Source organism: Gigantopelta aegis, chromosome 11 (assembly GCF_016097555.1).
Source record: "Gigantopelta aegis isolate Gae_Host chromosome 11, Gae_host_genome, whole genome shotgun sequence".
In the NCBI taxonomy this organism is placed as follows: Eukaryota; Metazoa; Mollusca; class Gastropoda; order Neomphalida; family Peltospiridae; genus Gigantopelta; species Gigantopelta aegis.
The window spans coordinates 22,186,963-22,259,051 of NC_054709.1; the positions used below are offsets into that span (position 1 = coordinate 22,186,963).

A 72,089-nucleotide genomic window follows, 5' to 3' on the forward strand; every position below is an offset into this window, starting at 1 on the left:
TGATTTTTTATCTTATCATCGGCTATTGGACGTCAAACATATGGTCATTCTGACACTGTTTTTAGAGGAAACCCGCTGTCGCCACATAGGCTACTCTTTTTACGACAGGCAGCAAGGGATCTTTTATTTGCGCTTCCCACAGGCAGGATACCACTGGACTACGTCTCGCTGTACCACTGGGCTACGTCTCGCTGTACCACTTGGCTACGTCTTGCTTTACCAATCGGCTACGCCCCGGCCCTAGTTTAGGAGATGGATAGGGATTAATTGTCTGTGTGCTCAGCATAGAAATATCTTATTTTAGTCTAGGAAAGATGTTCATAAATCTGGAAAGGTTCATGTGGATTTTATATATAAACATGCTCTAGATGTTAATGTAATAAAGAGAAAACTCCAATAAGTTGTTGCTATTGACAGTACTCGTCTTGGTGTCGGATGGAATTTGAAAGTTTGCCCTTGTATTCCCTTTTAATCGTTCACATTAGGAAGTAAAGTAATATAATGTTTTAGGGGGCAGGAGTAGCTGCATTAGTACTATCCACAACAAATTCCTCAATAAACCCATTTTGACCGAGTGAAGTTTAAACAGTTCTGTTATCGGACATTGAAAGAAATGAAAGATGCCAACTTAACAGAATCAATGCAAAGTTATATCAAAACTATAGGAGGGAACTTTGATTAACCAATGTTTGTTTTCACAATCTGATTAAAATTAGCTCTACTGGTAATAATGGAGCTAATTTTAATCAGATTGGTTTTCTCATAACAAACAAACATGTTTGAAATATAGATTAACCAGCTTACTTCTCTGATTAATCTTCTATAGACACTTTAGTATTTGTGTCTGATGGAAATTATATTTTGGTGTCGGTATTCTTGTTTCTCATCAGTGTAATTTTATTGAACAGATTACACCACACCTAGATAGATATTTTCTTCATCATTATTAAGTAATGACAGTCATGACACTTAAAGAGACATTCCCGACTTTACATACAATTAAACATGCCCGGCTAACAAGGTTTTTAATTAATAAAACTGGATATTAATTTCTTGCTTAGAATGTGTACGTCATGTGTTTCTGGTATTCCCACTGTTTATGGTAGCTTAAACAGGATTTATTTTTTACATGTACAAAATTATTAAAGGCAAAATTTAGTTTGAACTGCTAATTTGAATTTTTGGGTCTAGTGTTGACCACTTTTGAAATATACCCAGATAACGATTACATATCCCCCCCCCCAAAAAAAACCCCACCCCAACCCAACACCCAACAACAAACAAACAACCCCCCCCCCTCAAAAAAACCCCCCAAACAAACAAACAACAAAAAGTAAAAAAAAAACCCAAAACCCCCCACCAAAACCCTCCCCCAACATTCGAAAACATTTGTTATAATGTTGTTTTATATGATTTCTTAAATCTTTATATACTGTAAATCGGAAATCAACAGTAAATGTTACAAATAATTAACTATTTATAGAGGAGAACATAGTTTTACTTATTTAATAGACACGAGTGGCGCGTGTGCAGAGAATTTAGCAGAGGGGGTGGGGGGGGGGGGTCTAAACTGTCGCACTGGACGTCTATAGGGAGTTCGAGTCATGCTCCCAAAGAAAAATATTGAAAAAATCGCTTGGAACAGCGTGCTTCCATCACCCACCTCACCCCCCGTACACTTGCCAAACACCCCCGTACACACGCCGTACTCCATCCCCATATACACGCCGAACACCCCCCGTACACACGCCGAAAGCCCCTCCCCGCACTCGCGCCTGAATATATCTACTTTCTGGACTGTAGATATATTTGGTTTGTTGTTATTGGTGTGGGTTTTTTTGTAGTTTTTTTGTTTTTTTTTAATTTTTAGGGTTTTTTGTGTGTGTTTTGTTTTGTTTTCATTTTTTGTTTTTGTTTTTTGTTTTTACCAAACTTAGTGATCACTGTAATATTCTGCTGGAAAATAATGAACAAATCGATAACGCAGTACGTCATGGACCAATTGATTGCTTGGCAAAGATGACTGTTACCTCTATACCACTTCCTGGTCGCCGCTAACTTGAAGCAGTTAAAAACGACTCCCTCATGCGTGACAGTTTTCCTTTTCAAGATAGTGTCGACGGAAATGTGACCGTACGGAAAGAAGTTCCGGCTAAACATAAACTAGCAATCTTCTTCTTCTGTAGTCAATTAATACTACCATGTCTTATATGATAATGCGATACTATTTGTGACCTCGTTAAAGGGACATACCCTAGTTTTTAAACACTACAGCATATTTTTCACTATTAGAGCTGTTTATGATCACTGAAATCAAACATTACTTATATTCTGTTGTTTAGATTATCCATTTCCGTAGAATCGAAGTTTTTTTCTGGTCATCCTGTTGTTTCTAACATAACAAAATGCGTTTATCATATTATTAAAAACGCACGTGCGTCTGAGAAGTAGCTGTTACTGATTCGAGTTCTAGTCAATTTTTTAAGGATATTTTCCGGTTTTAACGTCACAGTCTCTTCTTTCACTTTGTTGTAACTTTATCCAACTGTGTTACAAGGCCCCGTTCCACAAAGCGATCTTCGCACTAAGATCAGCTTAGTGCATAAGGTAGCTATGCAGTTAAGGTGATCTTAGGGCTAAGATCACTTTGTGGAACGGGGCCCAGGTTTATAGATTAACTAAACTTAGCAATCGAATTAAAATTAGTTCTACTGGTCTAAATAAGGCATTCGTAATTCACATGAAACATATCGTATACCCTCAGAATAATTCGGAATATTTTCAAATTATTTCCAAATCACTGGCATGATTCTGCAAGTAAGGTTTTGATTGGTGAACATGAGCGACAACTGGCTGCTGTTAGATCCACATGCAATAGTGGAGCTAATTTTAATTAGATTGTAAACTTAGTGTCCATTTTTACAAGTTGAAACTAGGGTTTGCGCCTTTAAAAGAACATTCAAATATTTTCTCTGTCTCTGCCTGTCTGTCTGTCTGCCTCTGTCCTCTGTCACCGGCCTCGGTGGCGTCGTGGTTAGGCCATCGGTCTACAGGCTGGTAGGTACTGGGTTCGGATGCATATAAAAGATCCCTTCCTTCTAGTGGAACAATGTAACAATGTAGCGGGTTATCTCTAAGACTATGTTAAAATTACCAGATGTTTGACATCCCATAGCCGATGATTAATAAATCAATATGCTCTAGTGGTGTCCCACTGAGGGGGGTCGATCTCAGACCGACCGCGCATCGGGCGAGCGCTTTACCACTGTTCTCTAGTGTAGGCATGGCAGAAGTAAGTGGACATCGCGGGTAGGTGTGTTTCTCTCTCTCTCTCTCTCTCTCTCTCTCTCTCTCTCTCTCTCTCTCTCTCTCTCTCTCTCTCTCTCTCGTGTGTGTGTGTGTGTGTGTGTGTGTGTGTGTGTGTGTGTGTGTGTGTAGTCATGTTATAATTACTTACCCTATTTTATGATTTAAATTTCCGGGGGAATGCTTCCTCAAACACCTCTAGAATTCACACAAACGCTACCAACGAGTAAAACCAGTTCAGGTTAAAAAACATTACACATTTTTTATATATATAATAACTTGACAATAGTAGGCTATATTGCAAAATGATATACATGTGTATATCTTTGTGTAATATTCATATATTATGCGACTGTAATTGCAACAAATTATTTTGAAAACCAATTGTCCTGAAATGCATTCTACAGGTAAATTTCATCATGCTGGTAAATGCAACACCTTTTAAATGCATTTCTTTTTCACAGGGCACAATTTTTGTATAGATCTGCTAAATATATATATACGTTTACACCACAGTCATGTATCAAATTACTTGATCCAATCAGTGAGATCAATAGTTCGTCACAACTAGAGGCCTACAATCGCAAACGTGAATATTAATCACATATAAAATCTAGAACTTTGCAATGTGTTATTTTATAGAACACCGTGTTTAAGTTAAAGTAAAACTTTAACATGTATAACTGGTTTGACTCCCTTGGGGATTTGGAAGATGTGCTCCAACGGGAAATGTTTATAACTAGATGTCCTGAAATGCAATTTCCTGCTTTCTTCAAGTAAAATTTATTGTGACAAATGCTTATGAATGCATTGCCAATGGTTTTATTGTATTTTTCACGAATTACATAATAATTTGTATAAACATACAAAAGATCGACCCCTCTTTCCAGGAAGGTATTTAAAAACATGTAAAGTCGGCTGTTTGAGAGCCATGTGCCAAGAGGCTTGTTTTCTTTGATGTTGAGTGTAATAATACAATTTTTATAAACGTAATGTGATTCATTTTTAATAAATGTGTTCATTATTAAAGAAACTGATCATAGTTCTGAGGTACACGTACTTTTTCTGTTACTAAGGTTATAATAAGCAATTACTGCCGAACATATTTAACATATACCTTGGGTCAGTACTTAAGGTCAATACTTTTAACTCCCGTTGTGTGCTAGAATTTCATTATTTGAAACAAATTTAAAATAAATAGCCTAACCTTAATAACAAAATACAATCTACAAAGTAGTCAAAAATCGTTTTTTTTTAAATATCAATGTTTAAATTTCAGAAGCCAGGAAAACGCGTTTTAGGCTTTCAGAGATTTCAAAGTTTTCGGGGGAGTATTTCCCTAGAACCCCACACAAAGTTCGGGCGCTTTGCCGCCTCAAGCAACTTCATATCCAAAAGGCCCTGGCAAATACCAAGTCGAACCCTCCCACTCGAAATGCTAGATACGGGACTATAGTCGTTAACATGTACAATATAAATACTCTCTGTATCTCAATACCTTCGAGATAATTAAACATATGCATTTTGTGGAAAACAAATAAAACAAAATTATCGTGACGTAGAACTGCCATCAACATAACGACATAATTTCTAGACGTTGTGTAGGTTACTATCGTAAATAAAGATAATATAATGTGAACATTAATCACAACATATTGTAAAGAACTAACCCTAACCTTAATCCTAAATTACGTTGTTATGTTGATGGGAGTTCTATAGCAACACACAAAATTACTGTGTATATTGACAAAATGGGATTTTAAATCATCAAATCCATTAGTTGCGTCACATTTTGTTTGGTGGCAACATAATAAGTTTGCAGACCTTTCAGTGTTTTACGTGTGATGGGCGGGACAGGCATCAAAAGGTAGTGTTTTACATGTGATGGGCGGGACATATATCATATTAAAAGGTAGTGTTTTACATGTGATGGGCGGGACATATCATATTAAAAGGTAGTGTTTTACATGTGATGGGCGGGACATATCATATCAAAAGGTAGTGTTTTACATGTGATGGGCGGGACATACATGTATATCATATTAAAAGGTAGTGTTTACGTGTGGATGGGCGGGACAAATATCAAAAGGTAGTGTTTTACGTGTGATGAGCGGGACATATATAAAAAAAGGTAACGACTGTCGGATGGTGCATATAAAAGATCCCTTGCTGCTAATCGAAAAGGGTAGTTGTGACAGTACATGCTCTTAATTTCTTTTCGCCTGTGGCGATATTAATTGTTTTAGAGGGCCGTGTGCAGTTCCAATATGCACTTAGCCAGGTGGGTACCTTGTTACGTAATACCTCTGCGCGACGGTCGTCGAGCTGTACTTCTAATACACACCCAGCCCAGTTGCGGAGCCATGTGGCCAGTAGTTACGTAATACCTCCGCGAGTGCGGTTTTTACAACCGTGATTTTGGCAACTAGGCGTCATTAAGTCTGACCATCTAAGAAAAAAAATACCGCTTGGTCGCTGTGGAAATTCACATGATAAGATTCAGTACCGCCTTGTAGCCCCAGGCGATATTCGGATTTTTTAAATAAATAGCTAGGGTTTTAGAGATATCGGGAAGAGACATAGGAAGGCTTCCAGGGATCGCTGTCCGTCCGGACTGGTAAATAATTTTATTTCTGCTCTGTGTATAACCTTGATGTGATTGATGTGACTTTAAATATTTTAATACTGTATTATACCAATATTATTTAGACGGTGCTGTCGGTCATCTGACGCAGTATACTGTAGGCTCACCGTTCTGATATATATATATATATATATATATATATATATATATATATATATATATATATATAAAGCTTATCCAGTCATCCTAGAGGACCTAGGTAAACTGTAGGTTGTTGTCTTTATTGTGATAGGTACCAGTATTAAGTCTGTATTACAAGGTTATTGAATAAGTAGTTAGGGTTAATTAAAAATTAACCAGTTAGGAATAGAGTTGTAATTCCTTTATTAATTAAGTTCCCCTGGAAGCGTTTCTCAATTATCACACGTTACTGAATGAGTAGTAAGGGTTAATTAAAAATTAACCAGTTAGGAATAGAGTTGTAATTCCTTTATTAATTAAGTTCCCCTGGAAGCGTTTCTCAATTATCACACGTGTGGGTGTTGTGTCACGTTGAAGTGATTAGCATAGTGTGTAAACTAGACACATAGAGATTAACTAATTAAGTGATCAGTTCGGGGTTGTTATTATTTATTGTTGTTAATTAACTACTGCGGCTGTACATTTGTCAACGTAGGTTAATACAGATTCCAAAGTGTATTGTGTTTTTGTTGTGTTTTCTAGTGAACTAAACGTGCTATAATAATATATACTTCATATAAGATCTTATCTCTGATCATACCTAGACGAGCCAGCGGGTATAACTGCCTGTTACAGAGAGATCTAATAGATATAGGCCTACAGTTAGGAGAGATATTCGGACAATCGTATTTCATTCAGTTACGGGTATTATAGGATCCCCGTGACAGTAGCCCATGAAATGGCGACAGCGGGTTTCCTCTCTCAATATATGTGGTCCTTAACCATATGTCCGACGCTATATAACCGTAAATAAAATGTGTCGAGTGCGTCGTTAAATAAAACATTTCCTTCTTTCCTTCATCCTTTTAGCTGTTCGGCGCGGCTCGACGCACTCCCAGGCAGTGCTAACACCATCCATCGAATCCTGAAGATGATATTCACGGTGGAATATCAACGCATGGCCCCACTTATTGGAGAGCTCGCCCAGAAGCTACCGAACTCCAGGGCTCGTGCTTGTAAAACGTTTAGGACAGAATCAATCTCGAATGACGACGTGCAATTTGTCATGACACCAGTGTCTCAGACTCTATTGAAGTCTGAGTCTAGACTCTAAATAAAAGTTTTATAAGCAGCAGGTCAGGAGGCTGCCGTGGATACCACCTCCGTAGATCAACCCAGAGCCGCCGCCTTTCCGAATCTTGATCTCCAGGTAAGGGCCTAGTCGAACTTAGGGCCTAAATTTTTTTAGCTTCAATTCAAAATGTTATGTTTATTTTTTTATAAATAGTCCGACGCACTTCATTTTGGTTGCGCATCAAAATTACTCAAATCACTTGAAACGTTTTCGGCCGAGCAGTTAAAGTTTATTTTTTTATTTTATTTTTTGTTCCAAACATGAGTAGAATGATCAGTTCTCCATTTTGGCTTTAGATTTTTGACCTAAACCCTAACTACGAAATTGTTATTTCAAATTCCGCCCACCTCAAACTTCACCTCTCCTTCCTGTCCCGGACTTAGTCACTGGTAAAGTCTGAGATTAAGCCCGCAGTAGGCATGTTCGAAACCTTCGTGCTACATGGGTTGGCACTTGGTAGGCTAATAATTAGAAGCGGTATCCGTTTTTTGTCCCAATTAAATTAAAATACCCGAATCTGGATAATAACATTTATTTACATTAGCATTACTGTCAAACACCTATATAGAGTTACACACGAATCACTACGCATTTTTACTGGTATTACAACTAATATTGTGGTTAGAATGATAGTAATACATGGTGAAAATTTTTCAGACCAGCTAATTTTGGCCGAATATCTCTATTGTTTTTGCCCGAATTTGAAAATTTGCCCCCCTGCCCCTCCCCTCGCCCCCTGTCTCGTACACTTATGGTAAGTTCTAGCACGATACGATCAAATATTGCAGTTTCTTCATCGGAACCTTTTTAGGGGTTTAATTTCTTTAATTTAATTTCTTTATTATATGAGTCCCTCTTGTTGATAACTGTAAGCACACACGGTATAATTCCATATATACAGCTTTCTCCAGTTTCGGAGCTGGTCACTTTCAAGCAGATTAAATTATTGATACTTGGCAATACCAGTTATAACAAATAATTACTATCAGTTGTAACAATAAAAAAGTTCAAGTTTGTTTTCGTTAACGACACCTCAAGGGCACCTTGATTTATTAATCATCAGCTATTGGATATCCAACCATTTGGTAAATGTGACATATAGTCTTATAGGGAAAACCAGCAACATTTTTTCAATTAGTAGCAAGGTATATTTTATATCCACCATCCCACAGACAGGATAGCACATACCACAGCATTTGATATACCAGAATGTTCACTGACACCGACATGGGTCGCCTTAAAGAGGAGGAAGTTAAAGAATAAGATAAGTCACCTGCTGGTTTTCACTTCCGTTTGTTTGACGTCTGCATAGTAATGAAAATATATGTCACTATTTTCATTATATGACAGTGCTGTGGCATTGTTGTTAATTTCGGTATGCGGGTCCGATTAGATTGAAATGTAGATCATGAATAATATGTCGGATCGCGTTATCTGACTATTTATAGGTGACTGAAACAATATGGCCTTGTTCTAAAATGGCGGATCATGAAATTTATGAAGACCGAATTGCTCTTGAGCATGTCCGAAGACAACTGTCAACAGACAGTGAAGAGTTCCCCGATGAGATCCTTGATCCTAGAATCCAGGTATTTTTATCTAAATCAAAACGGGCCAAAGAAATATTGCTTTTCGCACTCTTGAGTCTTGTTTTGGCTTGGTTACAACCGTGTCCGGTGTATCGGGGGAAGTATGTCGATCTCCCTCCGTGTCGATCTCGCCCTGGCGAAGTCGCCCCGGGCGAGTTCGCCATGACTTATTTTCATCGTTTGGCGAAGGTATCATACATATCAGACTTGCTAGAAGACATATATTACAACATATATTAGGCTATAGTATATATCTACTGTCATTATAATTTATTTCAGAAATAATAAGAAATGTAAACTTAAAAAATGTTACATTACATGATGAAACAAACCATAAATGTGTACTTTACGTGTATTTATTATAATAAACTGTAAACTTAAACAAGAAAAATCCTGGCGATCTCGCCCCGGTTTGCAAGTGAAATCGTCAGAAATGTAAACTACCAATGTATTACATTTTACAACAAGAAAATCAAAACATGACTACTGCACATGTATAAATTTACTTAATGAAGTAAACATAAAACAGCTTGTAACTTGAATATTGTTGAGTTATAATGTACTGGCGACTTCGCTAAACAGACATGCAACACGGAAGTAAATATGGCGATCTCGCCACAGCGTGTCCCAACACAAAACTAGTAGTATAAGTGGTATAACCCTGTAGTTTTGGCACAAAAACATGCTGATAATACCAGTAGATATATACTATAATATATGTTGTAATATATGTCTTATAGCAAGTCTGATATGTATGATAAATTCGCATAAAGATGAAAATAAGTCATGGCGAACTCGCCCGGGGCGACTTCGCCAGGGCGAGATCGACACGGGGCGAGATCATCAGGCTCCTATCGGGGCGTCCGGTGATTCGGCACACTTGGTATTTTGCTTGAGTATGCTTAGGAAGTTGTCATGTTGTCGGAGTTTTTAATAAATTAAAGTTCAATTCCTTTTTCAATGGTTAATCAAGTATCAACATATTTATTGTTAAGAGTGCAATTTTTTTTTTTTTAGAATTATCAATAATTATATAATAATTTCAAAATAAATCATTCACCTGTTTTCGTGTTTATAAAAGCAAAGTAGGTCATCCTTATTGATTTTAAGAATGTTAAAACCAGTCTAAGAACACCGTTCCCGCATTTTAAAAATTATAGTAAACAGTATAAATGTAATTATTTTTGTTCGGTTATTTTTTTTATTTAAACTGAAAAAGAAAATTTTACACCTTAATTGACAGTCATTCCAGTTCACAATTGTCACATTGTTATAAAAAAATAAAAGCGAAATAAGATCCACGTGTGTGCACAATCTACCCAAGAAAAATTAAATCCATGTAGGCATCTTAGCCATGCATGACAATGAACATGTATGCATCTGCAGTACTGTGCCACTCAAGAAAACGATTCTGAAACTGATCATGATTCATTTTCATAGTAATATTTTTAACAAGACAAAACCAAAAAGTACTAAAATAATTCTGGGACAATAGTGTAGCGTTTATGGGTAAAAGTGAGGTCATGGGCGGGTTATAAATAGCGGGATCAACGATCTACATCTACTGCGCCGAATCACCGGACATGCAAATCGTTTTGGATACAAGGGGGTGCCTATATTTATGCACCATTTTAAAATGTTTATTTACTACAGACATAAAACAGTTTGTAGTGTATTTCAGATTATGCACTTCTTCATTGGTGAGAGATGCATTTTATTAAATATTTCACAATGTTCACATAGAAAATGGTCCTTGAAAGCTTAGGTGTGCCGATACACCGGACACAACTGTACGTTGGTACTCAATAAATATAGCATATCCCATTGTAATTTGACTTGAAATCCATTATCCATATTTCGTAAAAGGTACAATTTTTTAATTTACAATATTTTCTTGAACACATTCAGGTGCATTAGTAATGTTTAAACAAAAAAAATGTAATAGTAATTTTGCATTGGAATTTTTCCAGCATTCTTAAAACGGAAACGACAAACGTCGTGTACCCAGTTTATGGGTATTGTCGGGAGATGTAAAGTGACGTCATTAGAATTCTGACGTCTTTCAAATTCTAAATTAGCTATATTATTACAATGTTTCCAGGACCTAAGGTCGATGGCAGTCACTTTTCGGATCCTTGTTTTGGCTTCATACACAATAAATAAAAGATGTATTCAAAAGTAATTTTTTGATATAATATATTTGACAAAAGGTACTTTTTATTTCTTTCATCTTTTAAAACTTAAAATTAATATTTTATCCAGATTTATGGGAAAAAAAATGAAAAAAATACTGACCTGTAAATAGCATTGTCTGCTTGTTGTTACAAGAAATTTGACAGGGGTCACGATTAATAGACCAGTTTTTATTTTAATGTAGCGAAGCTTTGTAATAATACAGCTGTTTTTAAATTTGAATGGCATCAGTATTCCAATGATGTCATTTTGCATCTCCTTACAATAACAAACTGAGAACATGACGTTTCCGTTTTAAAGAATGTTGGAAATAGTCCAATGCAAAATTGCTATTGCATTTTTTTTTTGAACATTACTAATGTACCTAAATGTGATTAATTTTTTTTACCTTTTACAAAATATGGATTTCAAGTGAAATAAACGTAAGATATGTTTTTATTGTATACGAAGCCAAAACAAGGGTGCGAAAATTGACTGTCGTCGACCTTAATCTTGCAGTCGAAATTAGCATTTTTTCCACCGAAAGTCAGTTCAAGTCGCCAAGTTATTATTAGTAGTGAGAAGTCGAAGTCGTAATATTCTGCACCTAATCCGATTTCAAAAAATGAACTCATACAACAGACGCCAAGACCTCGACTTGTTTATTGTCATAGCTCCCTTGGCACCTTGTTGCCGTATGTCAGACAGTGCTTTTTCTTCGGCACCAGGCTGCATCCTCAAGTAATCCTGAACCTAACCCGAGTACTCTTGACTGTAAGAGAGCTAAACAGACATTTGGACGGTTATGACACTCTCATATTACAGTCGGAGACCAAGCTATGTAATTTTGTCGCAATTGCTGCTCACCAAAGAGTAGTCAAAGATTCCCGCTCTAATACCAAATGTCAGTCTAGCTCTTTTACAGTCAAGAGTACTCCGGCTATATCGTGAACTGTCCTATTAATGGGAAATGGTTTCTGTGCATGTGCACTGTAATGTACATGTAATTGATTTGATGAAATAATGTTTTACCCTGTTCAATTTATTATCAAAATCAACCAACAGATGTTAATACTCATGAATGTTGTGAAGAGATTAAACACATGTTGTATATAATCTAATGTTAACATTCTTCAGATACACCCGTAAGCAGCCTATTGTTTCTCAAAGTAACGCATGTCGCGCCGTGTGCTGTCACCAGTCAAGCATTGTTAATCCTTGGCCACATTCATTTCAGTAATGTTAGAAAATACTAATTAATACTTTAATTTTAACATAACAGCATATTATCAGCTATTATGCAACTACCAGTCGACTGGTGATTAGTCTCTTTCTGACTAACTAGTTTAATTTGTTATATAATATATGCATATTTGGTTTCTGCATTGAATCCGCAGTGTGTTCTGAATAGATTGTTCTGTTAAACACTTTCGGGTTGTCACTTGAATTTTGTAAATCTATATAAAAGAAACATGAAAAACTTAGTATTTAGGCCTACCAGAGTATTAATAAAATTTATTGATTTGTCAGTCAAGGTTTGGGTCTTGTTTTCGGTTTGCTACACAGACCTGTCAACCTTTAGTCAAGAGAAAGCAGGAGGTGTGTGTTGAAAAAGCAGGAGATTTTGTCAAAAAGCAGGAGATTTTTTAAATTCAAACAATTTAACCCAAAATCGCAAGATTTTCAAAAAACATTATTACAATAAGTTATATGAATACTTTATAATGTCATATATACTTCTTAACCTTAGATCTTGGCATTAAAAAAAAAAAAAAAATATTTAAAAATGTTTTTATTTTTTTTAAAGTTTAAATATTATTATGATTTAATACATATTTAAAAAAAAAAAAAAAAACATTATCCAAAAATGTTAAGAACATGAACAAGAAATAAAAAATGTAATTAGTACATTTACGGTATTACACTTACAAGTTACAGGTTGCGTTACATTATCATTTGTGGTTAGTGTACCGAAGTACCAAAGACAAATTTATATAAATCTTATAAATTAATATTCAGTTTTTACTATAATGAGGAACGGTGGCGTGGTACTTATTTAAAATCATTATAATGATGCAATAAACATTGTATTTTCATTAATCATAAGTAAAACCTCATTACGGACATCGTGTGAAATATACCGGAATTATACCCATTTCCGTGAGTAACTTTATGTCAATGTCAAACACAACATTTTTTGATTGTACAAAAATAATTTCTTGAAGTGTACCCTTATAACCAACATTTTACCGCACAAACATAAAAAATTAACTAACACAATGTTTGTATGTTTATACAGCTAATTGGTATTTTCGTTGTCTTGCTGTGACATGTGATTTTAACACGCATCGTGTGTATCGCTGTCAACTCGGGAGTCTGGCAGTTCAGATTTGTCATTGTTGCATTATGTATTCCAGTGGGAAGACATTTTACAATTCAGAGGTGTTATTAGAACTAAATTGGATAGTTTTTTTTTATATATATGGCAACACTGAATGTCAATACACAGCCTCTTGAATTAGCGGCAACACGCTTCGTAGCCATTATGATGACAACAAACATTATAATAACACGTCATTTTATAAACTCCATGTGCTTTCTTAACAATATAAATAGGCTATCCCACAATTCTCACTTCGGCAAAGGTTAAACAGTCGGGACAATTCGGCCTGTTACATTCTCGGAAACCGAAAGTAGTCGACATTTTCCGAATGAGAAAAAAAGGCAGAGTTACTTCCCTTCTGTAATTTTGACAGAAGAGGATCGATTTTTTTTTATGCTTACAAAAATGTCATTTAACATGAGAAACTGTCTCCCGCACAGGAAAAAGGAGATTTGATCAAATACCGGGAGACTCCCGCGGAATCCGGGAGGGTTGACAGGTCTGGCTACATGATGTTTTTTTTGTTTTTTTTTTATTAAATTTTTTATTCGGAGCTTCAAACACATATTATTACAGTACATAATAAAATGTAACATTTTCTGTTAAAACACACAGTTATTAATTAATACAAGAAGATATGTATTACATGTGAAGTACTCTACTAAGATATTGTCACTTTTTTCTTATTTTACTAGCTTTTTTGGGGGGGGGGGGGTAAAGATAAAGAGAATACAATTCAATCTGCTTATAACGTCGTGTGTGAGCTAAACATGAAATATAATTTGGCTGAGTTTTTTTCATTCTACAAATATGTACACTCATGTCACCTTAGTCTGCGCGGCACAAAAGTCTGCGCACGTTAATGACGTTACATTACGTCTTGAAACAAGTGTTGGGGTATGTTCGTAAACAAACAAACAACATTAATTTAATTCACAAAACCGTGGTTAAAACAACACATCTTGATGGTGAATATATGTATAAAACTGGTCGATAACACTTTTATTGAAAATACCTTTGAATTAATGCACTAAAAGTATACTTTTGCCAGCCTCGATCAACGTGTTTTTCTATTACCTGTCAACATGTGTCTGTCTACGTTGTAATGATCAACCTTGCATATCAACTTACATAAATTTACATAGAAGCTTCAATACATAACTTATTGTAATTTATGAATCCATCTGTTGACGTAAACATCCAAGAATACTTTGAATTACCCTCCGAGTGACACAATGCAAAATGGCTGCACACAGACTTTGAAGATTGTACTTGCAGCATGGCCTATTTTAGCTATAGTCTGTTTCAGAATTATCATTGATTGTCCTATATGTCTAACGAACACTATTTGTGCTCATTTACACAGTTAATAACAGACAATTTTTGTTGAATAATGATCAAATATGTTTACATTGGCATTTTTATATTGTCATTTTATGTTGTCCAAACTAAGGAGCATGGAACACCATTTATATTTATCTCATTTGCACAATCTAAATGTTTCTGAAACAGACTATAACAGGAAGTGTTTGTTATTTAGAACTTATAAAAGTCGGATCCATTGTTTGTTGCTGTTTTATGTAAACATTAGCGACAGAAGTGGTTGTTTTACTGTTTGCTGCGCAGACTTATGTGCCGTCATGCAGGCCAGTAAATGCAGGGAGGTCCCACTAAAAATGTGCTCATTACTTCAGTTTAAAAAACATTAAAATTAAAATAACTTTAGTTGTAACACGTTTAAATTTCCATTGTACTGTGGCGGTGAAACAAATATTTTTAAAGAAATATTTTAACTTTAAAATATAACACAAATGCTTAGGTGCGCAGATTTAGGTGCCACCAGTGTATATAGTATTTTATTAAAAGCAAACAAAGATTGATAATATCAATATTTGGACTATTAATAAAAATACCAAAAAGAAGTACCTCAGTGGCATTAGGTATGTTAATTGCTACATGATGTTCATCACTTATAACAAGTGTCCTTAATTTTTTGTCATTTAAAAAAAAAAAATATATATAGCAGGGCTCGAAATGCAGTGTTAGTACATGCACCGATGCATGCTGATTTTTGCGTGTGCATGTAACTTTTAAAACTGGGTGCACGCGGTGCATGCTAATATTTTTCAAGTACTGTGTATTGCGTATACTAGTATCCTGTTGTCTACCAGATTCAGACTCAAGTTGTTGAATTTTGCGTATGCATTTCGTAATCTGTTCGTCACATGAAAACAATAACTTTTTATCTTATGGGTGCATCCATTTTGTATCCCATAATCCTACTTACAACAATGGCTCCCTTTCGGTCATTTCCATGAAATATATTTGCGAAAATTGCAGGTAATATCTCGGTTATATCCGTGAACGGTATTAGGGAAGGTGGTCGAGACTGACTTTGGGGTATCCACGTGCATAACACAGTTGTTGTCGTCACTGACAAATTGAACTCCGCCAGATCTGTGATCAATACAAAGTACCGTAACTGCCTTGAACATTTTCGACCTCAGATATGGGCACTTGATCAGATGATTGCGAACGTGCAGGTGCGTTACTCGCGTAGTTGACTCGAAGTCAGCCAGTGACTATTTCGCAACTTCTCGTCGAATTCCGTAGGCTAATTTATATTATACCAACAGATCTTATCGTGTTAAAAAAGTTAATAACTTGCTTAATACAAAACACAACTATTCGTACGTTTTTGTAATAGGCCTATTATAGATTTCTGTAAGGCGTTTACGTTGGGTGAAATATTCAAATTTGATCAAGAATCAGTAATAAACGCAGTTGTATAACGTTCCGGTACTGTTAATAAATAAATATAGGTATTGCCGAATAATTCTGAATAGCTTCGTATAAAAAAAACCCCGAAGTTGCCTTATTTTTGGTGCATGCAACTTTTTTCAGCATGCACCTGGTGCACGTAGATTTTTTTTTATATATATACTGTAAAACAGGTATTATTCACGGCAGTAAATTTTCACGATATAAAAAATGCAGGCATTTCGCGGTTTTTAATTTCCGCGGGGTCATGGTTTTTGTTTCTTCTTTTTTGTGTGTTTGTTTTTTAAATTACTAACACGTACAAAACTATACTTTGGTACATAACATTAAATCGACACTAGAGTGGTCAACAGAGGTATACGTAATATTATCCCTTTCTGAGTGACTCCGCTAAGTGCTGCAGCCACATGTCCAGCGGCGACCACACTGTGTATACAATTAATGAAGTTAATCCAGAATGTGGTTCAATCAACTCTCCAGAAAGTGTGAAATAAAGACAAATACTTGTACTAGTAATCTTGTTTTAATGTTTAAAACGTCTCAACTCTTTCGTTTTTATCACTTGTCGATGACATTTTTCCGGAAGTTTACAAAACCATTTGTGTCCCTTATTTTGATTGGCCAATTAAAAATGGCTCATTATACTAATTTCTAAATGTTTATTCACAGCGTAACAATATCAGTAAGAATGTCTGTTTCAAAAATCAACTACATTTATCATTCTTCACAAAAACAGCGTTATGGCAGGTTCAATTTTGCAGTGGTTAAAAAAACACACGGACAAACCTGAAACTGTTGGTTTAACTGACCCTTCAACGTGTTTAACGATCGAAGAAGTTCAATCGACACAGGCCGCCAATGATGCCGTTGATAAATTAAACACTTCTACAAATCTCATGGATTTTATTATTTGTGTAAATGTAATTTTTGCAACTAAGGCCAAAAAAATAAAATAAGTGTGTTTCCGATTGCATCCCCCCAAAAATTAGGGTAGGTAGGTAGTGTTTTTTTTTTTTTTTAATTTGAATACTATCATAATAATAATAATAATACTAGTAGTTGTTGTTGTTGTAGTAGTAGTAGTAGTAGTAGTAGTAGTAGTAGTAGTAGTAGTAGGTCATGCAGATTAAAAAAACTAAATTATTAATTTATTTTTGAAACTTCATTCACCTTTACAGGTCGAGATAAATTTTCACTAACCATGTGCTTACAAATTACTATCATTTGTTTATATGTGAAATGTATGTTATTTATTTTTTAGACTGAACTGGAAAAGTTGAACAAGGCATCCGAAGAGATTAATAAGTTAGAACTTGAACTTGATGTATGTATATTTAACAAATTATACAATTTAGTAGGTCACGGTCCTGATAGTTTTCACAGCATGTCAGTAACTGTACTCAGAATTTTAAATAACAATTTGTAAATGCTGTACATGTAAACTATAATTATCCAGTGTTTGCCCCAGGACCTGCATGGCAATTAAGCATCCAAAGAGTTTACTTGAGTAGTTTTGTAACCTGTCCCATCCCCACCCTAACTAGAATGGTGAATGCCAAAGTAAAATTCATGTATTGGATGTATTCATGGATCAGAGCTCACCCTGCACATAGACAAATTAATTAGCCAATGTTGCTAAAAAAATTAATTATTTAGTAGTTGGCTGATAAAAATATTTAAATTACCGAAGTTTCAATTATTTTTTAAAGAAATACTCTACATATGATTTGTATTGTCTGAAAATTGGTTAAAAAAAAAAATGTTCCCATTGTGAGCCCTTGTGAATGTAGCACAATGTTTTACACGGGTGAGGTGAAAGGCTCTAAGTATGTGTCTGGGCAGTGTTCGAGATTAATGGTATTCCGATATCCCAGGGATACCAGAATTTAATTTTGGATTTCAGACTTCAATAACCCAGTATCCCACCGGGATACCATATAATGTTGCTTGTATTTTTTTAATCCTGTGTTTTTATTTTTCGCTGAAACAATGAAAGTCGTCATTTACTGGTGAAGTTAAGTAACAGTATTGTCCAAGTTTGTTATGTACAATGTTATTTATGAATTTCATTCAAGTGGGATACTAAATTCTCAGGTGGGATACCAGATTTTGAAATGTTAGTATCCAAATGGGATATTGCCCAAAATTTTTAATCTCGAACACTGCTGGGGTTTTCTCTATACAAGTACTTGCTTTGAATTTAAAACATTTAGTTTTTTTATAAAGTGGGTTGGGGGATGCGTGTATATCGGGCTTCACACGAGGACCATATTATAGGGCAAAGTCACTTCTTTCTCAAACTTTACTAAGGCAAAGTTTGGAATAAGAGGGAGACTTGGTGTTTTTTAAATTTAAAACAAGACAGTTATGTAAGGAGAAGTTATATTAACTCAATATTATTTTTTAATTTCAAGATCGTTATTTGTATGTTAAATGTATTGATTAATTGTTAGAAAATTTGTGTGGAGCTAGTCTCCAATAAATAACATGAAATGATTGAAAACGTAATGCACATAGATCTGTAAACCATAAAAACTTAATACACATTAAAAACAAAAATAAGTACCCTATTTGACCGGAAATAAGCCCAGGGGGCCAAGACAACTCATTGTGAGCTTGGCATGGGGTGGGCTTATTCCCAGACAAGGGGCCAGTTTTGTTGAAAAAAATTTTAATAATAATAATTAAAATAAATAACAATATTTAAATGAACTAGGAAAAAAACAAAAAACGTTCAGTAGCACATCTATTAATTAGTGTTCCATTTGTTATTAATAAATAATAATTGTTTATTAATTAAATTGTTGGTTTTTTTACTAGTATCTAATTATCAGAAACACACCTTCTATGTTACAATTACTTACCAGTGCTGTTTATTTACATCCAAAATTTAATGCTGAGAAGACTTAAAACAACAGCAATTAACAACAAACTCAATAGCCTATACACACGTTTCTGACACGGGCAGCTAGCTTACACTGCAAAGAATTGTCAATCTAAGGTCATTGTTCTTAGCCAATCAGAATACGGTATTTGCTTAATTAGCATTAACTGCGGACCCAGTGTGGTGGTAAAAATAGACACTGGTTTTTAGTTCATACTTGGCTTGGATACTTCAGAGAAATACTGCAGGCATGAAATTGAAAACAATGTTACACACTGTTATTGTTAGACTGCTAAATCTCACTGGTGGTAAAATATTGTGTTACATTTGTGTTTAATTATCTGCAGGAGGTATGACCTTTTAAATGAACTTTGAGCAAACTTGCAATTTCATGTTATTTATAAGGTGACGAAGTTGGGGGTGGGCTTATTTACGAATGAGGGCCTAATTTCTTAAATGCTATCAAAACGGAGGTGGGCTTATTCAAAGACATGGGCTTATTTCTGGTCAAATACGGTAATACCCAAATGAATACAGGAAATATGTTGGTTTACTATTTGAATGGTTGAATTGCGGTTAAAAGAACTAGTCAGTGTACCAGTAGCTTGCTCAAGGACTACGAAGTCTATTTTAATAATGATTTCAACATTACTGTATTTTTTACAGTGACCCCTGAATAGGAAATAATAATGTTCTGTTCTTTTATTATTATCTTCGTGTGCAAAAAAAAGTACTAAAATTTTGTGTGGAACTAGGGTAGTGATAGATGCTACACAGTTATCTCTGAAATGAGCAGCTTCACCCCTAATTATTTCTGATTCACTTTAAGGGTGAGGGGTGGTGTATATATATACATGTTGATTGTTTAGCCACATATGTTACTATTGTCATCTATGGGATCTGATTTAGTGGTATACACCCTTAACAGTAAAAGAAGTACATTGTATGTATTATTAATGATTTTTTCATTTTTATTATTTAGGATGCTCGGAGTAGTTTCCGGCAGGCACTGTCAGAATCCACACAAAAGCTTAATGCCCTTGCAAAAAAACTGGGCTCTTGTGTCGACAAGGCACGACCATACTATGATGCTCGTGTCAAAGCAAAAGAGGTAAATTATTAGTGCATGATTGACCTTTCAAAGGAAGATACAAAACCAGTTGTTAAAGTCACAGGCCCTAGTTTCAACCAATTAAAATGGACACTAATTTTGGTTAACCTGATGAATACTGCAGGCGAGAAAATTAGAAAAATCCCCCAAAATAATACTGATTCAAATATGAACTTTATTTTATAAAACATTTAAGTGAATATATGTGAGTAAAAATTATAAACTTGTACCCACTCAACTTAGGTTTTTGTCAAAAATTAATCGAATAGTCTAAAGGTTAATCTACACACCCGTAATATATCTGAAAGTTATGATATCGTGAAACAGGTGTCTGTGATGTAGAAACGGGGAAATACTCCTAAAATGTAGACAAGAGCTCGTCTTCATTACCCGTTATACTTCTCATAGAGACGTGCATTTTTAAAAATATGATATTAGAAACACCAGGATGTCCGGAAACACATCTGATGTATGGAGATGGATAATCTAAACAACACAATCTTTGATTTCAGTTATCAAAAAACAGATCTGATAATGAATGAAAAACTAGGGTCTGTCACTTTAAAGATTGATGTGAAATTGTTTTTAATGCAATACTGAATATTTAAGTTTGTCACTAATATGTTAGTATTTATTAGTCCCCTACCTGTCCAACTGGAAGGAACTTAAGGTTTTGTTTCCATCAGTCTGTCTGTCTGTCCGTAGGTCCCATTAAACAAATACTCTTTTCCTTTCCTTTATTGTTTGTTTTATGCAATGTAATTTCTTTAATATTGTATTCCTCATTCCAGCCAGTGCATCACAACTGGTATATCAAAGGTTGTGGTATGTGCTATCCTGTCTGTGGTATGGTGCATATAAAAGATCCCTTGCTAGTAATGGAAAAATGTAGTGGGTTTTCTTTCTATGACTACATGTATATGTCAAAATTATCAAATGTGTTACATCCAATAGCTGATGATTAATAAATCAATGTATCTAGCATGGTTTCTGTGAGAGGGTAAAATGGGTATGGCGCCATACCTAAAATATTTTGCAGGTGTTTTTTTTAAGTTAACCTTTTGACAATATTAATTACTCTTATCATTACTGTATGATTTTCTTAACCCTAACCCTAAACGTAACCCATTTCTTTCAGGGGGATGCCCCCCCCCCCCCATATACCCTCTGTTGACTGTGGTTACGTTCATACCCAAAAATGTCTTTCTGGCAGAAACAGTCTAGTGGTGCTGTCTATCAACAAAGCAAACTTTAACAAACTGGTTTAAATGTGGTCCCATTAAACAAATACTCCTTGCCTTTCCTTTATGGTTTGTTTTATGCAATGTAATTTGTTTAATATTAATTTTCAATGATGTATGTTTTACCCTGTAGATTCACATGGAGACACAGAAGGTTGCCCTGCGTTACGAGCGTGCTTGCAGCATGCACGAAGCGGCCAAGGAGATGGTTCAGCTTGCCGAGCAGGGCTATGTTCAGCGTGAGCAGATGTCCGACCCAGCCTGGCAGGAGATGCTCAACCATGCAACAATGAAGGTTGGTTGTACAGACGATAGCTTTATCATAGACCCTTCTCATAAAGATGGCGGCCACGGTGCATGACATCATAGGGTGTTGGCACCAAATCATTAGCAAGCAATATGAAGTGTGTTTCACATGCAAAAAGCTGTCATTACTCTTTGATATATTCATAAAGAAATTATACGTAAACATACACATTCCTGAGTGAATATTTTCCTAAAACTTTTCAATTGCCAAAGTTACATATGATTCTATGTTAAATATGCTGAGATGCCTCAAACAAGTAATTGGTGTGTAGCACTCTGTCTGTTCGCATAGCGTTTCTGTTCGCACTCATCCCTGATTCTATGTTAACCTTTAGACTACTGGATGAATTTTTAACAAAAACCACGTTGAGTGGGTACAAGTTTATAATTTTTACTCACATATTCACTTAAATGTTTCATAAATACATGAAATAAAGTTCATATATGAATCGGTAAGTATTATTTTCGTGTCTTTTTTTGTAATTTTTATTATTTTAGATCGGCTAATGGTGATTAAAATTAGGCAAAAAATCGAAAAAGTTGCGTTTACTTATGGGCATTTGTGGCCAGCTGTCCAGTATTTATGTCCATTATTCCCGATAACAGTGGTTTTCTGACCAGAATTTTTTTTTTAAACCCGAACTACGATTCATATTGCAGTATTTGGTAATTTTCGTTGTTGGTAAAACGATCAAATTTATTATCAAATTAGCTGTTACAATCAGCTATCGATCCCTGAAAATTACTGCGACGTGCCACCATTGTTGTCAAACGAAAATACTTGCCGAAAACCACTTTTTGAACTCAAAATTTCAAGGTATTTTCAATTGAAAAAATCAAAACAAAAACCACCATTTTGAAAAAAAATCTTTTTTCTTTAATTATATTTCCGTTTCCGGTGAGTGTCGTGTGCAAAACTGCGGGAAATATGAATTGGGGAATGCACTGTATACAGTGTACAGTATATCGACTGACGTGACGTCGGGCGAGATATCTCGCCTGCAGTAGTCAGAAGGTTAAATATGCTGAGGTGCCTCAAACAAGTAATTGGTGTGTAGCACTCTATCTGTTCGCATAGTGTTTCTGTTCGCACTCACCCCTGTGATGTCACAAGTCAGTAGGCCAATTCTCACCGCGTGTAAAGCCCCCTATTATGGGAAGGGTCTGTACCTCGTATGTCTTAAAGGAACAGTCTGATGAAATATGAGCCAAATGAAGGAAGAAGGAATATTTTATTTAATGACACATTCAACACATTTTAATTACAATTATGTATGGTTAACGACTGCACAGATAATGAGAGAGGAAATGCGCTGCCACCATACAGTGAGCTAGCCTACTCTTTCCGATTAGCAGCAAGAGAGCTTTTATATGCAGCATTGTACAGACAGGATAGTACATACCACAATCCTTGTTACACCAGTTGTTTACAGCTTCGTCCTGCACCCATGAGCCTAATGTGTTGGAATGATACATACATGTAGCTGGACCTCAAACCGACAGTTTGACAAATGAAACACAACCACATGGCTGAATAAAATTAAGATTATTCATGAAATTGGTGGGGGTTAGTATAATTTAAAAAATATATTTAAAAAAAATTATGAGAAAAAAGTATTTGGGAAAAAGTGGGCTATTACATAATCACTGACACACTTGGTTTTTTTTACAGGTGAATGAAGCTGAAAAGGAGAGAAGTAAAAGTGACCTATTACACACACTTATGTTTTTTACAGTTGAATGAAGCTGAAAAGGAGAGAAGTAAAAGTGACCTATTACATAATCACTGACACACTGGTTTGTTTTTTTACAGGTGAATGAAGCTGAAAAGGAGAGAAATGAAAGTGACCTATTACATAATCACTGACACACTGGTTTGTTTTTTTACAGGTGAATGAAGCTGAAAAGGAGAGAAATGAAAGTGACCTATTACATAATCACTGACACACTGGTTTGTTTTTTTACAGCTGAATGAAGCTGAAAAGGAGAGAAATGAAAGTGACCTATTACATAATCACTGACAAACTTGTTTTTTTTTTTACAGGTGAATGAAGCTGAAAAGGAGAGAAACGAAAGTGAAAGTGAACACCAGAAGATCACCCAACAGTTCAAGCAGGCGGAGGAGCGGGTGCAGTTTCTTCAGAGAGATCTCAAGAGAGCTATTGCCAAATCGAAGTGAGCTGCAGTCCACAACACTATACAAACATAACACTTAGGCCGGACACTATAACACTCCATCATATGCTGTCACGTGGGACAGAAAAGGTATACCCGAGGTGGTGGAAATTTTGGCCTGGGAAAGGCTTGCTGAGTTCCAAGATCAACATTTTCACCACTGAGAGTGTACTTTTTCTATCCCACATGACCGCATATGATGGAGTCCTTTTCTATCATCCATTCAGTAAATAAACTATTATTTTACATGAACAGACCAGGATGGCTGAAAAAGTAACTTTTTTATTTGACCATTTTATCTCGCCTGCAGTAGTCGGAAGGTTGAGGTTGAGAGAAAGGACATTCTAACACCATTGGTTCATTGTTTAAGTGTGTGACGTAGCCCAGTGGTAAAGCACTCGTCTGATGTACAGTCAGTCTGGGATTGATCCCCATCGGTGGGCTCATTGGGCTATTTCTCATTCCAGGCAGTACACCACGACTGGTATATCAAAGGCCATGGTATGTGCTGTCCAGTCTGTGGGATGGTGCATAAAAAGATCCCTTGCTACTAATGGAAAAATGTAGTAGGTTTCCTCTCGATGACTGTCAAAAATGAACATTTGTTTGACATTCAATAGTTGATTAATACATCAGTGTGCTCTAGTGGTGTCGTTAAAAGAAACAAACAATAGCTAATGATTTGATTAATCAATGTGTTTTAGTGGGGTTATTAAACAAAACGAACAATAGCTAATGATTTGATTAATCAATGTGTTTTAGTGGGGTTATTAAACAAAACAAACACACACACACCAGCATTTTGACTTCATACACAGAATATAGATATATATTATATAACAGTAATTTAAAAAAAATTTTTTTTACAAATGGTAAAACAAAATGCTTTGATCTTTTGAACTAAAAAATAATATTTTGTCTGCAGGCATAAAAAAACCCACCCTGTACCGACATGTAAATAACGATCTCTGCTTAATATGGAACTGAGAAGTACTTTAATAGGTGTGAAGGTAACCTAACAGAATTCCCAGCAAAAACCATATCCCATAGTTTAAAAACAAAAGTTGAATTAGTATTGTAATGCGTCATACAGGGCTCGAACTTAAGGTTTTCATCAGGCTGGAACTAAAAACAGCTTCCAAGTGTCTTATATTTGAGACAGTAAAATTGTAGCACTTAAGAAATATGGATATGGGGTGAAATTATGGTAAAATATTTGATATTTATTGTGTAAAAAGAAACAGCGATGGTGCGGGATTGTCTTGTCATTGGTCTTACAGTTAGAAAGGGAAAGCTGTGTTTGTTTAATGACAACTCAGTTTTAAATTCAGCCTGTTTGCTGTATAATATATGGTTACTGCAACACTTGGTATCAATAGTGAAATAAGAAACCTGCTGTCACCACATATCTGGAGGCTTCTTTTTCAAAATAACATGTATATATGAAAATACTACAACTTTTGATAAAAACAAATACAACAGGTGGAGTGGGGATGAAAGCTGGTTCACTGGCGAAGGTAGGGGTTGATTCTAAAACTATTACACATCATGGGAGGTCTCTAACTAAGCTACACCCAGCCCCATTAGATGTATTATGAAGGAATACCGAAAAAACACCCATTATAAAACCACATTATAAATTCACTCTGTATACAAAGTGTAATTTGATTGGTTAATCAAAACCATTTGTGGCAGTAAAACCAGCATTGACGTGTTAGAAATTTGGGGGATTCCCCAAGAGCCTATTTACGTATTCATATGCATCTTCTTAATGTTTGGTTGCTCGAACATACTTTTAAAATTTCATACTTGAATCTCTCCTGAAGCAAAATGTGTGTTCCTTTAAATGCTGTTTATTAATGTTTGTGTGACGTCACATGTGTGACGCTGACAGGAATGCTGAAGTAAGTAATGGCAGCTATGCTGGATTATGAATCTTCGTTTTCGAGTTTGTGAAATCGTTAATAATGGTTGGCATTGTCATTAATAAAACAATAAAATACAAAAACAAAATTAAGAGCAACAGTTGTATTATACGTAAAAACATTTTATTTTATAAGGTGGATGACTTGAAACATGATCGTAGTGTTCATTCTGAAAAATTCATTCCGAAAAATTATTATTTAAACAATTAAAAAACCCCATACATTTATTGAATTAGAATAAGAAAGAAATGTTTTATTTAACAATGCACTCAACACATTTTATTTACGGTTATATGGTGTCAGACATGGTTAAGGACCACACAGATGTTGAGAGGAAACCCGCTGTCACCACTTCATGAGCTACTCTTTCCAATTAGCAGCAAGGGATTTTTTTATTTGCGCTTCCCACAGGCAGGATAGTACAAACCATGGCTTTTGTTGAACCAGTTATGGACCACTGGTCAGTGCAAGTGGCTTACACCTACCCATTGAGCCTTGCGGAGCACTAGTCGGTATCTAGATTAAAAATCCCATGTCTCGACTGGGATCCAAACCCAGTACCTACCAGCCTGTTGACCGATGGCCTAACCACGACGCCACCGAGGCCGGTGAATTAGAATAAGGGATAACGGTGTTGTATTTGACATAGTTGTTCCCTAAATGTATAGTGTGATAAGTATACTCCACAAGTAGGCTCTGACTGCTTGGATATCTATTCTACCTGAGTAGATAAGGATACTCCACAAGTAGGCCCTGATTGCTTGGATATCTATTCTACCTGAGTAGATAAGGATACTCCACAAGTAGGCCCTGACTGCTTGGATATCTATTCGAACTGAGTAGATAAGGATACTCCACAAGTAGGCCCTGAATGCTTGGATATCTATTCGAACTGAGTAGATATGGATACTCCACAAGTAGGCCCTGACTGCTTGGATATCTATTCGACCTGAGTAGATAAGTATACTCCACAAGTAGGCTCTGACTGCTTGGATATCTATTCTACTGGAGTAGGCCCTGACTGCTTGGATATCTATTCTACCTGAGTAGATAAGTATACTCCACAAGTAGGCTCTGACTGCTTGGATATCTATTCTACCTGAGTAGGTTGGTTGCTCACAAACAATTCAGTATACATCATCAAAGAACATTTTGTTTTCAAAATTTCGATTACCGACATTTCTGGTCAATTGAAAATCGATTAGCAAATACTGTTAAATGTTTTAAAATTGTGTAATGATCTCTGAAACTAGTGTAGGGAATCGCAATGCGATACTGAACAAAATGTTCCCTGATCGTATTGAATCGATTAAACAATATTTATTGCCTTTCACAAGCAGTAGCGGTCTGGGGATTGGCCAACAGGCGTTAGCCTATATTAAGGCCTCTCCCAACATTTTACAATATAAATATATTACGAACAGTAAAATAAAACATGAATATAACTTGTTCCAAATCTACTAACAAAGAGGGGAAATAGAAGGAAGAAAAGGTAAAGAGGAAGAACATTTTACAATATTTAGAATGACTGGTTAATTAATCTCAAAACGTTGAAGTTCTCGACAGATTTGAATATAGCATTATTTACTAGGAGACTAAGGTTTGGGTCACCAAATAGTAAAATATTACAATTAAGATCATAGTACCGTAATCTGACAGTTTAATCGATTGGGATTGACCACAAGCACTTGCCCTCTTCAACATGCTTCACGGTTGTCTGATGAAGTTCTTGTCACTGTTTACAGTTTCAGTGTATAAATCAATCCACCTCTGTCAAGTTTGTACTTAGAATTTTTCAAGTCGTTTAACAACATATTTAATTAATACAAAATTAAATCTAAATTAGTCTTTTTCATTTTCAGTCTCATGTAATGTCCATTCAAGGGAGATAACTTGTTAATTTGCAGTGTAGCCAGTAGTGATTAATAGAGTTATTAAATAAAAGTTTTTATTTCTAAATTTTTAATGCACTTTTTGTTATCGGCCACTATTCACTCTTCTTGTTTTCTGTATCTGTGTTTTTTCCTTTCCTTTTGTCCTGTGTTAATTTTTGACGTTTTTGGTTTCTGTCTCAGCTTGTCAACACGCAGGAGTTTCCTTCAACTAAGTAGCATTGCGAACCAGCACTGGTTAGAGTGTTTGTAAGTACACCATGTCCCAAAGCAAGGCCTTTCTGCTTGTTTATTCATCTCACCCTTTCTCAGTTGTAGCCTGGGGCACCATTCTTATGTCTGAAAAATCAATCGAGGTTAGAGTATAGTTTTCTGTTTTACATGTAGATTCATAATTTATTTTCAGTGTTTGTGCTTTAACTCTTGCAGATAAGATGTCTGTTATACAGTTGAAGATTTACATGAAGTTCGATATTCGAACCATTTCCTTGCGAAAAAATTAGGTTTTAATTTTTTTCATCTTACTATGAAGGTTAACATTTTTATTTGACTGCAACAAGTCTCAAAATTGTAATTTAAGTTATTGACAGAAAATCTCTTCTTATTTAAGACCTGCTTTTCATAAACACATTTCCACGTGCGAGTTTATTGATGCAATGCACATACACAGTAATATAACATGGGTCCCTGTTGATTTGCGGTACTTAATAAGTTTATTATAATATTTTAAAAGTGCTTTGTAATTTTATTATAATTATTTGTTGAAAAAACCTTTTAATTGTTACTGAACCAACAATGCAAAAAATCTGTTCAGAATTGATGCAAGCATAAGTGCATATATGTGTTTACAATTGGCCTACCATCTAGAAACAAAATGTCTTCAGAACAAAGTACATGTATTTTGAACTTGTCTTGAAATAATCAATTAAAAAAAATATGTTTTAACAATTATTTTTATTAATTAATAATACATTTTCTGAGTGTTTTATAAAGGCAGTTTTATAATTATTATTGAGAAAAGACTGGTTTAATCAAAGGGCACCATGGTTCCTGTGTAGAAAAAAATAATTTTTAAGGTAAAACTCAAAAACAAATATGATATACTTTAAAAACTTCAGCTACTCCACTATCTACAATTTGTGACTGAGACTGGGAACGAAAAACACGATACATGTAGATGGTGTATTACTTTTAGAAGGGGGGAAAAATCCCAAATGGCGTAACTTTATGGAGACAGCGACTCAACAGGGTACTACTACATGTATGGTATCTTTTCAATATATATGTGATTCAGCCAGTAAGCGATTTTTTAATGCTTGATTTTTTTTTCAGTGCAGTACTGTCATAGCATGAATTATTATCCACATACATGTAGTTCAAGATATTCAGGGAACTATAATCAGTATGACCCATGTGTGTCATAATTTCATGTGCACCACGAATGACTTAATTTTGTGAAGCAACGTCATAACTTAATGTGGGTTCCTCAGTGTAAAGGCTTGTCAAAAATGACGTCATTTCGTCATCTCTTTTTAGTTATGTTTCAAGTATTTTGACATGGTCCTTGCTTGTTGTTCATAAAAATAATATTTTGGATAATGTGGATATTAAAGAAATTATTACATTCGCGTGTGAATCGTACTGATTTTACGAAACTCGTTTCAGGATTTTTGTAAATTTTTTATATTAATCTGTTTGAGAAAGACAAGTAAGAAAAAGCACATTTGCGGAAATGATCTTGATAAATAGTGTGCAGGATGGTGTTAATGGAAAGCGGGTATTATGTTCATGGAATTTATATGAAATTTCCATATTTGTGTTAAATAATGGAAAACATCGTTGAACATCAAGTAAAATTTCAAAGATAAAATTGACAAATTAGTTGTTGTTTAACTTTGTTTATGGTTTTCATTATTAAATGGTATTTAAAACAGCATACCCTAAATTTCAAATTCTAAACCAAATCAGTATTTTTAATCACATTCCAGTCTAAAGCTTTATTAGATATATGTTTTCATTTTAAGTTTGATAAAATCAGACATGCTCACATGAGCCAAATGATGTCGACACCTCTTATTGTTAGATAACAGCTAGTTTAGCAAACGGTAATCTCTGTTAATAGGTGACTTATTTTGAGTGATCATATTACAGTTACCTCCCTTAGTGCTGCTTATATTAGGTTGCTTTTCATTCAAGCCACGAATCACGTAATCCAGTTCAATACTTTTAACTTTACAAGAATTTCCTTAAATTATTCTCGTTTTGATGTGGGTATTTTGTTTTATGTTTAATACAAGCTTGCTGTCCATTTGACTTTGGGACATTGTGTCGCTTTAATTAGTAATCAGGGGTCGAAATTTACTTTTTTTACCAATGGACTAGTGAATTTTAAGAAACACTATTCCTTCAGAGAATGTACTATCCCATAAAAATTGCATGACAAAATAACTATAGGTATGTACAATGCTACTCGCTTAACCATTTACCTTAGGTAACACTACGCAAATCAAATGAGTGTGTTAGTGTACGTCACAATGAAAACTAGAAACAAATGGACCCTACAATTAGTTTTGTTCAATAAAGTTGTTCATTCATAATTTTTATTTTATATATATATATATATATATATATATATATATATATATATTTTATGTATATTTTTGTTGTTGTTGTTGAGAATAGTGTAGTGTAGGAGCCCATCAAGTGAAGATGGAATAGCCATGTGAATTTTGCTGTTCCTTGTTTTATTGCAACTTTCATGACGGAATACTGCAAGATTTGGTTTACTATTCCATTTCAAAACTGAGTATTTTTGGAATTGTGTATATTTCAACTCCTGCTAGTAATAATTTACATGTAAACAGCCAGGCCATGTACCATTGACCATTTATCATATGTTAGGCTCTTATAATCACTAGATAAAATTAAGTATCAAATTTTAAATATTTCACTGATTTTTGTTTTTTAATTACTAGAAAAAGACTAAGTAAATCAACTATTGATATTGTTACAAATACAAATCTAAATTCTGTACTCCTGCTGTGAAATTTTCCTCTGCACCAAGCGACAAAACAGTCATTGTATGATGACCAGTCATTGTATGATGACCAGTCATTGTATGATGACCAGTCATTGTATGATGACCAGTCATACTGGGGTATTCAACAGTTAACAGTTTAGTTAATTAAATTTAAGATATACATGTACTAGCAGCCATTAGATATTAGAGTTACCATTTTATCAATGGATTTATTAATAAACTTTCTAAAATATTTGAATTACCAAATAAATTTTGGTATATATTTTTATATTGTATCTTTGTAGGTATATATTTTTTATATTGTATTTCTGTAGGTATATATTTTTTATATTGTATCTTTGTAGGTACATATTTTTTATATTGTATCTCTGTAGGTATTTTAATGTTTTTTTGCTATTTCATACTCTTTCCCCTAATACTATTTATTACATGGATGTTTTCTCTTACGGAAATGTTTAATATTTCTCAACACTTAGAATAGACATTTTAATTGACTCACAGAGCATTGAGCTTTAAAAATTTCAAAATGTTCACCAATGTTTTTATGTGAAAATATAAGTTGGTCTTTGCAGTCCAAATAAAATAATTTAATTTTAACATCACTTTAATAAAATATTATCTTTTTAAAAAATAAACTTGAATACATGTAGGTAGGTTTTAATCTTCTTTTGTGAAATTCATTTTGATTTGGGTTTTGTTGGTTCTGGATTATTTATTTTTCTGTTTATATTAGTGCATGTAAATCGCCATTATGTTGTTATTTTTTTTTTATTACTTTATTCCCTGCTTGGTTTTGCTCCTTGATATTTCTTGGTTTACTTTTGCATGAAGAAATGTCAGTTACACATTTGACAGTTTATTTCAGAAAGTGATAAAATTATCAGATGATTTAAGAATCTTGAGTACCCCAACACCCCTTACCAGTGGATAATCCCAGCCCCCTCCTGAAGTGGATAATCCCAACCCCCCCTTACCAGTGGATAATCACAACCCCTCTCCCCTAGTGGATAATTTCATTTGGTTTATTCTCATTCCAGCCATTGCTTCTTTGTGGTGACAGCAGATTTTAAAAACCCCCACCTAGACAGTCATAATTATCTGATTTTTAATATTCTGTAGCTGCTAATTAAACATTTTTTTTGAAATGTCATTAGAGACCAGTTGTTTCATTGGTAGACCTAATTCACATTCCAACTGCGAATGCGCATGGAAAATAATATCCCCATACATGATTGTTTTCCGTTATAAAACGGATTTCTGCTTTTTAAATATTCAATTACCGATTTTTATTTTCCGCTTGCTATAATTTTTAACTACTGGACATTCAGAGCACTTCGCCGTAATTTATGGTGCCAGATGAAACGGAATTCGCCAGGATATACTGAAATTCACTGAATATTACAATATGAACTTCTTGACTGTTCCGTATTGTGATTGGCCTACAGTTTCAAATAAACCAAAGATTAGCTGCGTATCAAGTTGGCAATCATTTCGCTTTTTGAAAAAATGGTGTCCTGTGTTGTTGAACATGAATTCGATATGGTAAAGTTAGAAAAAGGAATAAAAAACGGATGGAACTGGCTAGAAAAAACTGTTGAAGGATAACCAATAAGCGATTGCATCCGAAAAATAAATAAACAAGGATTTGCATACTGCAACATTTGCCAAAAGGACATCAACTACATGTACGCTAGTCGTTGATGGAAAAGTATTGAGAAACACATGCTTAAAAAGTTGCATCATATGGTATACATCCTATGTTTTGATAGGCAGCACAAATTCCTGAATCAATGACGGTACCAATGACCCCATTTGATTCCTTTTATTTTCATAATTTATATAACCGTTCGGCTCAGAAGTACGCTGTGCATGGTCCATTTAAAAAAATTTCCCATGGGGGGCTTACAGCGTTCCCCAAACTGGAAAAACCCATCTTTCAGCCCGCATTAACATCGCTATGTTCGAGTAAAATCATGTTTTTTGGATAGGGTGCACAATCATGTCTGTATCCCTTGCAAAATTAGACTATCCAGGCTATTTAACAGCTTGAGAGGCTTTACCGACAGTTGTCATGAGTGTCGTGAGATGTGAAACTGGCACGTAATATGTACATATTTTGTATCAGATGGTACATGTATATTGGCTGTGGAAAACGGTCTACTAAAGTTTACATCGGAATAATTTAAGATAAAAAAAAACCCAGTGAAACAATTTAGACAAAGTATCTGTAGCCTCCTGTCAACGGCTTTAACATGTCAAAATTAAGAGATTCATACAATAAAATGAATTTAATTGGAATGTGTTTGCTACTTTTAACAATTAGAATTATAGTTAATTATTCACACAGATTTCCAGTAATGTTTATTTCTCCACCTGTATCAGTATTTAAAATTGGACTAGAAATTCAGCTGTGCTCTAATTAAACTTTAGAGCAGTTATTGCTCGCAGTCTGCCAGGTTTTATGCATCACTTTTCTAGACAAGGCGAGGCGTTAGACGAGCGTTTTTCTGTGTGTGACAATACCTTGTCGCATACGCCAAAGGTTAGAGCAGTTATTGCTCGTAGTGCACCAGGTTTTACCCATCTCATTTCTAGACAGTTTAGAGCAGTTATTGCTCGTAGTGCACCAGGTTTTACCCATCTCATTTCTAGACAGAGGTTAGAGAAGTTATTGCTCGTAGTGTGCCCATCTCATTTCTAGACAGTGCCAGGTTTTACCCATCTCATTTCTAGACAATGGTTAGTGCAGTTATTGCTCATAGTGCACCAGGTTTTATCCATCTCATTTCTAGACAAAGATTAGAGCAGTTATTGCTTATAATTTGCCAGGTTTTATCCATCTCATTACTAGAGAGAAAGGTCATTTGTTTTCAGTTTACAGGGACAATCTGGGTTTGTAGAAATTAAAATAGTGAATTAATACATTTGTAATAAAACCTATTACAAGTTTGAAAGGCAGAATATCATACATATCTTGTACATACATCTTGAATTTACTTTGACCAATTTTGTTTTGTTTGTTCAAGTTTGTTTAGTGGTTGAAAGAACAAATACAATTATTGAGGACAAAAGCAAATATTGATCTACAAAAAAATTGGAATGTTAAGAAATGCATTATTGAATATGCAGATATTCATATTCTTAGTCAGAAAAAGTAGATGTATTGTAGTTTAACAATTAACAAATATGTAGGTCACATTGGCCAAAGAGACATGTATGTTGGTTTTATATCTTGTACCTTCATCATGAACAGTTTTTTTAATGGCTATAAAGTCAGAAGAGTACCTATCTTTGTTTTACATCCTCTACCTTCATCATGACCAGTTTTTTTAATGGCTATAAAGTCAGAAGAGTACCTATCTTTGTTTTACATCCTCTACCTTCATCATGACCAGTTTTTTCAATGGCTATAAAGTCAGAAGAGTTTTTGTTTTTACCCTCTTTCATCATGACCAGAATGGCTATAAAGTCAGAAGAGTACCTATCTTTGTTTTACATCCTCTACCTTCATTATGACACGTTTTTTCCTTTTGGAACAAAAACACTGGCAGATGCTGCTCATAATTATTGGTAACTGGTTAAAACATGAGAAACCTGCATTTCTTTTAACCGAGTGACAATAATAGACCTCCATTCCAGGTAGGATTGGGGGTGGGATATAGCTCAGGGGCAGAGATTTAAAGATAAGTGCCCTACAGGCTTTCTGAGGGTACTTGAAGACAAAACAGATTGTAAGTGACCCCTACTAGGTGGTTATGGATTTGAAATCTTTTGAAATTGGACACTGTATTTCATGTACTTTGACAAATTTAAAACAGCAATTCTCTTAATATATTCTTTTTAAACATTATAAAAGTTAATAAATTAATTTCCAAGATTTTAGGATACGTAGTTTTACTCTTCACACTGGCAAAAACCCTGCTCTTCATGTTTGATCAACTACAGGACTATAAGACTCCCATCATACGTGATCATGTGGATAGAAAAACTACACCCGAGGTGGTGGAAGTATTGACCCAGGATGAGCTTTTCCAAGTCCCAGGTTTGAAATTTTGACCCCTGAGTGTGCACTTTATCTATCTATCCTACATGACTGCACATGATGGGAGTCTTGTTTCTCGTCCATTCATTAAGTAGACAATTATTTTGCACGAACATACAAATATGACAGAAAAATTAACTTCTTTAGTGACAATTTTATCATAAATAAACTACACTATCATATTTGCTGTGTTTGTTTCATGTGTTAAATAAAATGTAACACTACAAATTAACAAGATACCTTTTATAATGAAGGTTTTAATAACAAAATATTGATCTAAAAGTTGTCTCACATCACCAACTTGCATTAAAGATGGTAAAATATGAGTCTTATGTGTTGGAAATATGCATCCCTGGTCCACCAACACATACATGTACTGACAGTGTAAGAAATTAAAAATGTGTAATTTTAGAATTAATTAAAAAATCCATGATTATATCCCACATGACCACATATGATGGAGTCTTTTTCTCCTCCATTCAGTAAATAAACTATTATTTTACACGAACAAAGATGGTTTAAAAAAACAACTTCTTTATTTGACACTTTCATAACTGACGCCATATAACCACAAATAAAATGTGTTGATTGCGTCGTTAAATAAAACATTTCCTTCCTTCCTTCCTTTTATCATAAATAAACTACATTATCATATTTACTGTGTGTGTTTCATGTATTACATTTTATTTAACATTACAAATTAACAAGATAGCTTTTATAATGAAGGTTTAATCACAAAATATGAATGTAAAACTTATCTACCAGTAATGACCTCACATCACCATCTCGCATTAATATTACCAACGATGTCATGTTAAACACAAGCATGTAATATCCCATGAAAGATAGAAATTTCTTTCACAGCTTTCTTTCATGGGATACATGTAGCTCTGTCCTATATACCTGTCAGTGAGAGAAAAGGTTAATTTTGTTTAACGACACCACTCAAGCATATTGATTTAAGGATGTCAAACATTTGGTAATTTGACATCTAGTCTTAGAGAGGAAACCTGCTACATTTTTTCGTTATTAGCAAGAGATCATTTATATGCACCATCTCATAGACAGGATAGCACATACCACGACCTTTGATATACCAGTCATGAAGCACTGGCTGGAATGTGAAATAGCCCAGTGAGTCTACCGACGAGGATTGATCCTAGACTGAGAGTGATAGAAAGAAATATTTGTCATAGCTTTCTTTCATGGGATAGTTCTGTCCTAGATACCTAAGGATGAGTGAAAAAAGTATTATCACTTTCTGGTATTGCTTTGATGTTTTGTCTATTGGACTTTCTGTGTCTATCCTATGATGTGGTTTCGGTCATAACAATGGTTTTGTGATCTGGATCATAATGATGACACTGTATGTACTTCGTTCATTAATTATATACAGCAATGTCTTTTGTTTGTGAAAATTGGTTATATTTTTATTGTTCTTAGAATGCAGTTTTTAGCAACTTAAGAAGTTACCTCCCTTGTTCATAGTTTTTTCATAGTTTTTTTTTCATAGTTTGTATTTTGTAGTTTGTATATTGTAAATGTAATATTTGTTAACTTTGAAAGGCTGTTGTTCATAGTTTTAATTTTTTTTATTCAGACCCTACTTTGAGATGAAGATCAAGTTCAATCAGGTTATGGAGGTAAGCGTTTACATGTCATAATATTAATATCTTCTAAACAACTGTTAATTAATATTGAAGGTTAAGCTATCTACTATATTAAAGATCAAGTTATGTACTGTGTTAATTAATATTGTTAATTATAGTTAACATATTATCATGTTGATATGTCAAAAGTCATGACGTGATATGTCAAAAGTCATGACATGAAAAGTCAAAAGCCATGACGTGATATGTTAAAAGTAATGATGTAATATGTCAAAGGTCAGACAATAAGCTGTCAAAGTTCTGTTTATGTTCTGTCTCAAAGCTCAGCTATGTTCTATTTCAAAGTTCACTCCATGTGCTGTCTCAGAGGTCAGGACATGCGCTTACATGTATGTCAAAGGTTAGGTTGTGCTATGTTAATGGTCAGGCCATGCTATATCAATACTTTAGATCTCAATATTATGGGCATACATGTAACAGGTGTTTTGTGTCTTTTTTAATACAGTAATGTTATTAATTATTTCATTGGTTTTGAGGTAAAACATTTTGAGGTTAGCATGTTTGTACCTAATTTGGGAGGTTAGCATGTTTGTACCTAATTTGGGAGGTTAGCATGTTTGTACCTAATTTGGGTGGTTAGCATGTTTGTACCTAATTTGGGTGGTTAGCATGTTTGTACCTAATTTGGGTGGTTAGCATGTTTGTACCTAATTTGGGTGGTTAGCATGTTTGTACCTAATTTGGATGGTTAGCATGTTTGTACCTAATTTGGGCGGTTAGCATGTTTGTACCTAATTTGGGCGGTTAGCATGTTTGTACCTAATTTGGGCGGTTAGCATGTTTGTACCTAATTTGGGAGGTTAGCATGTTTGTACCTAATTTGGGCATAAATATTTTGGGCAGCATTTTTATCACTTTCACTTTGGTGCAATCTAAAGCCCAGTTTTTACAAATGTCTCTAAGGTCAGCAGTGTTTCTGCCAGAAAGGAATTTTTGGGTATGTCGCTACGGAATTGAATGCAACGACAGTCAACAGGGGGTATGGAATTGAATGCAACGACAGTCAACAGGGGGTATGGGGGGGGGGGGGGGGGGGGGGGTCTCCCTAAGAAAGAAAATGGGTTACATTTAAGGGTATGGTTAAGAAAATCATACAGTAATGATAAGAGTAATTATTTTGTCAAAAAAGTTAACCTTAAAAAAATTAATCTGCAAAAATATTTGGGTATGGCACCATACCCGTTTTACCCTCTGGCAGAAACCCTGGTCAGGCTATACATGTATGCCATATCAAAGGTAAAAGTTTTTTGCTATATCATACATCAGGCTTTGTGTTATATATTATTATATGTGAAACTACCTGTATGCTATACAGTGTATATCAAAGATCAAATCATGTGCTATATCCAATGTCAGGCTATTATATCAAAGTAAAATGTGTTATATCAAATGTCAAGTTCTGTTCTATCCTGTCTGTAAGGGAAACTGCATTTAAAAGAGCCTTGCTTTTACTTTGTAATAAAAAGTTAAAAAGTTTGTATTGTTTAAGACACCACTAGAGCACATTGATTTATTAATCATCAGCTATTGGATGTCAAACATTTGGTAATTCTGACATATAGTCTTAGAGAGGAAACCCGTTACAATTTTCCATTAGTAGCAAGGGATCTTTTATATGCACCATCCCACAGACAGGATAACATATACCACAGTCTTTGATACACCAGTCGTGGGGCACTGACTGGAACGAGAAATAGCCCAGTGGGCCCACCGGCGGGGATCGATCCATGACCGATCACGCAGCAAGTGAGCGCTGTACCACTAAACTACGACCTGCCCCCCCCAAGAGGGATGAAAGGTTATGACTTAATCTGACAACGTCATAACATGTTATAATATAACAGCAAACATGATTACGTCATATTCATTTTTTAGGGTTTTTTTTGGTTTGTATGTAAATATACCACTAGAGAACATTGATTTTATATTAATTATGTCACATACTTTGGAGGCTTTCACCCCTCTTGAAGAGTATTCCATAAAAAAGCAAAACGGCAGATGGCAGAAAACTGCATATATTTTTCCCTATGCAATCTCAGCGAAGTCGATACTGGCGACATCGTTACAGTGTCATATGTGGAAGCTGTGTAACTGTAATGGTTTTTTCATAACACGTGTCTGGACAAACTTTGGGGGAAATATAATTGTAATTAAAGGTAGGAAAGTAATTTATCGTAGTTGTTAACAATTTGGTTCGAACTTCAGGACATATATAGCCATCAATTAAAAATGTGAAACTTTCTTTTCCTTTTCTTTGAAGGATCAAAAGTTCAAAGTTGGTACTTTAGAAGAAGATGTGTCATCAGCGAAGGCTTTGTATTCTCAAGCTCTACACAGCCTCGAGGCGATCAGTGACGAGATCCATCGGAAAAGACTGGAAAGACGGAAACACCTTCAGCTTGGCATCCGGAGTGCTGGGGTGGGGGCTGAGGACCCGGCTCCCCCTCCCTCCTGGGACGGCAGCTCCAGTCACATTGATGGACGTTTAGCACCCCACAGATACTTGTGTAGCGACAGCAGAGTTGCTGAGCAGTCAACTGTAACTTCCAAAGATAAAAGTATCCACAATCAGCAATCAAAAAGCGATGTTGATACTTCAGCTACTGAAATTTTTGCTGACTCCCTTCTATTCAGCTCACCTGACCGAGCCCGGTCTCACAGCTACAGAACTGCCATTGAAACGAGTCAGACCAGTTTGCCTGTTGTTAGTCCGGTGGACAGTTTGGCAGACTATGATGAGAACTTTGACGTATCCAGTTTAGAGGATGACTACATGAACCTGCCAAAAACTCACTCTCCCCGAGGACGGGTTGATCCTCATGCCGGTACATCTAACACTGTGAGAGGGGCTGCTCGGATAGACCGCAGTATTTCACTGACGGTACAGGACAGGACTTACCATGACCAGGTGGCCACTCGGCGATCCCGGGCTAATTCACAGCCAATTGCTATAAAAGGACATTTGTCACATGGTGATTTAACAAGTGAAATGCAGTCTGCAACAGAAAGTGAGTCTTCGTCATCATCTTTACATAGATCTCCCAAACTTCAAGGTTTAATACTTCGGGTTGATGCAACTTTGGATCCACTTCAGAAGTCGCAGGGGTCTAAGCCAATAATGCACCAGTATTCTAAGAATCCACCGACAGTATCAGCTAAGACTGAAACGAATGTTTTGTCGCAAGCTGCTGCGAGCAAACCTACATCAAACGTCTCATCATCCATGGGTAAAATTGTAGCAGTGTCATCGGCACCGGTTAGCACAGATCCTCTCAACGTGTCTGCTGTCCTTGGTCCCACCTCACAGGGCTCCCCGGCAAAACTGTCAAAGGTGACCAAACCCCAGTCCGTGACATCAGGTGCCAGCATCAAAGACAGTAATGCATCTTCATTATCATCACCTGCTCACGAGCTGAAGAATTTAAGAACTCCATCATCGACTGAAATGTCACAGTTGAGTGTGGATGACAGTTCTGACACGGAGAGCATCGCCAGCATGGGCCCCATGTTTGACGACGACCAGATTGAGTTCCTCACCATGGACTTCTCTAAGCAGACTAGTAAGGATGATCTATCGGAAGACATGCATCACATCACTAGGCATTCCTGGAGTCGAATGAGCCTACCTCCAAGGCTGGGCTATTTGGAGGGATACCTAAACAAAAGGACATCTGATTCAAGTGTGGAGAAGCAGATAGATGAAAAGTCTGAATTTATGGAAAATGTATCGGAACCGGTTTCAGAGACGGTTTCTGGTCATAATAAAGATAGATTAGATGCTGTTGCTTTGGAGCCGGGTCCTGAAGGTTGTGTGAAGTCTGCAGACTTGGAGCCAGCAGCGTGCTTAAATAGAAAGAGAAGTGATTCTCAGAGTTTAGAACTGGCTGCTGGCGATTCAAATTTTGATAAAGAAAAAGCAGTTTTTCAAAAATGTACCACCGATTCTTTGAACTTGGATTCTGTTGGCGTAGAACCAGTGTGCAACTCTGTTGAAGAGGAAGACACAGTTTGTGATGCTGTAGATCCTGTGGTTGTTAATCATCTTCCAGACGGTGACACAGTGGTGAAACCAGTCACTGAAAGCATCCATGTCGTACAGACAGCTGCAGAAGATGCAGAACCACCGTTACATAGTATTGAATGAAAGTCTTGCTGTCGAAGACTGTGAAGTCTGAGTACATCCGTAGTGTAGTGTGTGTGTTGAGACTGTGAAGTCTGAGAAACAATCTCAGTACATCTGTAGTGTAGTGTGTGTGTTGAGATTGTGAAGTCTGAGAACAATCTCAGTACATCTGTAGTGTAGTGTGTGTGTTGAGATTGTGAAGTCCGAGAACAATCTCAGTACATCTGTAGTGTAGTGTGTGTGTTGAGATTGTGAAGTCCGGGAACAATCTCAGTACATCTGTAGTGTAGTGTGTGTGTTGAGATTGTGAAGTCTGAGAACAATCTCAGTACATCCGTAGTGTAGTGTGTGTGTTGAGACTGTGAAGTCTGAGAAACAATCTCAGTACATCTGTAGTGTAGTGTGTGTGTTGAGATTGTGAAGTCTGAGAACAATCTCAGTACATCTGTAGTGTAGTGTGTGTGTTGAGATTGTGAAGTCTGAGAACAATCTCAGTACATCTGTAGTGTAGTGTGTGTGTTGAGATTGTGAAGTCCGAGAACAATCTCAGTACATCTGTAGTGTAGTGTGTGTGTTGAGACTGTAAGTCTGAGAAACAATCAGTACATCCGTAGTGTAGTGTGTGTGTTGAGACTGTGAAGCCATCTTAGCACTGCGAAATCGTAAAACCATCGTAGGGTGTGACATAACTACAGCACATGCGATATTGACGTTAGAGCTTACAATGATTTTACGATTTCTTAGGGCAAAATTGCTTTGAAAATGTTGGCCCTGGACCTTAGTAGAGAGTAAGTAAATTGTACAAACGAACGAATGCGGGTCTTGGGAGTTGACAAAAACTTTCTACTGTACTAATCTGTTCAGCTCTGCCCTGATGAAAGGCAGTATTATGTATGAATTGTGGTACATGTATTTTAAAATAAGCACGAAAATACATGTAATATAGCCCATTTAAAATATAAAAACTCTTCCTTAAGGCTTAAGCATTAACAATGAGACACAAAATCATCTAGCTGCTTAATAAAGCCTTTGGCAGGTGAATAAAAGTAACAAAAAGTGATTTTCTCAAAGTGATTACTTTACAATGGCAGTCCCTGGCAGAGTTGTGCTACGTGTACTTGCGGACTTTCTACAAAGCAACCGTATTTTGCTGGTTGACCTTATGATTGAATCATGTACTGAAGTCTGTTTTGAGACTTCAGTTCCTTAAATGACATGTGAAGTTTTCTTTTAAGAAAATTCCTTTCAACCACATTGGTAGCTGTAATGTTTAGATTCTACTTCACATAAAACAAATTGTATTAATGGCATGCAGTCCTGTACATTATAGATGAAGCCAGATGGAGCCTACATGTAGTACGAAATGTTTTAGTTGCCAAATAAAAAACAAAATAGTCACATATGTGACCAAATCGGTTGCGATGTCATCTCCAATAGTTTAGAAAAGTTAGAACAGCTAGTATTAAAATGAACATGTATTGTTGGAAATTGTAAATCTATAGGTCTGTTGTTGTTTCAGTAAGCCAAATCCATGTTTGTAAAATAAATCGGTGGTTTAATCATACCAGCATAATGCCATTGGATACCCATCTGAACGAAGTACAGTTCAGCCGGTGATGAATTGACACCTACTGGTGTTTGGAACATTGGCCTCTAGGTGCAGTCAGCTGCTAAATACAGGTTCACTTGTATATTCTAATCCGTCCTTTCCATGAAAGAGTTAAGTAACATTTAAATTGATTTTCAATTGACTTGTCTGGTCCTACATTCAAGACGACTTGTCCCAGCCAAGTCCAAATGGAAACATGTTTACCCCATACCCTGCCATGATTCGGGCATGTCCACCCTGGGTCCACACTCTGACATGAAGAAAATGTTTTATTTAAAAACGACCACTCAACACATTTTATTTACGGTCGGATATATAGTTAAGGACCACACAGGTATTAAGAGAGGAAACCCGCTGTCGCCACTTCATAGACTTTTACACTTTGACATTATCACGGACTGAACCCAGGGTGGAATTGTTTCAGCCAAGCGGGCAAGCTGTAATGTAGAGCTGTGAGACTTCACTCTACGGATATAGTATTAATAGTGCTATACTTGCTAACTTCAACCAGGAAGAGATGACACGTGTGATAGTGAGTGTGTTAGAATGTATCGTACATGCAGTGCAATGATTTGTGTGACATCTAACAGCCGATGATTAGCAACTCAATATGCTCTGGTGGTGTTAAACAAAACAAAACTGTAACTTTTTTAGTATTGGAATGGAAATCTTGAATGGTTACATGGGATCCATGCCAACTGGATGGTGGATTGATAATGAGAATGTTATATTTAAATGTAATCTCAGCACATAGTGCTAGAAATTGAATCTCTCTTTTACTGTTGAGTTTTTATTGTTGTATTTAGTATACAGTCATCAGTTAGACAAATTAAAGGGACACGCCCTAGTTGTTAACCATTACGCCGTTGTTTTTCGCTATTATAGTAGACCCATTTTTCACAAATAAAATTGCACATTACTTACCGTTTATTATTTAGAATATACATTTCCATTCACCTGAAGTGGTTTTTGGTAATCCTGGTGTTTGTAATACCACAAAATGCATTTTTCGTATTTCATAAAAAGCCACGGGCCTCTGAGAAAAAAACGTTGAGCAGACAAGGTCTAATCTATTTCTAGAGGGGATATTCCCATTTCAATGTCACAGACGTTGGTATACCACGTGACCGTTGTCATTTTGGTTCAGTTTGTTTTCTTATGCACAGTTCGTGCAATCAACATCCGATTTGTTGTCGTTTGCTTGTTGTTCATTCGTGAACATTTTCATTAACAATAAAGTTCAGACAAGTAAGTATCTCAATACAAAACGTTTCAAACCCTTAAAACCATTAATTTTGCTAAGTCTTACGATATCTGGAGAGGGGATACAACCAGGACAGAACAGTTGGAACATATTGAACACAGACACTGACATTCTAGAGAAGAAAATACATCGAAGTGAAAGGCAGTTAAGTTCACCTGCAAAACACACGACATATTTGCAGATCTATGTAGGCCTACTAGTATCTATTTTGTGTTTTATCTCATCTGCTGTTATATGTTAAATCCATAATGCTATAAAATACATCTCAGGGGTCCTAATTTTTATCACACTATTCCAAAGCCAGCTCATACTCTGTGCTGTCTTTATTTTCAGCTGGCCATGTTTTTCACAGCAGGCCATATTTTACATTCTTTTACCGGCCTTGGTGGTGTCGTAGTTAAGCCATTGGACATAAGGCTGGTAGGTACAGGGTTCACAGCCCAGTACTGGCTCCCACTCGGAGCTAGTTTTAACGGTTCAGTGGATAGGTGTAAGACCACTACACTGACTTTTCTTTCACTAACAACTAACCCACTGTCCTGGACGGACAGCCCAGATAGCTGAAGTGTGTGCCCAGAACAGCGTACTTGAACCTTAATTGGATATAAGCAAGGAAATAAGTTGAAATGAAATACTTTCTATTGCATATATAATAATAATTACAAAGGCTCTATTAGCTGGTAACAGATAGAGAGAGATACAGACAGACAGAGAGAGAGAGAGAGAGAGAGACAGAGAGAGACAGAGAGAGACAGACAGACAGACAGACAGAGACAGACAGTAGCAGCAAACTCTTTTAACGGAGGACAGTTGTATGATAAGTACATGTATAGTGTTTGAGGAAATACCAATGTTAGATCTTAATGTCCATTTGATTCTCTCTCTATTGATCTGACATGAACCAGTGTCATTTTGTGTCCAAGTAACCTTTCATTGCAAACGGTCATTCTGGGGAACAGGAACGGGAACTCTATTAACATGCCCATATCCACGAGGTTCAGACACGCCCATCCCAGGTTTGGCCTCTGACATCGTCAGTGACCAACTCTGGGACGGGAGGGTCATTCTGGGGAACGGGAACAGGAACGAGAACTCTATTAACATGCCCATATCCACGAGGTTCAGACACGCCCATCCCAGGTTTGGCCCCTTGACATCGTCAGTGACCAACTCTGGGACGGGAGGGTCATTCTGGGGAACGGGAACGGGAACTCTATTAACATGCTCATATCCACGAGGTTCAGACACGCCCATCCCAGGTTTGGCCCCTTGACATCGTCCGTGACCAACTCTGGGACGGGAGGGTCATTCTGGGGAACGGGAACGGGAACGGGAACTCTATTAACATGCCCATATCCACATGGTTCAGACACGCCCATCCCAGGTTTGGCCTCTTGACATCGTCAGTGACCAACTCTGGGACGGGATGGTCATTCTGGGGACAATTTCACAAAGCATTGCAGTTCTAATATTGCATGTAAATGTAAATCTTGTAATTACAACTACAGGTAATAGAGGGCTTACACTGGAAAGAATTTTGGTTTAGCCAAGTTTAACAAATGTAGAGTATTTTCTTCAAATTATTCAGAATTGGCTAAAGTAAAGAAACTTTTATTAGACAAATATTAAATGATGTAGCCACTTTGGATGAAATTAGCAATGAAACCTCAGCCTCTTTTGAACTGGCTGTTTTTTCCTATATCCTACATATTGCACTTGATGTGGGCATGTAACAGATTCCTTGCTGTTAATAGAAAAAGGTACATGTACACTTTAGCAGGTTTACTTTGAAGACTTCATGTACGGTGAAAATTCTCAAATGTTTGGTGCAAAGTAACCTGTGATTTAGTGATGAATATGTTCTAGTGGTGCCATTAAAATTTGGATTAGCTCAGATCTACAGATTGACACTTGGATTAGATCCTTGGTAAGATCTGATCACCTTGTTCAGTATTTGAACTTGGATTTCTCATTCATATATAATGCCATGTGGGGGCAGAAACATTTAATTTATGCAGTGAAACCTGTATGACCCGGATCACATCAGAATGTTTATCTGATTTAGTTTAGTTCTTGTGTTTAGAAGGTCATGTTTTACAATTTAGACAATTTGGGACTGAAACTTGTCCAGTTTTGACAGAATTCCAGTTTGTTCAGGGTCCGGTTGAGACGGGCTTCGCTGTGTATGCATTTAATTTGATTGTTTTTGTTCTGTCCCATCATCCATCTGTCTGTAACAAATGTGAATGCAATTATAGTCTTACAGTGTTTATTGGGTTAGTTTGATATTTGACGGTATGAATGGGTATTTTGAGAATATATTTATCAAGATATGTGTTGTATTGTAATATAATAGTATTTCTAATAATGTTATTATTAATAATATATCGAGGAAGGCTTTCAACAAAATCTAGAAAAGATATTGTTAAAGTTGAAGTTTATTACTTTAAACCTTGAAGCATACACATGTAGGTCACTTCTGTGTACTGAAGTTTATTACTTTAAACCTTGAAGCATGTATACACATGTAGGTCATCTCTGTGTACTGAAGTTTATTACTTTAAACTTTAAACCTTGAAGCATACACATGTAGGTCACCTCGGTGCACTGAAGTTTATTACTTTAAACCTTGAAGCATACACATGTAGGTCACCTCGGTGCACTGAAGTTTATTACTTTAAACCTTGAAGCATACACATGTAGGTCATCTCGGTGCACTGAAGTTTATTACTTTAAACCTTGAAGCATACACATGTAGGTCACCTCGGTGCACTGAAGTTTATTACTTTAAACCTTAAGCATACACATGTAGGTCACCTCGGTGCACTGAAGTTTATTACTTTAAACCTTGAAGCATACACATGTAGGTCACTTCGGTGTACTGAAGTTTATTACTTTAAACCTTGAAGCATACACATGTAGGTCACCTCGGTGCACTGAAGTTTATTACTTTAAACCTTGAAGCATACACATTTAGGTCACCTCGGTGCACTGAAGTTTATTACTTTAAACCTTGAAGCATACACATGTAGGTTACTTCGGTGCACTGAAGTTTATTACTTTAAACCTTGAAGCATACACATGTAGGTCACCTCGGTGCACTGAAGTTTATTACTTTAAACCTTGAAGCATACACATGTAGGTCACCTCGGTGCACTGAAGTTTATTACTTTAAACCTTGAAGCATACACATGTAGGTCACTTCGGTGTACTGAAGTTTATTTAGTATTGTCATTCCCTTCATTTTTAACAACTGAAAAGATTCAAACCAGTGTGTTTGCCTCATAAAGGATTTCAGGACTGAAATTAATGAGTGCATTGGTACAGGTACAGGTACATTAGGGAACATTTTGTTCAGTATCGCGTCATGATTCACTACACAATTAAGTTTCAGAGATCACTACACAATGTTGAAACATTAAACAGTAGTTGCTAATCAATTTTCAGTTGAACAGAAATATTGCTAATCAAGATTTTGAAAACAAAATGTTCCCTGTACATGTAGGGTGCATCTTAATATGTATTATACTGATGGAAAGAAATAAGGGAACACATCGAATTGTAGACTAAATTTAATTCACAACTAGCGTAGTAATGTCTGTAGTTCATACCAAGTTGTAATGTGGGATTGAATGTCTGTAGTGTTGAATATAGTGCCTATATGTTCCCAGTCAACTTCTGACAATATGAATTGATTTTTGTTGCAGTCATTATTTCTTGTTGCTATCTGTGTGATCCTTTATTTCTTTCCGTCAGTATATTTAACTTTGAATTGTAAAATAGATTGGTATACCAGTGGTACAGCACATGTAGAGAAAAAAACACAAATTAAAAGTTCATCTGAGTTTTTAATTCTATCTCCACATTGTTGTTTTTCAATGGTAAATAATGACTATAATTGGTTGGTGAGATATATCATTGTGGCCATCTTAAGTGTAAAATTATAAATTTTGGTGATGCTTTTTTAATATATTTTTTAAAACCATTTTCAGATTGTCCATATGGTCATATCATAACACTGTTTTCAATTTCTCTTCCCATTTGAATAACCAAAAACACTGGATGTACAAAATGTAAAAAGACTATCTTCGAGTTGTTTTCCTTTGTTACACATGTCTTTTTAATAAGCAAAATCTCTTATCCAATAAATATGCTTGTTTAGAACATCATTGTGTGTATATCCAGCGAGTTTCTAATCCTACTGTTTGTAGTAGCATAACTTCACTTTATTTAAGCATTGTCCGTTATTTCTTTTACCTTCATCGGGTATCAACAAACAAACATTTAAAAATTATCTGCAGACTGAGTGAATTGGCGAAGCCGTTCTTACATAAGTTTACGGATCATATGTGTTGTTCATACCCAGATGAGCATAAAAGAAATAACAAACAATACTTATAATTAAATTTGAATCATACTTGCTAATACTAACACTAAAAGTTCATACTTCATTTTGAATTATTTTTGGTCCACAAACAATAATGCTCAACAAGACAACTTGTCCATATAAAATGACGTCATCAGATAATATGACGTTCCCTGACGATGTAATTTTTACGCTCACTGACAAATGAATAAATTCACGTTGCTAAGTCTGGACCAGTGAGATGATGTTATGTGGTAATGAATGTAACGGACATTTAATTATTTTAAAATATATATTTGTTTGATATTTACGAAATTATTGGGATGTGAAAAAAACCTCTTTACGCTACTACATACATGTATATTAGGATGACCAGAAGAAATGTATTGAATATACATCCAGACATTAATACTCTAAATACGGAAATGTATTTAATATGTCATGTTAGTACAGTAAAACCCCACCTAACGACCACCCCGGTGCTAAGACCACCCCACTGTAAAGACCAATATTTTAAATACTGAGATATTTCCTTATTATTTTATAGTAAAACTAACCCAGTGTAACAGCTCAAAATATACCCTTAGCCAAACTATATCCGGGGTTAAAGTGGGCTAGCCTGTTTTATACCCCTAACCATAACTTTTTATTACTAACATGTATACAAAATAAATAAATAAATAATCTGGACTAGAGAGGTATATTCTGGGCTAGCCTATTTTATGCCCTGGGGTATATTCTAGTCTAGTCCAGTTTATACCCCGGGTATAGTTTGACGGTTGTATATTTTGGGCTATTAAGATCACCCCGCTATTACAGATTACGACCAGTAAAGTCAAACCCAATGGTAGTTTTCAGTGCATTTGGACCCCACAAATGTGACCACATAATTTACTTATCACGTCACATAAGCAACAAATACCGCTGTAAAATCTTGCCTAGGTATCCACGCTATGGTGTTAAAGTAAATTCACAATTAATATTTACCAAACAATCATCATTTTGAATGATAATATTGGTAATTTGGTATTCGCACCACCCCGCTATTAAGACCAGTTTTAATAAGTCCTGCCGGTGATCGCAATAGCAGGGTTTCACTGTAATTATTAAAGGTCTGTTAGTCAGAAATATGTGACAACATCAGCAAACTCAAACTCAGCACTTTAATAATCTAAGGAAGCAGAACAAAATCCTTTAACTTTGGTCCAGCACATTTTCATATTAATTGCCTTTTTAATATTTGAAAGATGCCAACAGATGACCATAGAACATGGTACATGCAGCCTACAGTATTAAGCACATACGTGTTTAACATCTCGAGACAAATGACTTGTTATGCAAGGTGCCCTTTATGAGTTTCACTTTATTGTTAATTTGACAGTGTGGTGTGTTGGCGATTAAAATGTGACAGGATGTGATGTGGAAATGTTTACAAGTGTGTACATACACTGTCGGTATGTAGCGTAAGTTTGACAGCGATTGATTGCCGACCGTTTAGTTGTTAATCTGACAGGATGTGATGTGGAAATGTTTACAAGTGTGTACATACACTGTCGGTATGTAGCGTAAGTTTGACAGCGATTGATTGCCGACCGTTTAGTTGTTAATCTGACAGGATGTGATGTGGAAATGTTTACAAGTGTGTACATACACTGTCGGTATGTAGCGTAAGTTTGACAGCGATTGATTGCCGACCGTTTAGTTGTTAATCTGACAGGATGTGATGTGGAAATGTTTACAAGTGTGTACATACACTGTCGGTATGTAGCGTAAGTTTGACAGCGATTGATTGCCGACCGTTTAGTTGTTAATTTGAATGCACCCGTTGTAAATTGAGAGTGGGTGGAATTATAATGCAACCGTGAAGTTGGCCAACTCTGTCATGACTGTTGAAATGTCAAGTTTCAAATTTTCAGATATGTACTAAACAAATGTCACTGGTTCTGACATGCACTGTAAAAGAATTGTGCATGTTTGGTGTGTGTGTGTTTGTGTGTGTGTGTGCATTTGCGTGTGTTTGCATTTATGTGTGTTTGCATTTATGTGTGCATACACAAATGGCAATAAACTAAAATATTTAAATAACATGTTAATTTATGATTTGTGTGTTTTATTTTGCATGTTTTTATTATTAAGTATGATGACCATTTTAATGATGTCTTTGTTATATGAGAAGTATTGTCATATGAAGATATTGTATATTCAGTTTTTCACTGTAGGAATGCAATAAAATGTCCTGATTTACCTGAAGTACCAGTTTTTATTTGTTTTTGATGTTTTTAAAATGGTTTTGAATTGCATCCAAGGATTATGAATACCTAAAATAATTAATGTGCAGATGCCGTGTGTGTGCATGCATGTGTGCGTGGAAGTCTGTAAAGAAAGAATCCGGGGCACAGAAATAAGTGGGGTTTTTTCCAGGTAGACAAAAAGGACAGTTCTAAATTTAAAACAACAACATCTAGGAGCGGGTTAGTAACCATGGTAGTATAGCCCTGTGACTCCTCTTTGATTAGTGCAGATGAAAGATCTCTTACTGCCAGTTGGAATGAATAGCTCCATGTATTCTTCTCTTACTGCCAGTTGGAATGAATAGCTCCATGTATTCTTCTCTTAAAGGGACATTCCTGAGTTTGCTGCATTGTAAGATGTTTCCGAATAATAAAATATTTTTACGGCTAAACTTACGTATTAAATATATTTTCTTATTTAGAATATCAGTGTCTTTATATTTAATGTGTTTCTGGTCGTCTCAATATTTGTAAGAAGCCCAAACTGGATTTTGTCTTCAAATAATTTCGTACGTAGGAAAAAACATATTTTAGGAAATAAAATGAAATTTAACTTAATACAAATATTAGAACGATCAGAAACACGTTAATATTTTATGCAGAAAAATATATTTGATATGTAATTACAGTCGTTAAAAAGTCTGTTAGTTGATAACATCTTAAAACTTGCAGCAAACTCAGGAATGTGCCTTTAACACTTGAAGCAATTAACTACAATTATGCAGAAATTATACAGAGTGGTGTCTAGTGTTTGGTGAGCGAAATGTTTTAAGGGTGGTGTCATGCTCCCCCAGAAAATATATTATTAAAAAATAAAAATGTTTTGAACAGGGGGAGAATTTGAATTTGACACACACACACACACACACACTGCACGTGCCTGATGTATGTCGCCACACTAAAGTATTGTATGAGAGATTGCAGTATGCAGATGGTGACTGGTCCCTAAGAACAGGGACAAAACAAGGAGGTGGCAATTAACGGTGTGGGTAAAAGACCGTGGGGCAAAATATCTAGGACAAATTATGACAAGTGTGTACTCTGCCTAAATGATGTATTAGAATATCTCCCCTACCCACTCCAGTCGCTAAACTGTTTTGGGCTACCAGACATTTTTATCAGAGATGCTGTTAAATAGGTTTGTTCATGATTACCAACTCTCAGTTTCAATACAGGTACATAGTAACTGGGATTTCCCTGGAAAATTGTAATTTAACAGGAGAAAAGTTCTCATGGGTGGGAGAAAATGAGACTTGGTAAAATACACTAGGATTTGGCTACTCGTAAGCATATGGGCCCATTTGTGCCTGAATCTGGATATTTCTTGAGTTTTAAACACATGGGATTAGCAACTTAAATCAAATATTTATGTGTCCTGGGAGCTAAGATTTTGGCAAATTTGTTTCGCGATGGCAGCCTTTTTGAAAACCACAATTATTGTGGTTGGATCAAGTGTGTCCTGCTTTTATATGAAATAGTATTACAAATTTCACATTTTGAATGGCTTTTACATAATCTAGACTAACATGGGTCATTTTACACTCAATGGGATGCACTTGTTCATTTAAACTTTGTTTTACCTGGTAGGCCTATCTCATGTTTGAGTAGCCCAAATTTGGGGGTCTTCTGGGGGCCTTCTGCAGCAGTTGGCGTGTCTGTCTCATTGTAAGGTTGGCAGTGTGCACAGTTTGGCGATTCTGACTCGTACATACAATATGTTTGCGCTGGACCAATTTTATGGTTCATTTAAGGAATGAATGAATGAATGTTTAACGACACCCCAGCACGAAAAATACATCGGCTATTGGGTGTCAAACTATGGTGATGCAAATAAATAAAGTGATGATCAACATCAATATAAAAATTCAAAAACAGTGTAAAGAACTGTGCAAAAACACAAATATCACAGAATTTTACGGATACTGAATATTACTCAAAACTTCAATTTTGTGCTGTATTGGCCATTCTCAAAGAGAATGTTACACCCCTGCACCATGGTGAGGTTACAGCACACGCGGGGGGGGGGGGGGGGGGGGGGTCATTTAAGGATTCACATGCAGCAAGAAGGACCCGGCAGAAATCCATTTGTCCGTTTCGTGTAATTCCTGACTGTCCCTGTACTTGGATATTAGTATCTACCTTGTTCGTTTAAGATCTAGGCCCTGGGCTCCCGGTCTGTAAGACAGCTTCTAACTTTAAATACATGTTATGATGTGGTATTCCCAAACCAAATAAACCCATTTTTTAAAAACAATTGTCGACTTTTAACCCTTTTAAACTGCACATATAAAATGACATCAGGATGTATCGCAAATAGAATTAAACATGTTCTGGATAAATTAATAGACAAAGATCAAACTGGTTCATTGTATTTAATATTGTGCCCCTGAAGAAAGACTGCACGGATGCAGTTACATGTATTTACAAACAATATTTTCTGGACATTCAAGACTGGTACCGTGATTATTTCCTGTTTACACAGACGTATCACGGGATGAGACTTCTGTAGCTTCTGCTACAGTTTTTCCATCAGACAAAACAATTTACATAAGATTGCCTGATTCAGCATCCATATCTATTGCAAAAATATGGGCAATAATTAAAGGATTCATGTGCATCCAAATATATTCTTTTTACAGACTCACTTTCATGTCTCCAGGCATTACAGTACATGAAGCACGAGCATCCCTTGGTTGGGATGGTGATACGAAAGTGTGTCTTTTTATCAGTTGCCATAAAAGATAAAATATTTTGTTGGGTACCCAGCCATGTTGGCATTAAGGGTAATGAAAAGGCAGATTCTGCTGTCAAGTCTGCTTTGAATTTTCCCTTACAGTGATTTTAAATATTATATAAACCAATATGTATTTTTCGACAGGGCAAAATGATTGAAACGATGCAGTTGCAAACAAGCTTCATTTTGTCAAGCCAGTACTGAGAGAGTGGCAGATCTACAGGCGGTGTAGGAAGGATGAAGTAGTCTTGTGTCGTGCTCGTATCGGCCATACACATTTAATTCATGTATTTTAAAAAACAGACCCTCCTCAGTATGAACATTGAAGTGTAAGTTAACTTTTCACAACATTCTCTTGAGTGTAATCATCTAAAGCTGACGAGAAACGATATATTTGGCATTTTGGAATCTTTTAAATTCCACCCAGAATTAATCTTGAAGTTTTAAAAACATTTTGATTTCTATGCAAATTTTACAAATATACTTATTAGTCTGTGGACCAGATACCGTAACCTTCTCCCCTCCCCCCCCCCCCCCCCCCCCCCCCGGGATTTTTGGAGACGAGTATTTTTGGATACCCCAATATATATCATTTTAATATCTGCTTGTCTGCAGCAAAAATGTTGGTGGAATAAAAAAATATATCGCAGTTTCAATAGGAGTACCCTCGAAAAATGTTGTCACAAAAGTATAATATGCAAAAAAAACTAAACATAGTGATGGGGTTGACATACAGCTATATCTTGAACAGGAAAAGACCCAAATTAATTATATTCATCCTAAATGAGATGTTGATAACAACAAACTACATATCAATGCAATATATGGTATGGAAATGATATACTCCTCAGCATAAGTTAAGCAACACCCGGAAATGTGTCAACCTCTATATACATGTATGCAGATTTTCAAAATGGACCATCAAAACCATTGGCAGCCACCAATATTCCTGACTATATTTTATATATAACCTACTATAGTTGGAGGTTTTAAATATTTGTGATATCTGGAATTATCATGCAGCTTTCACATATATATTTTTTTATTCATTACTAAAAAAAAGCCTGTTTTTAAATGACATAATTACCCGAACATCTATTTTATTGCATTATTTTCTAATCCAGATCAATACAATATGTATATTGGATGTATTCCTACAATCTGTAATCCAGCATATTATTTAGCTATTAACATTGGCTAATACAGCATTAACAATAAAATAAATTATCAACTTACACCAAGGTAGATAATCAAATCTGGAAAAATTGGTTCTAAATCTAGTGTACACTTAAAATACACTTCATGTGTTTTTTAAAATCAAACTAAGTGATTATTTAAAAAAAATATTTGATCTGGAGACCTAAAGATATGTTTAACAAGCTTATTGTTATGTATAAATGAGAACAGAATGCACAATAGTGACCAAAATTTTAATTATGGCTTTGGTAAAGTTTTTCTTCAAATTAAAATTAGTTTTTTCCTGAAAGTACAAATTTCTAAAATATGACTTGGCACCCTATAAATATGTCAAAAGGACAATAAAAATCAAGGTCTTTAAAAAGTTAAGCTTTCAGAAGTACATACATGAAACATTAACTATGTTTATGGAAATTAAAGACATTAACCCAATATTGGCACATGCTATTTTTAATATAAAAATAAATTGCTATTAAAATCTAAGTTCTGGTTGTCTAGATATATTACCATATTTAAGAGCAGTTGTATATGGCTAGACAAACACCATATAAATAAAAATATTCAAATCTTTATCGTATGAATTATAGGCCAACACCAACTTTTCCTCGGTGCTAATTTTTATTCAAACTCCATTCAGAGCCATGCACATTAATTATTGTCAAGGTCAAGGTCATTGGGAACTTGCATGGCCGAGTGACGGCTAATTAATCAACTAGTATAATTTAATTTAATTAAATCACAAAAATCATAATCTTTTTTATATGCACTGAATATGTGCTATAGGTTGGACTATACCAATTAAAATCCCATAGGCGACAATATTAATGTTTGTGTTTAAAAACACTATATGCAATATATCAACCAAACTATGACCTATAAATATCAGTACTACAACCCCTACCTCAAAGTATTAACTGCAGAAAATGGTACCTTTCATGGCTAATTTTCAGTATAACCAGATGTTTCTGCAGCACCCCTACTTTCACACAAAATTTTAGTACTTTTTTTTACAGGTACCCCATACATGTTCAAAGCAAAAGGCTACTTGACAGGGTGGTACTACATCAAATAAAATTGCATAAATTTTTAGCCCAGATGAAACTAATTTTTTTTTTACAACCAACACACATTTATAACCAATCACAGGACTTGTGGTGTTAACTTATCTATCAAAAGTTCGCTATACCTCGAACTTCGAAAAAAAAATACTCCTGAAGATATTTACTGTCAGATGTGTGTGTGTGTGCTCAGCTATAATATGTAGAGACAACATGGATATTCAAAGTACCTCAACTCCTTAAACCATTGGCAGCCACCAATATTCCTGACTATATTTTATATATACCCTACTATAGTTGGAGATTTTAAATATTTTAGTATCTGGAATTATGCAGCTTTCACATTTTTATTTTTTATTCATTACTAAAAAAAACCTGTTTTTAAATGACATAATTACCTGAACATCTATTTTATTGCATTATTTTCTAATCCGAAACTATTAAGAATAATAATATTCTATCATGACATCTAATATGACATACTCAGTGTCAGTGGACCCATTGGGCTGTTTCTTGCTGCAGCCAGTGTACCACGACTGATCCATCAAAGGCTGTGGTATGTACTATCCTGTCTGTGGGATGGTGCATATAAAAAGTCCCTTGCTGCTAATCGAAAAGAGTAGCCCATGAAGTGGCAACAGCGGGTTTCCTCCCTCAATATCGCTGTGGTCCTTAACTATATTTCCGACGCCATATAACCGTAAATAAAATGTGTTGAGTGCGTCATTAAATAAACCATTTTATTCCTTCCTATTTTCTCACCTTGTAATGAAATAAATTGATTATCAGTAATTTATCTGATATAGCCTAATGCATTTGTGTCAATCAAAACTTTGTCAAGGAATACTTAATCAAGGTTTTTGGACGATATCTAATGCGCATTATTGCTTAATATCAACACGTATATTGGTGTATATTTTTTTCTTTTTGTGAGAGTTCTGTGTCAGAGTTCGACGTGCACCGTCAAATATTTACGGAGTGAAAGCATCTGTGAGTGTGATTGGTAGTAATATGTGACATTGATTATTTGTGCAAATACTATTATCCATTGACAATAAATAAATACACTTTTATTTGTTATACAGTTGTTATGCAGTATATACCAGAGGTTGAAACTAATGCGGGGTACGCCCAAAAATGGAACTGCAATTTTTAGCAAAAATGACGGTTGCTATTAAAAACATTAATTAAATCTCTTAAATGATACGTGACCACCCATTTTGTTGCAGGTAGATTAGATGTGAGGTGCCACACTTTCTATTGCTGTACTTCCTGGGTGTGTTGAAACGCTGCTTATATCAGTTTTATTAGTAAACATTAACATTATCGGCAATAGGAATTGATTTGGTCTATTAGAACCTATATACCCATGTCCCAAAAGGTCGATGTACAATATTACAAAATAACATGGGCAAAATACAGCCGGAAGGCTTACCATTAAACATACATATTGTTTTAATTCTTCACCATTTCCTAGAAGTGAATATGTGAACCATAACGTGTCACGATTAGGAACTATAGTGGACCTAGCCCGAGTACTCTGACTGTAAGAGAGCTAGACGGACATTTGGACATAAACACGCTCTCATTACAGTCAGAGACCAACCTATGTCTTTTTTTGGCAATTCCTGACTACCAAACGGTAGGCAACGAGTCCCGCTCTAATACCACAACAATCCTATGTTTGACGTCAAATACCTTTACATCAATCATTTTCGAGTTAAGTGATACAAAAAAATGCACATATTAATCACTAATACACTTACTACAGAAAGAAACCCGACAGCACCCACATTCAGCTACGCTTCGTGACACTCCGTCGCAACAATTGCAAAGCTCGGCGATCTATTTCGAGACTGGGCGATTCCGCCTTGTGCAGCAGTTACAGGGGCCGTCTCATATCAAGCGAAGTTACAACATGGAAGAGTTGGCTAATGCCGTTTTGGATGAATTTGGATTTCATTACGTCATTAAACCAAAACAATTACACATTATTGATTCCATTTTGAATTTGAAGGATACATTTGGGGTGTTATCGACAGGATACGGCAAAAGTATGTGCTACGTACTGCCTCCTCTTATGAGATGACCCCTGTAACTGCTGCACAAGGCGGAATCGCCCAGTCTCGAAATAGATCGCCGAGCTTTGCAATTGTTGCGACGGAGTGTCACGAAGCGTAGCTGAATGTGGGTGCTGTCGGGTTTCTTTCTGTAGTAAGTGTATTAGTGATTAATATGTGGATTTTTTTGTATCACTTAACTCGAAAATGATTGATGTAAAGGTATTTGACGTCAAACATAGGACTGTTGTGGTATTAGAGCGGGACTCGTTGCCTACCGTTTGGTAGTCAGGAATTGCCAAAAAAAGACATAGGTTGGTCTCTGACTGTAATGAGAGCGTGTTTATGTCCAAATGTCCGTCTAGCTCTCTTACAGTCAGAGTACTCGGGCTATAGTGGACCGTCATCAATCAACTCTCACCCGGAAGTGATCTGTGTAGTGAGACATTAGGACAAATGTAGCGGATTTCCTCTGATGACTACAAGTCAGAATAACAATATGTTTGACATCCAATAGCCGATGATTAATTAATCAATGTGCTCTAGCGGTGTCGTTAAACAAAACAAACTTCTTGTTAGTGGTTAGTGAGAAAGAAGTCAGTGTACCGGGCTACGAACCCAGTACCTACCAGCCTTGTGTTCGATGGCTTAACCACGACACCACCGAGACTGGTAGCCCTAATGAACTGAAGAATGTTAAAACTGTAATATGTTTCCACTCGGCGCAAACAGTGGTTTCCTCGAGAGTTCAATGCCTATGCATTAAAACGACAACAGTTCTTTGTCACAATGGACATGTATTTCAAATTCAAACGTTGACGTCACTATAATTAGATTTCGTATTAATATGATATAACCAATAGTAATTGAAATTATTTTGATGTAATTTTTGTGGGCATGTAACTGAAGGTATAATCTTTTCCTTTCACAAGAAAAAATAATAACTTTTTTTTCTATGCATAGAAAGTGTGCGTGTTCGTGCGTGCGTGCGTGCTGCTTGCTTGTTAGTTTGTTGTTTATTATTGTTACGAATATTACTTTCTTTGTCGTTCCCAGCATGGGGTGGGACGTAGCCAAATGCTAAAGCGCTCGCTTGATGCGTGACTGGTCTAGGATCGATCCCCGTCGGTGGGCCCTTTTGGTGTATTTCTCGTACATACAAAATATCCTTTACTACTAATGAAAAAACAATGTAGTGGCTTTCACTACTAAGACTATATTATATCAGAATAACCAAAAGTTTGACAACTTTTTTTTTCCTCAGCGTTTTACTGTTAGTTACAGTGTTAATTCTACAACCTATAGCCGGGCTTACTGTAGAAAAGCCCGTGTATTCCGTGTTGGAGCCCCCACAACTCCCAGAGCACTGGCGAGAGTTTGATAACGAGCACGCAGATCTCGACTATGGTTCCACAGGGGAGTTTTCACAACTTATTGATGTTCCTATGATCGATTATAATGGAACATTGATTTGTTTGGCTTTACCGATGCGATAATCGATTTAAAAAAGCCTTATCGATTGTATGCGAAAATGTTAACTGTAATTGTACCTCCAGTTTAAATGATGAAACTGACGTAAATATATTCTGTTTGGTGTTTGTTTTCATGTGTCACACTATCTCAGCTTCCTTTGGGAAAGGTAAAAAGGCAGCTTGGAGCTGCGACCCTGATGTGACTTGAGCCTCACGCTACGTTTTGTTTCCCCTACCCTAAATATTGTACAAGAATTTAACTTCGATTTATTATGTTTATGGGGTGATATACACCAAACAGCTACTCGTCAGAAACATATATCATATTAATTTGTTAATTATAAACATAGGGCTATTCACAAACACCATGAGAATTTACCAGCCCAAGCAGGCACGGCAGAGCAATGGGGCTGGGGGGGGGGGGGGGGGACTCTATCCCCCTCAATAATTCTGAATAAAAATATTACTGGTGGTAAATCTTCAGGCAGAGATCAATTAACGTGTAGAATGCAGTAAATTACATTTCAGGACATCTATTTTTTTTAACTTTTACGGGAGAGCATACCCCGAACCCTGAAACTTTCCTTTGAACCCTCGATCTCAGAGCCCCCCCCCCCCCCCCCCCCCCCCCCACACACACACACCAATGTGTACTTGCTTCCGTCGTACCTGCCAAGTGATACCAATTACGGCTCTGCCGCATAGCCTATTACCGTTTTTCAAACTTTGTTAAATGTAATCAATGTTAATCTCTTGTTATGTTCTCACAGATATGAAGCCTGATTCCAAGAAGAAAAGGTATCCCGTAAAACCACCCGCTATGTCTCAAGAAGTCAACAAAGATGGTATATGTCATTTCCATTTGCGCCGATGTTTGTCTATGGATGTCAATAACAATGATATTTCCAGGCCGGAATTTAGGATTAATTAAGGTTAGGGTTGGGGTTAACTTTTTTATATGTTGTGATACATTTTCAAATTTGTTAACTTATTTATATCGTTATATTTACTAAACGCCCAAAAATATATGGTTTTGTCTGAACAAACAAAGAAAAGAATTTGGTTTTTAAATTATGCCGTTATGTGGATGACAGTTCCTTGTTTTAGTCGTGATAGTGTAGCCATTAATCAATATAATTTGCCAAGTCACGACAGTTGCATTATCGGCATTAGTGTGATTCCCATCGGTGGTTCTATTTCTCATTCCAGCCAGTGCACAACTGGTAAACCACAGACTGTGGTATGTGCTATCCTGTCTTTGGAGTGATGCATATAAAAGCTCCATTTGTACTAATGGATTTTTTTTAGCGGGTTTTCTGTCCGAGACTATGTCAACGCTGCGAAATGTTTGACATCCAATAGCCGATGATTAATAAATTAATGTATTCTAGTGGTGTCTTTAAACAAAACAAAAGGAAGGAAGGAAGGAAGGAAATGTTTTATTTAAACAAAACAAAGTTTAACTTTTAATTTTTGTACGTGTATGTTTGTGATATTAGTTTGATGGGTCACTGCATGTTGAGGTGTTGTGTGTTACAGAGGCTGTTATCGACAGGCAGTTGACTGAAATGAAGGGATGCTCATGGACCTGCGTGGCCGCCCAGAGCAAGCCAGTAGCCAGGTGAGTGTGCACCTACCAGTATACCAAAACAACACCTGTCACGGGGATCCTATAATACCCGTAACTGAATAAAACACGATTATCCAAATATCTCTTCCTAACTGTATATCTATTAGATCTCTCTGTATCGGGCAGTCTAATACCCGAGTGGCTCGGCTCTAATTATAATCAGAGATAAGATCTTATATATATATATATATATATAGCACGTTTAGTTCACTAGAAAACACAACAAAACACAATACACTTTGGAATCTGTATTAACTTTAACGCTGACAAATATACTTGCCGCAGTAGTTAATTAACAACAACAAAATAATAACAACCCAGAGCTAATCACTTAATTAGTTAATCACTAGGTGTCTAGTTTACACAATATTCTAATCACTTCACCATGATACAACACACACACGTGTGATAATTGAGAAACGCTGCCAGGGGAACTTAATTAATAAAGGAATTACAACTGTCTAAATAATATTGGTATAATACAGTATTAAAATATTTAAAGTCACGTCAATCACATCAAGGTTATACAACAGAGCAGAAAAATATATTTACCAGTCCAGATGGACAACGTTCCCAGGGAGCCTTCCAATGTTTCTCCCCGATATATCTAAAATCCTATCTATTTATTCAAAAATCTCAGAGACAGCGAATATCGCCTGGGGGGCACAACGCGGTACCTCACCTATCATGTGATATTTCCACAACTTCCAGGGACGGTATTTTTTCTTAGATGGCCAGACTTACTGTCGGCAGTTCGCTAGAAATACCCAAGTCGTAAACCGCACTACCGGAGTTATTACGTAATTACTGGCCACATGGCCTCCACACCTGGTCTAAGTGCATATTGGGACGCAGCTCTACCACCGTCGCGTGGGGGTATTACGTAACCAAGCTGCACACGGCCCTCTAAAACAATTAACATCACCACAGGCAAAAAGATAAGAGCATGTTCTGTCACACACCCCCACCTCAAAAAGGATATTTCCTCTACTCTAGGAATAGGGAAATATACTACATTTAAACAAAACAAAGAGTGCGTTAACCGACACATCCGGGCATTTATAACACATAGTAATAAGGTGACTACCAGTAATCACACTGAGTCTCTGAGTCCCAGGTATACAATAAAATATATAAGAACAAAAACAGCAATCAAGAACGTCAACACATTATCACAACGTTCGACTTCGGGACAGGGCATCAGCGATTACATTGGATGTGCCCTTTGTATGTTCAATGGTAATTGGGAATTCCTGCAGAAGAAGACTCCATCTCAAAATTCTCTGGTTGGTGGCTTTCATTCTGTGTATGAAAGTAAGCGGATTATGATCAGTAAAGACAACCACTTGATGCAATGCCGATTTCACGTAGATCTGAAAATGCTTCAGAGCTTGTACCATGGCCAAAGCTTCCTTCTCTATAGTGGAATAGTTCACCTGGTGTTTGTCAAACGTTTTGGAGAAGAAATTTACAGGATGATCCAGTCCATTTTCGTCTTCTTGGAACAGCACAGCTCCAGCTCCCACGTCACTGGCATCCACAGCCAGCTTGAAAGGCATTCGGTAGTCTGGTGCTGCCATCACGGGAGACGAGGATAGCATCTGCTTAAGACGGTTGAATAACTTCTCGCATTCATCTGACCACTGGAACTTCGATTCCTTCTTTAGCAGCGATGTGATGGGGGCAGCAACCGTCGCAAATTTAGCACAGAAACGACGATAATAACCGGTCATACCAAGAAACCGGCGAACTTCACGACGGTTGGTCGGTGCAGGATACTGGCTGATGCTTAGTGTCTTGGCCTGCAGTGGGGCGACGCAACCATGTCCGACAGTGTGACCAAAGTAGGTCACTGAAGCTTTCACGAATTCACATTTACCCAGGTTCAGTCAAGTTAGCTTTCTGTAGGCGACTGAATATTTGTTGTAACCCGGTGAAATGTTCATCCCAAGTGTCGGTGGCTAACACCACATCGTCCAGATACACACTGACGTTTTCTAAGTCTCATAACACATGCTTCATCATCCTTTGAAAGGCAGCAGGGGCAGTCTTCAAACCAAACGGCATCACTCGAAATTGGAAGAGGCTGTCAGGTGTGATGATCGCCAGAATGTCCTTAGCTTTCTCCGTTAACGGAATGGCATAAAAACCCTTCAATAGGTCCAATTTGGTGATGTATTGAGCGTGTCCAACTCGGTCGATGCAATCGTCAAGGCGGGGTAGAGGGTAGGCATCTGCCTTGATGAGTTGATTCACGCGACGTAGGTCAGCACACACCCGGAAACTGTTATCTCCCTTTTGAATCAGTATAACAGGTGATGCCCACTGACTGTTTGATGGTTCTAGAATGTCGTGTTCCAACATGTAATCTATCTCCCTTTTCAGTGCCGCACGTTTTACAGGGTTTATTCGATAGGCATTCTGTCGAATCGGTGTAGCATTGGGTTCCAAGCGCACATCCTGGATTAAGGTATTGGTAACCGTTGGAAAGTCCTGACAAATGGAAACATTGTCTTGTATTAACGTAGTCAACTTTGCTCGCTGGGGGCTGTCAAGGTGCTGTAGATAAGAACTCAAGTCTGCTAGAATCTGGCTGTTGGTTAATTTGATCTCTGCAGTCTTGACGTCATCACAGGAAATTGAGTGACTCTCAATTTGGACAGGTAACACTGGAACTATCGGCAGTCTGTCAAAATAACCTTTTAGCAAATTGATGTTATAATACCTACTTTTCCTAACCCTATCAGGAGTGTTTATCACATACCCTGTCTCATTAACCCGTTTGTGCACAACATAGGGATCGAAATACCGGTTCTGTAATGAACCCCGTTTAATGGGAAGGTACAGCAGCACTTTATCCCTTGGTTTAAATTCCCGACTCCTAGCCTTCCTATCAAACACTGATTTTATTTTGCTCTGAGTATAGCTCAGATGCTTCCTAGCCAGTTCGGTCGCCTGCCACAACCTATCTCTAACTCTCCCTACATAAATCAGCAGGTTTTCGGCATTATCCTTGTCTAACCAACTATCTTTTACCAATTTGAGAGGGCCTCGGGCTGAATGCCCATAGACCAACTGAAATGGGGTGAATCCTAAGGATTCTTGCTTCGCATCCCGTGCTGCGAACAACACGAAAGGGATTGACTGGTCCCAGTCAGTACCATTGTCGAAAGAATGGCAGCGGAGCATACTTTTCATGCTCTGGTGGAAACGTTCTATTGCGCCCTGGCTCTCAGGGTGGAATGCAGCAGAACGAATCTGTCGTATATCTAACATAGACAGTACTTGCTGGATCAATTTGCTCATGAAGTTCGTACCCCGGTCGCTTTGAATTTCACATGGTAAACCCGTATACGTGAAGTATTTAAGCAGCGCACTAGCTACAACAGATGCAGTAACCTTCCTTAAGGGAATCGCCTCTGGAAAACGCGTAGTTAAGCACATAATTGTTAATAAGAATTGGTTGCCTGAACGCGTTTTCGGTAATGGCCCCACGACATCTATCAATACTTTTGAAAAGGCTTCCCCAACTATGGGAACCTTCTGCAGGGGATAGGGAGGAATTAGCTGATTTGGTTTCCCCACAACCTGACACACATGACATGACATACAATGCTTACTGACATCTGCAAACATTCCCTTCCAATAAAACTCGGAGGCAGGTTTACTATGAGTCTTATTCCACCCTAAGTGGCCAGCAAACACGTCCTCATGTGCTAACAATAACAATGACGGACGGTACTTAGAGGGCACCACAATTCTACATCTTGTCACACATTCCTCACTATCAGGCACAACATTCTCCACACTCTTATTCATTAATACTCCCTTGTCCATATAATAACCTGACATCTGATCCTCCATCTCACCCTCAGTTAACAATGTAGTGCGAGCTGCCAACAAATTTGGATCAGCCCCCTGCTCTAGGATTAACTCTTGTCTATTACAAGGTAAGTCCCCTCTATCAAACACAACTGGTTCATTTACCCTCTGCGGGAGGTCAACAGGTTCCACCACATTTAGTTCCTCAGTTGACTTATCTACCATTTTACTGATATCCTCATCCACTCCAACTTCATGGCTCACACACGTATCAGACACATCACAATTTTCCTCTGGGTCTCGTGCTACCCTTCTGGCCATAGCCCTAGTCATTACACACGCAGGATATCTAATCTCATCAACCTCACACTCTTCTATGGGTAAAGGGCTGTCTTCAATTAACAACTGGTCAACTTGCGGCTGGCAACACTGACTAGTCAAATCGTTACCCAACAAAACTCCTATGTTTTGAAAAGGCAAGTTCTTTACAACACCCATAATGACTGGTCCCGTCACAAACTTCGAACACAAGAAAACGTTATGTAACCGGACAACCATATTTTCCCCAGTAACTGAGGTTAAGGCCAAACTACGTCCTGTATCTGAATTTTCAATACCAGCTAAACAATCTGACGTTATAAGAGACTGGCTACACCCTGTATGTCGATAGATTGATATTGCCTTAGGACTCAACTCTTGTTTCACATCACAAACCATACCAGTGGACACATACGGGTTTACTTTCTCTGCCATGGGACTAACCAATAACTCTCTCGCTAACGGAGCTGACCTCACTAAACCGACCACTTGCGCATTATCGCGTTTCCTTTTAAAACAGTCCCCGACAAGATGGTTATCCTTTTTACAGTAACTGCAATGTGGACGAAAAGTTCGTGCATTGGCTGATAATGCAGGCTTATCCTTACTTTGCCCACCAGGTGCATTCCTTGCCTGACTAGCTGGCCAACTAGATGACTCTCCCCGATAGTTACTTCCCCGGGAAAAACCTGGCTGAAAATTCTTCTTATCACCCTGTTGTATAGAACTACCCTGTACTGCCTGAGCTTTGTGTATTAACACGTAATCATCTGCCGCTATGCCTGCCTTCTCTATTTTTTTGATATTACGATCCTCTAAATGAATACGTAAGCTAACTGGTAATCCATTTTTAATGTCCTGTAAGATCAACAATTCCCGTAACTCGGTATATGACCCTACCTGATGAGAAACCACCCATTTATCAAACATCCCGGCCTTCTTAGCCACAAACTCACTATAAGACTGACCCTGCGTTTTTTTCAACTCGCTATAACGTAAACGATAATCCTCAGGTCGTAACTCATAAGCCCTCAACACTGCAGACTTAACTAGGTCGTACTGACTTGCTCGCTCATCACTCATTGAATTATAAGCTACGCTAGCCTTCCCCTTAAACTTAGACACGGCTAACAATGTCCACTTAGACTGCGGCCAATCTAGCTGCTTAGCGGCCCGTTCAAAAAGTTGGAAGAACATGTCTACCTTCTGGTCGTCAAATACAGGCACTGATCTATAAGCCTCCGACATGTTAAACCCATTTCCTGCCTCCCGTCTAATACTTCAGTATTCAACTTTAACCCATGTTCCACTTTTAATTTTGCTAATTGGAATTCTCTATCCCTATCTCTCTCTCTATCCCGCTCTCTCTTCTCTATCCCTCTCTTCTCTATCTTCCTTTTCTCTATACCTGTCTTCTCTTTCTATCTCTCTTCTTTTTCTCTATCCCTCTCTCTATCTAATGCACGTTCTTCTCTTTCGTACTCAAGCTTTTTAAAAGCTAACTGTTGTTCCACACTTAACTCATTTATCTCTATCTCTGGAACAATCTCACTGTCTTCCATAACAGGCCTATCACCAAAAACGTCCTAGATAATAATTGTCTTTACATCACCTAATGTTTTAGCTGATGTTAAATCAATTTCTCGCTCACTCGCGATTTCAACTAATTCGGCCTTACGCACTCGCTTAATCTCCACTACACTGAGCATAGGCCTATCCAGCAAATTCTTATCCATGTTTAGGTATGACACACTTATTATTATTTTTTTTCTAGTGAACAACGTTGCTACTTCTAGTTAATTTGTAAAAATAATTTATAAAGCCCCCATTTACAAACAATACTTTTTAAATATGCATGTCCCGTTTCAGATCCGGGACGAGCACCCCAATTTTTATTCCTGTCACGGGGATGCTATAATACCCGTAACTGAATAAAACACGATTATCCAAATATCTCTCCTAACTGTATATCTATTACATCTCTCTGTATCGGGCAGTCTAATACCCAAGTGGCTCGGCTCTAGGTATAATCAGAGATAAACCTTATATATATATATATATATATATATAGCACGTTCAGTTCACTAGAAAACACAACAAAACACAATACACTTTGGAATCTGTATTAACTTTAACGCTGACAAATGTACTTGCCGCAGTAGTTAATTAAGAACAACAATATAATAACAACCCAGAGCTAATCACTTAATTAGTTAATCACTAGGTGTCTAGTTTACACAATATTCTAATCACTTCACCGTGATACAACACACACACGTGTGATAATTGAGAAACGCTGCCAGGGGAACTTAATTAATAAAGGAATTACAACTCTATTCCTAACTGGTTAATTTTTAATTAATCTTTAAATACTCATTCAGTGACCTTGTAATACAGAATTAATACTGGTACATATCACAATAAAGACAATAACCTACAGTTTACCTAGGTCCTCTAGATGACTGGCTAAGCTTTAATATTTTAGAACAGTGAAGCCTACAATTTACTTCGTCAGATTACCGGAGACACTGTCTAAATAATATTGGTATAATACAGTATTAAAATATTTAAAGTCACATCAATCACATCAAGGTTATACAACAGAGCAGAAAAATATATTTACCAGTTCAGATGGACAACGTTCCCAGGGAGCCGTCCAATGTTTCTCCACGATATATCTAAAATCCTATCTATTAATTCAAAAATCTCAGAGACAGCGAACATCGCCTGGGGGGCACAACGTGGTACCTCACCTATCATGTGATATTACCACAACTCCCAGGGACGGTATTTTTTTCTTAGATGGCCAGACTTACTGTCGCCAGTTCGCTAGAAATACCCAAGTCGTAAACCGCACTACCGGAGTTATTACGTAACTACTGGCCACATGGCCTCCACACCTGGTCTAAGTGCATATTGGGACGCAGCTCTACCACCGTCGCGCGGGGGTATTACGTAACCAAGCTGCACACGGCCCTCTAAAACAATTAACATCTCCACAGTGGAAAAGATAAGAGCATGTTCCATCACAACACCTGACCCACTCACGTCGAAGTAAACCTCACTTAGTGCTAGGCGCAGACTGTCAACTGTCACGACGAAGTGGCCAACTCGATGTATGCGTTGTAATTTCCGACTGGTGCACGCAGATTAAGCTACGGTCACACCGGCCTTAAGATGTTGTACGACCACCCGAGATGGCTGAATTTCGGATGATCGCGGACCATCGAGGGTGGGGGGTGAATCGTGCGTAAGACTGGTAGTCTTGATACGAGATAATTCTATTTTATTAATTTAACTCTAGGGGAGCAACAAGAAAAGAATTAGTTATCTTATTAAAGCAAGACTATACCAGTCCATAAAACCAAAATGGCGTCCATAACGCAACAAGCGTCACTTTCTTACTATGGTATTTATTACAGTTTTGTTTATTTCTAACGCGAATATTTTTTTAATTGCACACAAAATGTTTTGGGGTTTTTTACTTTTTTTTTATTTTTATTATTTCCAAAACACTTTTACTTTCTTTCCTACGTCAAACCAAACTGTAATTATTTACAAAAAACATTTTTATAGAATGATGGGACGGACTATAAGAAAATAGTTCATTAATCGTACAAGTTTTGGTGGAAACTAAACTTAACTGAAGGGCAATGTCACTACCGGTAGCCATGATAAAACAGTTTATCAAACGGAAATTTATCCCAGTTTTATTTATAAGTCCATGGGATGTTTTTAGTGTGCAAGTACACACACTTTGCTATTTACATCAATAATATTAATTAATTAATGGATGTTTAACGACACCCCAGCACGAAAAATACATCGGCTATTGGGTGACAAACTGTGGTATTGCAAACAAATAAAGTGATGATCAACATCAATATAAAAATTCAAGATTTAAATAAAAACACAGTGTAAAGAACTGTGCAAAAATACAAATATCACAGATAAATACTGATTTTTATTCAAAATTTTAATTGTATCCCGAAGAAAACAAGGGGATTTGTGCTGTATTGGCCATTCTCAATAATATTAATGTCAACGTTATGTCATACTTTTTATATGCACAGGAATCTAATGACGACAGTCACTGTTTTGGCTTCGTAGACAATAAATTATTTCTTACCGTAAATTCACTTGGAATCCATATTTCGTAAAGGTACTATTTTTTAATCACAATATTTTCTTTACACATTAAGGCCAACGACAGCACAGGTATCCCCAAACAACAACGTCAAATATATTATAGTAACGTGTCTTACCTTTACTCTTTATATATATATATATAATTATAGCATTTGTATTACGGGTTTCTGTTTGGGGGTACCTGTGGACGAAAGTCACTTTTCGCACCCTTCTTTTGGGTCCGTACACAATAAATATAGCATATCTTACTGTAATCTCACTTGAAATCCATATTTCGGAAAAGGTAAAAAAAAATAATCACAAGATTTTTTCCCAACACATTCATCTGCATTAGTAATGTTCAAACAAAAAAATTTCAATAGCAATTTTGCATTAGAATTTTCCCAGCATTTTGAAAACAGAAATGTCATGTACCCTGTGACGGTACATGCTCTTAATTTCTTTTCGCCTGTGGCGATATTAATTGTTTTAGAGGGCCGTATGCAGTCCCAATATGCACTTAGACCAGGTGGGAACTTTGTTACGTAATACCTCCGCGCGACCGTACCTTCTATTACACACCCGGACCAGTTGTGGAGGCCATGTGGCCAGTAGTTACGTAATACCTCCACGAGTTCTGTTTTACGCCCGTGATTTGTGGCGAACTAGGCGACAGTATGTCTTGTCATCTAAGAAAATATATCGACTCTGGGAGTGGTGGAAATTCACATGATAAGATTCAGTACCGCGATGTGCCCCCAGGCGATATTCGGATTTGGAATAAATAGATAGGATTTAGAGATATCGGGGAGAAACATATTGGAAGCCTACCAGGGAACGTTAGTCCGTTTGGACTGGTAAATATATATTTCTGCTCTGTTGCATAACCTTGATGTGATTGATGTGACTTAAAATATTTTAATATTGTATTATACCAATATTATTTAGACAGTGTTTCCGGTAAACTGACGAAGTAAATTGTAGGCTTCACTGTGCTAAAATTAATAAAGCTTAGCCGGTCATCCTAGAGGACCTAGGTAAACTGTATGTTATTGTCTTTATTGTGATAGGTACCAGTATTAATTCTGTATTACAAGGTTACTGAATGAGTAGTTAAGGGTTAATTAAAAATTAACCAGTTAGGAATAGAGTTGTAAATCCTTTATTAATTAAGTTCCCCTGGAAGCGTTTCTCAATTATCACACGTGTGGGTGTTGTGTCACGGTGAAGTGATTAGAATATTGTGTAAACTAGACACCTAGTGATTAACTAATTAAGTGTTTAGTTCTGGGTTATTATTATTGTTGTTGTTAATTAATTAACTGCGGCAATTATATTTGTCAGCGTTAATGTTAATACAGATTCCAAAGTGTATTGTGTTTTGTTGTGTTTTCTAGTGAACTAAACGAGCTTTATTACATATACTTTATATAAGATCTTATCTCTGATCATACCTAGAACCGAGCCACGCGGGTATTGGACGGCCCGTTACAGAGAGATCTAATAGATATACAGTTAGGAGAGATATTTGGATAATTGTGTTTTATTCAGTTACGGGTATTATAGGATCCCCGTGACATACCCAGTGTATGGTTATTGTAAGGAGATTCAAAGTGACGTCATTGGCAGCATTAGTAGAATTAGGAAGATTGCCACTGACGTATGATATAATTATTAATGCCTTTAAATATGTATTACATATCCAGACTTCGAACAACCCACTGTTAACTGCTGCGTTTATTGATAGCTCAAAGTCAGCTCAGAACAACAAACCGTCGTGGGTAGCTAACCTTATTAATGCTGCAAACCTAATTGGAATTCCTACGCATCTATCTTCAACTCCAGAATTACCGACTGCATGCACTTTAATCGTAATTAAATGCGAGCAGTACTTTTTGCAGTATATCACGACACGGCTAACATCAAACAAAAATTCTAACAAATATGGTAATAAAATGCGCACATATATGTCCTTCAAACCAATTTTGAGTTCAGTTGAGTCCTATTTATTACATACCAAAGACTACAAAAGCAGAAAAGCTTTTAGTAGGCTTCGTTTGAGTTCACATTCACTTATGATTGAAAAGGGAAGACACAAGAAACCACCTGTCCCTGCGAATGAGAGATATTGTCCCAACTGTCCCCTAGAAGTTGAAGACGAATATCATTTCATTATCAAGTGCCCTATATATAATGCTTTTAGAAATGATTTACATCATAAAATAATAAAACAAGAATCACATTTTTCTTCTTTTTTGACTAATAATGAAAAATTCTTATTTCTTACACGCAACAATATTCCGGAATTATGCCCTATCATTTGCAATTTTGTAAAGAGATGCTTTAAGTTGCGTGAAATTGTTTGTCTGTATAAACTAATGGATAATGTACGAAGTTGTGTGGATCCGTTAAAAATATTTCACGAACGCCATAGGTACGAATTGATGGTTTTTATGGCTCTACACTCTGACAATATTTGCTTTTAGCTAAATATTAATATCACTAGTAATAACTTATAAAGCTTAAATTACAAATGTATTTGTTGATTCAGATGTTTGTTCATGTAATAATGTATATTTAAGTTATTGTTACTGCAGATAAATGTATATTATATTGTTATTTTTGCTCTGCGCTTATTCGGGTGTTATGCAAATAAATTATTCTTATTCTTATTCTTGGAATACTGACGTCTTTCAAATTCAAAATCAGCAATATTAATTATTACAAAGCTCGCCACATTAAAATAAAAACTGGTCTACTAACCTTGACCCCTGTCAAATTTCTATAACGAGCAGACAACGTTGTTTACAGGTTGGTATTTAAAAAAAAAATATCATAATTCTGTAGAAAATATTAATTTTAAGTTTCAAAAGATGAAAAGAAGAAGAAGTACAGCCTGTACTACAGGTGATGCGCCAGTTCCGGATCACTTCAAATTGTGAATTATATCAACATGTGCGCGTGTGACTTTAAAAGAAATTATCGGTAATAAAGACAATGAACCATAAATAAACAGTGATATAAAATGTAAATTTTGATAAACATTTAACACAAAAAACCGTGTTGTTCGAGCTGGCGTACTTACGGCAGTTGCGGTTCACTTTGTCCAGTTCCGGATCATTTTCGAAATTAGAGGCTTACGCCGTCAAAAGCACTATTTCCAACATCTTAGCACTTTCTGTACGTTCGTGGATCCTGCCTGACATATTTTATGGCCATTTGCAACTCCATAAGGTACCTACCCCCCCCCCCCCCCCGATTACGCCCCTAATTAGCAATTTCTAAAATCGATTGAAAATCAACGATGGCGTCCCATGACGTCAGATATACGGGGCTGGTGTCAAAAATAAAAGTGCGACTGCGATCCTTATTATTTTCGTTTTGTACTTTCAACAAGTACGAATTATATTCGATTTCTGGCATTATATAATATAATAATAATAAATACTTTTTTTTCATTTATTACCGTATATATCATTAATAATAATAATAATAGTAAAAGGGGCGACACAGTGTAGAAAAAAATAGTGGTACGGCTCGTGGTTGCCAGACTCACCTTTTCAAATTACTTGTAAGGACGTTTTCACAGATATCACACACA

The 72,089-nt window shown here is 36.4% G+C and overlaps 1 protein-coding gene and 1 long non-coding RNA gene across 3 annotated transcripts; both read left to right on the forward strand.

Moving 5' to 3' along the window:
• The first annotated feature begins 8,492 nt into the window (after positions 1-8,492).
• Positions 8,493-43,009, forward strand: LOC121385409. 2 transcript variants are annotated; one of them, XM_041516078.1, is made up of 8 exons: positions 8,493-8,794; positions 17,392-17,454; positions 19,997-20,125; positions 21,500-21,661; positions 23,717-23,847; positions 27,848-27,913; positions 36,347-36,389; positions 38,677-43,009. In XM_041516078.1, exons 1-8 carry the CDS (start codon positions 8,684-8,686, stop codon positions 40,558-40,560), a joined length of 2,589 nt encoding a protein of 862 aa, XP_041372012.1. In that variant the 5' UTR covers positions 8,493-8,683; the 3' UTR covers positions 40,561-43,009. The 2 variants fall into 2 exon arrangements, with proteins under 2 accessions (XP_041372012.1, XP_041372013.1); XM_041516079.1 differs by lacking the exon at positions 27,848-27,913.
• A 3,112-nt stretch (positions 43,010-46,121) lies between these two features.
• Positions 46,122-50,028, forward strand: LOC121385255. The gene is made up of 2 exons (XR_005959516.1): positions 46,122-46,170; positions 46,245-50,028. It is a non-coding gene; the product is annotated as an uncharacterized LOC121385255 (long non-coding RNA).
• Positions 50,029-72,089: the final 22,061 nt, after the last annotated feature.

Coding starts and splice junctions, on each gene's coding strand:
- LOC121385409 (XM_041516078.1), top strand. CDS start 8,684: ATGGCGGATCATGAAATTTATGAAGACCGAATTGCTCTTGAGCATGTC. Junction 17,455..19,996: donor AGTTAGAACTTGAACTTGAT/GTATGTATATTT, acceptor TTTATTATTTAG/GATGCTCGGAGTAGTTTCCG. Junction 36,390..38,676: donor AGTTCAATCAGGTTATGGAG/GTAAGCGTTTAC, acceptor TTTTCTTTGAAG/GATCAAAAGTTCAAAGTTGG.